Consider the following 71,757-nt stretch of genomic DNA (forward strand, 5'->3'; position numbering starts at 1 on the left):
TGCTGGTTCAATCCCTGGCTGAGGAACTAAGATCTCCCATGCCACACAGACAAAAAAGATTAAAAAAATAAATAATAACAACTGTTCAATCTGTTCATTTTTCTGTGATCTGGTTGGAGGTTCAGTGGGGCAGTTTTTCCTGTTGCTGTTTCTGGGGGTTACTTATGTGTCTTCTTTGAACAGGAAGGCCTGCTGGAAGGCTGGAGTGCTGGGACCCCTTCTCCATGGAGTTGCAGAATCTTTCCCAACACATGGTCTCTCCAGCAAGGTAGCTTGGTCCAGGACTCCCAAGGCACAAAAGTGGAAGCTGCCAGAACTTCTCAACGTTTACCCTGAGACCTACTCAAGGACACTTCTGCCACAGTTCCTTCACCAAGGGCAGGTCACAGACAGCCCTCTGGCACTGTGGCCTGCAAAGAATATGTAAAGACACAGATACCAGCATCGTAGCTCAAGTAGGGGCTTGGGGGAGTGGTCACTCATGTCACAGGCAGCCAGAAGTCCCAGTATCGCCAGGGCTTCCGCCTGTTTTTTCAAGAGCAGCAGGGCATCTAACTTTACATGTGAAACCTCCCAGTGTTTAGCTATTGGCTCACTTTTCTGGGCAATGGCTGTATTGAAATGCAATTCACATACCATCCGGTTCATTCATTTAACATGTACAATTCAATGGTTTTTAGTATATTCACAGAGTTGTGCAACTATTAATATGATTTCAGAATACTTCACTACCACAAAATGAAATGCACAGGCTTTAGCCGTCACCGCTCAATCTTTCCATCCCCCCAGCACCTGGGTATCACACACTAGCTTAAATTCTGTCCCTATAGGCTTGCCTATTTTGGACATTTCACAGAAACTGAATCTTGCATTATGTGGTTTTGACTCACTTCTTTTAAACACCAAAATCAAAGGAAAACATTCCTGCCCGCTGAATATATTTTGCAGCCCCTGGGTACAGAGATTGGGGTGCACGGCAGACCTCCCGAGAACCAGGTACAAGTGCTTACCTGTCCTAGGTGCACATCCTGAGTCCTGTAACTGCCTTCCTCTCCCCTCCCCCCCACCCCACTGTCCCCCTTTTTGCCTGGCTTTATCCTTCTTAAATGAGACAATCTAATTGGGTTAGTTTGCTGTCCTTCAAAATGGCACATCTGTTTTGGGCAGAGCTCCAAAACTAAGTCACCATGTGATTCCACTTGAAGAGCTTTATTTTCATTCCATGTTTAATGCAAATATTATTCTGTGCTTTGTCTGAGTGTATCATGCTGTCAGTCTTTAAAAAAGAGACTCATAGTTTTTGACTTATCTACCAGCTGGAGTATGGAAGAAGCACTGGACTAGGAATTAGTTTTGGAGCCTTTTACTCAAGTCTAAACTCTAATGCCTACTAGATGTAGGATTCGGGACAGGAATCCTGAGGGGGTTGCTTTTTCCACTAGCAAAATTTGGATACTAATATATGCTGCAGAACATCACAAGAGTCTCAAAAAAAAAAGAAAAAGAATAGGTGAACATAACAAGTTCTTCGAACACCATTTACAATTCAACAAATAGTCATTCATTTATTCATTTAATTCCATACATATCTATCACTGGCAGGTACTGTCCTAGATTCTAGGAATACAGTACCAGAAAAAAACAAAATCTTAGCACTCTGAGCTTTAAGGACAGCTACTAAACATCTTCACAAAACAAATAAGCATAAATTATAATGGGTGGTGTGTAAGAAAATTGTATCCTGTCTTCTAATGACATATAAAAGGGGGATCTGTTCAAATCTGGGAAGATCAGGAAAGGGACATTGGAGCTGACAGCTTAAAATGATTAGCACTAATGGATATGGTGGGAAAAGTCCTATGTTGGCATTCAGTTATCTCTCATTAAATATTTATTAAATATTTATCTACTGCCTGCTGTATGCCAGCACCTTGCTCTGCTACAGTCAAGATGTCAGACATTTTGAAAAATAAAAAAGTTAATACATGCTGCTTCAAGCCTTTTAGGAAGGACTACTTACCCAGATGACCTACCGGCAAGCCCACAATTTAAAATCCCATGGGAGGAGCCTGGTAGGCTGCAGTCCATGGGGTCACTAAAAGTCAGACAGGACTGAGCGGCTTCACTTTCACTTTTCACTTTCATGCATTGGAGAAGGAAGTGGCAACCCACTCCAGTGTTCTTGCCTGGAGAGTCCCAGAGATGGGGGAGCCTGGTGGGCTGCCGTCCATGGGGTCACATGACTGAAGCGACTTAGCAGCAGCAGCAGTAGCAGCAGCCGCTGGAGTTAAGGATGGAGGAAGAAGAGGATGTGGTCTTGCTCGAACTGAATCATTATAGCCCCTTTTCCCAGTTTCTGAAGCATGCTGAGGACTGGTTCTGCAGGACACTCTTCAGTTCCACCACTGGTGCAGTGTCCCACGCGGTACCCGTGGCACTGTGACAGTGTCTCACATAGGTGCCCGGCGGTGGGGTGGGGAGGATGGGGGCGGGGGTGAAGCACGGTGACGAAAAAGACACACAAGAACCCTGCCGCCATAGAGTTCATAATTGTGGGGGCCACGTACAAGCTGGGGACAGAGGAATAAGCATAAAAACGTGGCGGAGAGTATGTGGAAACTAAAACAGGTTAATGGGATGGGCGTGGAATCCACTTTAGATGGACTGGTCAAGAAATGTTTACAAGGAGTCACCACTCCAGTTGAGGGCTGAAGGAAAACAGAAAGCCAGCCATGTGACAAGGAAATCGGCTCTGAGCTTGTTCTAAAGCAATGGCTCTCAGTGCCGACTACTTTGCACTCAGGGTTCATTTGGGAACATCTGGAGACAGCTTTGATTGTCACAACTGGGGAACAGAGTGGAATGGGCATTTAATGGAGACTAGAGGCCAGAGATGCCATTACTCATCCTACAACGCACAGGACAAACCGCCAAAAGAACTATCTGCTCCCAGAGTCAACAGAGACAAGATAGACAACATTCCAGGGCCGGGAAGCCGGCGCGAGTGCGGGGCCAGCCTGAGTACACTGCCTGGAGGGCAAGGAAAGGCTGAGATCACTGCAAGAAATCTGGGAACCTGCGAGCGCGAGACTCTGATTTTTACTTTTAAAACCCTCTCTACAGTCACGCCCCCGCCCTCTCGCACAACAGCTGGCGGAAGCCGGGCCACCTCCCGGGCAGACTTCCGGGGCGCGACCGGAAGTCCAAGCGGCATTCGCGGCAGGCTCGCCCTATGGGGACGCTCGTGGGGCGGGCCGAAGAGGCTGGCGGGACAGGTCTCGCGAGAAGGGCGGCGGGGACGGCGGTGGCAGAGCCGGGCAGAAGCCGGCAGAGCGGCCCGGGGGGCGGCGCGCGAGTGGGCGCATGGAGGGCGCTGGCGACGAGAGGGCGCCGCTGCTGGGCGCGCGGCGGACGGCGTTCGCGGGCCGGCGCGCGGCGTGCGCGGCCGTGCTGCTGACGGAGCTGCTGGAGCGCGCCGCCTTCTACGGCGTCACGGCCAACCTGGTGCTGTTCCTCAACGGCACGGCGTTCGGCTGGGAGGGCGCGGAGGCCAGCCAGGCGCTGCTGCTCTTCATGGGCCTCACCTACTTGGTGTCGCCGTTCGGGGGCTGGCTGGCCGATGCGCGGCTCGGCCGGGCGCGCGCCATCCTGCTCAGCCTGGCGCTCTACTTGCTCGGCATGCTGGCCTTCCCGCTGCTGGCCGCGCCCGCCACGCGCTCGGCGCTCTGCGGGGCCCCCGGCCCTACGAACGTCCGCAATTGCTCGGCGCCGCCGTGTACCGACACACCCACTCGCTACTGCGCTCCCGCAGTGCTTTCCGCGCTCGCGCTAGTGGGCCTGGGCGTGGGCGCGGTCAAGGCCAACATCACGCCCTTTGGCGCAGACCAGGTGAGGGGTCCGCAGGTGCGAGGCGAGGGGGCGGGATTGGCTGCGGACCCGGTAATCCAGGTTATCACCCGGGCTGCCTGAGGTGGACGCTAGCGAGCGGAGCTGCAAACTCGGGGGGCCACCTTCCAACAAAGGGGCCTTTGGAGTTGATTCCCGGGGGCGGGGACAGAGGCGTTTCGGTACTAGGCATCCGCAAGTGCAAAGGCCCTGGGGCCAGAATAGAGGGTTGCTCTGGTTGTCATAGCAGCTGCAGTGGCTTGTTGTTGCAGCACGGAACACATCAGAACACGTATTGTGTACAACACCTACAACACGTACACGTATTGTACGCCTTAAACTTACAGAAGGTTGTCGACAAGTATGTCTCAAACAGAAAAGAAATGGGAGCAGAGGTGGCAGGTAGGGGCTTCGTGATGTGACGCTTTGTAAAGAGTTTGAGGTTTGTCTTGAATACAGTAGGAAGCCTTTTATGGGGTTTGAGCCGAGGGTAATGTGATCTGATTTACGTTTCAAAAATATTCAGTCTCTGTAGGGCAGGGGCCTGGCAGCTGTGGCCTGCCAGCCAAATCTGGTCTACTTCCTGTTTTTGGAGAGCCCGCAATTTAAGAATAAGAATGATTCTTAGGTGCTTTTTTTTCTTTTTTCTTTTTTCTTTGAAAAAAAGAAAGTTTGTGTGTGTGTGTGTTTGAGACAAATGAAACTGGCAGGAAACTCACATTTTAGCCTCCATAAATAAAGTTTTATTGGACCACAGACCTGCACCTACCTGGTCACCTATCAGCCATGCTGGGACTGCTTTCACAATAGGATAGCAGAATCAAGTAGTTGTGATGACAGACTGAATGTTAAAATGTAAGCTGTTTACACCCTGCCCCTTCACAGAAAAAGTTTGCAGTCTGGTATAGAGCTTCAGTTGTATGGAAGGTGCTGACACCAGGTAGATTAGGTAGGAGTCTATTGCACTGGCCAGGTGAGAAATTAGAGATTTGCATTAGGACGAGGGCAATGGACAAGGGATGAAGTGGTGGATTTAGGATGTTACGAAGGTGGTGGTTGTTGGTTAGTAACTAAGTTGTGTGTGACTCTTTTGCGACCACCCCCCCCCCCCCGCCCCCGCAATGGGCTGTAGCCCGCCTGGCTTCTTCTGTCCATGGGATTCTCCAGGCAAGAATACTGGGGCGGGTAGCCATTCCCTTCCCCAGGAAATCTTCCTGACCCAGGGATTGAACCCAGGTCTCCTGCATTGCATGCAGAGAGGGCGCCAGAATTGCTGGCTGATCTTATGCAACAGAGAAGGCAACTCCTAGGTTTCTGGGCCAAGTAGCCATGTGATTTCCAGTATTTACAGAGGGCCTACTGTGCATCAGGCCCTGTGCTGAGTACTTTGCCAGTTCATAGGATGCCTCTGTTGTTACTGTGCCCATTTTGCAGATAGAGAAATGAAGACTGAAGAGGTTATATCATTTGCCCAAAGTTACAGAGCTAGTACGTGACTGAGCCGGGCTGCAAGAACTTGCATCCTTTGAATCTGAACATCAGTCACACCTGTGAAAGGCTATTATGGTGAGGCGATTCCTTATAACAATGCTGGAGATAATAGTTGCCTAATGTCCTGAATTCCTAACCTCTTTCCTCCGCACCATGGTATGTGCTTTACATACCTGAACTCATTTGAATCTCTTATGAATCCTAGACCTATTTTTAAAATGAGGAAATGGAGGTGCAAAAAGATGTGTTTCTTTTGTTTTGTAGTGAGTGGCCACACCGTGCTTTAGGTGCAGGCTTGACTCCTTAATGTGTACTTTAGCTGAGATGGGCGTTCTGTGATGGTTCTGCCAGCCTTCAAGGCCAGGACTGGGAGTTCTTCATCTTCTGTTTTTGTTTTTTTTTTTAATTTATTTTATTTAGTCTTTTTTTTTGGCTATGTTGGGTCTTCATTGCTGCGCTCATGCGTTCTCTAGTTGCAGGGATTGGGGGCTGTACTCTTTGTTGTCCACAGGCTTCTCGTGGTGGCTTCTCTTACCGCGGAGTACACGCTCTAGGGCGCACTCGTGGTTGTGGTGCTCAGGCTTCAGCAGTGGCGTTAGCAGGCAGGTTGATAACCCCTGGACCACCAGGGACGTCGCTCCATCTCTAAAGACAAGGCCACAGGACTACAGTGCGTGCTGAGTGTGTAGGTTATGCCCCACTGTGCTGAGTGCTCTTCCTACACTGTCTTACATAAAACCCCGCAACAATTTATATCCCATAATTATCCCTGTTTTACAATAAACAGAGGCTTAGCAGGTTTGACCAGCCCTGGTCCACTGCAAGTGAGTGGGGAAGCTGGATTTAAACCCAGAAAGTCTGACTCAAAAATGACTGCTTTCCAGTAGATAATAGATAAGTGATCAATACTCCTTAAAAGAAAGAGTGGTCCCAAAGAAGTTCTCTAGAAGGCATGACAGAATTTGGACTCTTTTGATGTGTAATTAAATGTGGACATTAAAAAGAAATGTGCTGTTCTGCAAGAGAATTGACCCAATCTCTCTTTTTTTTTTTTTTGACCCAATCTCTTCTGACATGACACCGTCATGCAGAACAGATTCAGGGCGATCAAAGATTTGACCACCATACACAGCTTTGCGATTGTAGCCCACCTTCTTTAAAAGTCATTTATCAGGATGACTGGGATAACTTGGTTACAGACCACATAGTAGATAAAGTTGGAGAAGGCGATGGCACCCCACTCCGGTACTCTTGCCTGGAAAATCCCACGGACGGAGGAGCCTGGTAAGCTGCAGTCCATGGGGTCACTAGAGTCAGACATGGCTGAGTGACTTCACTTTCACTTTTCACTTTCCTGCATTGGAGAAGGAAATGGCAACCCACTCCAGTGTTCTTGCCTGGAGAATCCCGGGCACGGGGGAGCCTGGTGGGCTGCCATCTGTGGGGTCACACAGAGTCAGACACGACTGAGGCGACTTAGCAGCAGCAGTAGATAAAGTTGCATTGATGTTAATTTCTTAGATGATGGTTTGAGGTCTTGTAGAAGAACAGCCTTATTTTTAGGAGATTCGTGATGAAATCTTTGGGGTGAAATATGATGCTGCAACTTAATAGTTCAGCCAAAAGAGTATTTTGTATATGTACAGAAAAAGAACTAAGGATGTAGATGAAAGCTATGGGTGTGTATGGTTTACTGTTCTTCCAACTTTTCTGTATGTTTAAAAATTTTTTAAACTGAAGAAGAATCTGCCTGCCAAGCAGGAGACCCAGGTTTGAACCCTGGGTTGGGAAGATTCCCTGGAGAAGGAAATAGCACCCCACTCCACTATTCTTTCTGGGAAATCCCGTGGACAGAGAAACCTGGTGGGCTACAGTCCATGGGTTCGCAGGAGTCAGATACAACTTAGCAGCTAAATAGCAGCAGCAGCAAGGAGATGGCCATCAACTGATGGATGGACATATGCGGAATATACTTCAACAGTAAAAAAGAGATGAAGTACTTGCTTCAGTGTGGATAAACCTTGAAACCATCATGCCGTTGAAAGATGCAAGGCACCAAACACCACATATCATAGGATTCCATCTATATGAAATGTCCAGAATAGACAGCTCCATAAAGACTTAAGAGATGAGTGGTTGCCGGAGTCAGGAAACAGGGGAGGGGAAGCCCCTGTGAACAGAACCAGGTTTCTTGCTGGTGTGATGAGAAGGTAGAATTGGAAAGCGGTGGTGGTTGGACATCTGTGAAGACTGAAAAAGACTGAGTGGTACATTTCAAAAGGGTGAATTTTATAGTGTGAGAATTGTATCTCAGTGGAAACGAAAATGTTAGTACCTTCAGCTGGAGTGCCTGCTGTGTGCCAGGTGCTGGCTGGTTGAAGGGGATTTCAGAAGTCTCCCCTCCCTCCCCTGCAGGTGCAGGGAGGTATGGCCAGGAGCCTGCTCTCTGGGCATGAAGCCTGTAATCTGTTCTTCAGGAGGAGCTAGTTTGGCATCTCCTGGCCTGTCTGAGTTTGAAGAAATCTATTTGTATTTTTAAGGATTTTTTTTTTTTTTAATCTTGGCCGTGCCCTGCAGCTTGCTGGATCTCAGTTCTCTTACCAGAGATTGAACCTGGGCCACTGCACACTGCCGGATCCTCACCACTAGACCACCAGGGAGCTCCCAGGAGCTTTTTTGTTTAATTGAAATATGATTGATTCACAATGTTGTGTTAGTTTCAGGTATACAGCAAAGTGATTTGGTTATACATTTATCAGATCAGATCAGATCAGTCGCTCAGTCGTGTCCGACTCTTTGCGACCCCATGAATCGCAGCACGCCAGGCCTCCCTGTCCATCACCAACTCCCGGAGTTCACTGAGACTCACGTCCATCGAGTCTGTGATGCCATCCAGCCATCTCATCCTCTGTCATCCCCTTCTCCTCCTGCCCCCAATCCCTCCCAGCATCAGAGTCTTTTCCAATGAGTCAATATCCTTTTTCTGTTTCTTTTCCACTATAGTCCATTACAAGGTATTGAATATAGTTCCCTGTGCTATACAGTAGAACCTTGTTGTTTTTCTGTCTTATATATAGTAGTGTGTATCTGTTAATCCCAAATTCCTAGTTTATGCCACCCCCAACTTTTCCCGTGGTAGCCGTAAGATTGTTTTCTATATGTCTGTGAGTCTGTTTCTGCTTTATGAATAAATTCATTTGTCTGCATATAAGTGATATCATGTAGCATTTGTCTTCCTCTGCCTGACTGACTTCACTTAGTGTGATTGTCTCCAGGCCTATCCATGTAGCCGCACATGGGATTATTTCATTCTTCTCTGTGGCCGAGTGGTATGCAGAAGGTACCTTTTAGGCTTCTCTATCACTCACGCCTTTGTGACAGGGCTTCTGGGAAGCAGTCTGAGGGAGAGATGAATGGGCCCAGGCTGTGCAGCTCTGAGGAGGAGGCCTTGGCTGGCTTTGGAATGAAGACTTAAACCACAGAGTCCAGGGGCGATGCTGATCTGAATTCTGTCAGCCCCACCTTTCCCCCAGTGCTTAACCTTTCTCAGAGGTCACAATCATTCTTAATGGATGGATCTTGTATTTGAAATTGCAGACTGAAAGAACTTATTTTACAACGAGAGCAAAGCTACATTTCACCTAGAGGAAAGAAAAGTTGCACTCGTGTGTATTTAAAGGAATTTTTCCACATCAGCCTACTATTTGACTCACTGCACAGGATCCTGTTCTTCCAGCTGCTCTTTGAGTTGCAGCAGTGGTGTCTTTTGACCAGTCACATGATGGTCTTGTTTGCCCTTGATCTGGTGGGGCAGGAAGCGAGGGTACAGATGGTGATGTAATGTGACTGACGTGAATTGAGGGTGTCAGTCCAGGGCACGGAGGCATGTGATCTGTAGTTTACAAGGGCAGCTTCCCATTTGTTCCAGAAAATTACTGGTATGTGGTTATTTAGGGCTTTAGTAATAGGCTTAGGTTTTTAAAGTAATTTGGGTGCATTACACTTGGAAGTTCAAATAAGTTGATTGCCAAGTTCACCCGGATGTGCGCAGCGCCTCTATAGACAGTGGGAAGGGCCCTGATATATTTCAGTTAATGCATAAGTTGTCTGTGTTAATTTTCGATATTTTGTTTACTGGCCCTCTTCCCTTTTAAGTTTGCTCCCTACCCTAATTACTTGTTTTCTTATCTTTAGTTATATTTTCTCTGTAGCCATTGGCCTGCTTACAATTTTTTCTTCCCTCTGGTTTGTTCCCAGGAGATCACGAGTATTTGAGTCCATTTTAGTGACATGGTAACCCACTCCAGTGTTCTTGCCTGGAGAATCCCAGGGACGGGGGAGCCTGATGGGCTGCCGTCTATGGGGTCACACAGAGTCGGACATGACTGAAGTGACTAAGCAGCAAGGGGACCTCCTTGGTACTCCTGGGGTTAGGACTCGCCTCTGCTGCAGGGGCATGGGTTCAGCCCCTGGTTGGGGAACTAAGATTCCAGAAGACACATGGCACAGCCTAAATAAACAAACAAATGCATTGTGTCCTCAGGGGGAGCTGTCTTTCTTAGAAACATAAGACATCCTGCATACAAATCATGTATTCACTCATTAGTCTTGCCATCATTTGTTCTTGGATCTCTGTTCATTTCTGACGTGGAAGGGAGTCAAGTTTAAGCTCATTCTGATAACATGAGGTTTGTTTAAAAACTCAGATTTTCAGTTTTAGACGGTGATTACCACATAATTACTTCACGCATATTACTTATTACCATGTTGTTGCTGTTCAGGCATTAAGTTGTATCTGACTCTTTTGCGACTCCAGCATATTTCATCATGTTGGATTAAAATTTTTTGGAGGGATACATGATTCTGATTCTGTATTTACACCTGTACTTTGATCTTAAAAAATAGAAGTTAAAATGTCATATCACATAATATGGCTGCTAAAAAGATGGTTTTTGTGCATCATAACTGGTTGTTTAAGCCCCCAGTGAGAACCTCCTTTCTTACTTAGATTACTCTGTGGATCAGAATTCAGATCTGTTACTGGACCAGAAATTTCTCCAACCTTTTCATAACCTGTAATGTAAGGACAAGACAACAGAGGTTCCCGAGACAGCAACACCCGGCAGTCTTTGTACACAATCCAGCATCAGCCTTTAAACCAGGAGGTTTGTTAAAACATTTTATGAGATGAAACTGGCTAGAAATGACTGGCTCAAGCACATTCTCGGGGTGTCACGTAGATGTGAAAAGCTATCTTCGGGGAGGGATGTTACAGGGTGCCCATGCCCACCCAGACTGTCTTGTCTGCACCAGGACAGGCCCCCACTGGGTAGGTCTTGAGGAAGGTGCTTGTGTAACCTGGTACTTCTGTTTGTCTATGTTCAGGAAGTCAGTGATCTTTGAACCTTTAAGGAATCCTGTTCTTATCAGAACTTCTTTTGATTCCCCGAGAGGTTTTCTGGTCTGAAAACAGCACGTGGTTTTAGTTGCACTCTCTAATTTTCCTCTGGTTCCAGATGTATCAAGGCTTGGAGCTATATGGCTTTGAGTAGAAGTCCTCTGGAAAGTTGTTTAAAACGCAGACTCCTGGGCCCCAACCCCAGAGATGATGAGTGTCTGGTCCTGGATAATAATAGGTCCTGTGAATCTGTATTTTTAAGGAGCATTCCTGGCATTCCCAAAGCACGTGGTCCCTGGGAGTTACTTTGAGAAATGCTGTAGGATTTGTTGAATTTAAGTATATATAAGAAATCTGTAATAATTGAAAGTATAAAACACATTTTTTGTCAAGGGACCCTTGAGCTTATCTGTAAACACCGTTTGATTGTGCTGCTGTTTTTCCCTTTTTTTTTGGCCGTGGCTTGTGGGACCTTAGTTCCCCAAAGAGGAATTGAACCTGGGCCCCAGAAGTGAAAGCACCAGGTCCTAACCACTGGTCTGCCAGGGAGTTCCCACATGCTGCATTTCTTAAAGACTGTGATGACAGCAGTAATTGATAGAAAGCTGTATCAATGTATCATACTATTTTATATATATGTATAAAGTGGGTTTCCCATGTAACGCTAATGGTAAAGAATCTTCTGCCAGTGCAGGAGATGCAAGAGACCTGGGTTCGATCCCTGGGTTGGGCAGATCCCCTGGGGGAGGAAATGGCAACCCACTCCAGTATTGTCTGGAGAATCCCATGGACAAGGGAGCCTGGCAGGCTACAGTTGATGGGGTCACAAAGAATGACACGACTGAGGGCACACACACACACACACATACACATACATAAAACAATGTATAAAAAACATCATATATGTTTTTCGTCCTTGAAGGTGATCACACGGGTTTAAGTCTTTTTCTTCCCTGTTATTTTAGGTTAAGGATCGGGGTCCAGAAGCCACGCGAAGATTTTTTAATTGGTTTTATTGGAGCATTAATCTGGGAGCAATCGTCTCGCTGGGGGGCATTGCCTACATCCAGCAGAACGTGAGCTTTGTCACCGGCTACGCCATCCCCGCTGTCTGCATCGGTGTCGCTTTCGTGGTCTTCCTGTGCGGCCAGACCTTCTTCATCACCAAGCCGCCCGACGGCAGTGCCTTCACCGACATGTTCAGGATACTGGTATATTCCTGCCGCCCCCAGAAGCGCATCAGGGAGCACAGTCCTAGCGGGTGAGCGGCTTTATTCTCATCATAGGCTGCTCCACGTGACTTATTAACCACTCTAAAATAAAGTGCTCGCTTCTGTCTGTCCTGTGCTCACCGTTGAGGGGGTCATGGGGTGGGAGTTGAAATGTCTCACGGCAGCGCCAGGAGTGTGAAGTGTCTCCATCTCCATCTTAAAGATGAGCCAGCGGCCTCCCTCCTTCCCCGGCTCGCGCTTTTTCATTTCTAACCTGCACTTTGACCCTCCTCTCACTGCTGATGTAGATGGAGGCCCCGGACTGCTTAGCTGTATAAAGAGGATAAAGACAGAGGCTTGCCGAGGGCATTGAAGAGACAGTGTTAAACTTGATACATTTCTCTTTATTTTAAAAGGCCTGGACAGTCCTTTGGCTCAGAAACCGAGCAGTTGCTTAGTTTGTAGGTGTAGGCTCCTTAAGCAGTGAGCCGCTGCCTCCCACTTCAGGGCCAGCAGCTGAGCAGGTCAGCGCGGGCCATCCTCCAGTGGTCACGTCAGCCGCTCTCTGTGGACAGGATAGCAGAATTAAGATGCTCGTAGGGTAAAGCCGTCGTCCCGTTAACACGGGACTTCCCAGGTGGAGCACTGTCTGCCCACGACCTGAGGTTTTAAAGCCAAAAGTCCCGGGTCTCAGGGAATCCCGGGCAAGCTCTGGCGGAAGGTCGGTCACCCTAGTTGCAGAGTAGTGAAGAAAAGTCCAGAACTTAGCTCACAGAAAGACCTCAGAAATTTTTGGTGTTACTTTTGACATGTAAATTAACGTGTATTAAAAGACTTCCCTTTTGCCTGTACTATTCTGGGAATTATGACAGATTTATTCTGTCAGGTAACCACAGTCAGAACGTAGAATATATCCATCACCTCAGAAAAGTCCTCGGGACCATTTGGAGTTGAGCCTCTTAGGGAGTATTTTGATCAAGACAGGGGCACTGAGATGGGTGCTCAGTCCCCGAGGAGCCTCCTGCCCCTCTGCAAGGAGGGCCCCCGTTGCAAGAACGTTCTGCAGACTGACCCGCGACTGTCTGCCTCCTCGTGGCTTGTCTCCCTGTATCCTGTTTATGTCCTTGGAGCCGTCACAGATGTCTCATGTTCCTCCCACGTGGTGGATCCCACAGCCCTGCCCCTTCGCTCCCGGCTCATGCCTCTGGTTGCTTTATCTGTCCCCAGGCGGGGCTCCACAGACTCCTAAGTGCATTCAATGTCGCATTCAGACTCACAGTTCAGAGCAGCTGGTGGTGCGACCACACTGAAGAATTTTTAGTGATTGAAGCCCCGCTGCCTCTGCAGCTGGCAGCAGTGCTTTACTGGGGCCTCATTTTAATTCAGCAAAAGCGTGATTTCAGATCCCAGATGTTTAGCCTACAGATTAAGTACCCACTAGCAAAATGTGTCATTAAAGTTTCAGAGTGTCTTTCTGGGTGGTACCTGGTACACCTGTGCAAGAGGACACACTTGCTTTGTAGACATGTGGGTTTTGATGCACAAATGGCGTGGTAAAGACTACTGGGACTGGGGAATCTATTTTCCCTTTATGTTGGTTTTTGAAGTCTTCCTTGGCACAATTCAAAGAGGACCAGCTTGCAGAGAAGTTGATGGTCTGGCAAATTCTCTTGACAGTACTCTCCTTATGCACGGGTTGGGGCTGTCTGATCTTGGGCAGGTCAGTGACCTTGCAGAGCCTTCTTTTCCTTCTTGTGCAGTTGGAGAGGTCCCCTCTCATAGGATCATTGTGAGGCCTAGTAAGCTGATAAGAGGCCAGTCAGTGGTAATTAATTGATGAGGATGCTTTTGCAGAATGTCGCTCTAGAAGCGAAGGAAGCACTGCATCACCCAGCATTCCCTTATTTATGGGGCCGATTTCATCTGGCCCAATCCCAGTCTCTTTCTGCCCTAGGTGGTCTCTGTTTTGTTTTTGTTTTCTTTTGCGGGGGAGGGAGGGGTCTCTGTTTTGAAGATGTTTTAATGCTGTTTTAGATGTGAAATCCATGCCTGTCAGTTCAGTTCATCAGTGAGTGGAGACAGTGCCACACCCTTTGTGAGAGACTTAACCTCTGTGAGTTGAGGATCTGAGAGGTGATGGCCCCACCTCCTCCTGGGAGAGGGTGCACAGCTGCACACACAGCCTCAGCCAGGGCTCTCGGGGAGCACTTGTCTGTGTGCCTTGTCGTTTGTGACTTGTGGCTCCATGTTGGACCCTTGTATGTTACAGAATAATAACACTAACAATGTGTGTGACGTGGACAAAGTTTTAGATGTGTAGTGACTTAAAATAGTTTTTAAAATACTTTAATGATATGAAAACATAAGCATTATAGCCAGCAACCTGTGTGCATGACTCTGTGTGTGAAGTGAATTTGCTGTTTGACATTTGAATGTATTTAGAGAAGCATTGGCCGTATGATGTGTAATCACTGATAGAATCTATATTAGGTTTACAGGGACTTTACGTCTTTGGCCAAAAAAAAAAGGAGAAGCTGTAAAGTTTTTCAAATGTATGAATAATAGTATGTTTGGAATTTAGTGTTTTCACATTAAGTGTATTTTTCTAAGTATTTTTCCCCATTGGACTCAGCTTCATAAGGACAGGAGATGTATCTTTTTTTATTTATGTGTGTTTCCTCAGCACTCAGTTAGAAACAGAATGAGGCATATAGCAGGTGCTCAATAAATGTCTGTTGCATTTACTTTTTCTGTCCAAAACTTGGTTTAAATTTTATAGTTTTCAATTTTTCCCTGCTCAGAAAGGTCAGGTTTAAAATGTCAATGTTAAAAGACAAAAATTATTCACAGTACTTGGTGACTCAGTCAAATGGGTCAGGAGTTTATAAACTAGAAAGCTGACAGCTACCATTTATATCCAAGTCCCAGAATTGCAAGCATTCTTAATGGTAATTTATTTCTGGTTTTAGAGAAGGGTGTGCAATTAAAACTTTTTTTTTTTCCCTCCTATTTTACCACAAAGGGCCTTAGAGCGTGTTTCTCTGTTAAGAGTGTTTTGGGTCGGGAAAGGCCTTGGAGTTACCCCTGAGACCTGGGACCTGTGCATGTTATAGATAGTAAGGCAGGCCAGGGTGAGTGAGTGGGCAGGGCTGCCAGCACCAGAGCCAGGACCGGAAGGCCTCCTGGTACCAGAGCCAGCCGAGAGCTCTGGACTGGGACCGTCGGGCCCGAGCATGGAGGGGAGGCCCAAGGGCGGGAGCAGAGGGACAGGCGGCCCTACAGTGATCTGGACCTCAGGTTCTACAGCCAGGACCGCCTGGGGTCAGATCCCAGCCCTGGGATCCCAGTTCTCTGGGTGTGTTGCCCTGGGCACATTTCTTACCTGCTCTGTGCCCTGACTTCCTCCTCCTTGCGGCGGGGGAGGGGGGTGCTAGTAAGAGTGTCCTGGTGCCTGACAGGGTGGTGATCAGGGCCCACCAGTGGGCACTCTGTCATCTTCCCCCAAGTGACACCGTCAGGTTATCATCAGGAGCATCACCCACTCCCCTTCTCGGCTCTTCCTTAAGTGAAGAGCTGATGTCTTCTCTGCTGTAACAGAGCCCTCCCTCCCAGTCACACCAGTGTGACTGCAATACAATAAACCAACTTGGTTTTGTAACAGAGTTTAGTGTTGGTCATCGAGTCTTGACAGTTGATAAATAGCCTAATTTAAGGTCCAAACAATCCAGGACAGTCGTCTTTTCAAATGCTCACCCGGTGATGTAGCTGATGTAGGTGTCACCAGCTTCAGGTGAAGCTGCAGGCTTCCTCCACACCGCAGGACCAATGGCCAGTGTGACAACACTGGGGATGAGGTCGGCCACCTTCCAGACAGCGCTGGGTGATCCCACCGTGATGGTGGCCAGCGTCACACTCTGGCTAGGAAGTGCTTCCATCTGCTGATTCCGGACGTCTCCCTCTTTTGAGGAGTAGTCTGGGTGGCCACATTGGGTGGGGGACAATTAGTAGGTAACGGAAGGGGGTTTGAGCAGATTCAGTGCAGCAAGCTCATTTCCTATCCCCAAACCTAATTTGTTACCAAATAACTGATTTCTGGGGGTGGAAGAAAACTAATTCCTTCATTTTATTTCCCAAAGTGAAGGCATTGGAGTCTTTCAGCAATCTTCTAAACACAGTCTGTTTGATTCATGTAAGATGTCTCGAGGAGGGCCATTCCCAGAAGATAAAGTGGAAGATGTGAAAGCTCTTGTCAAGATTGTCCCTGTTTTCTTGGCTTTGATACCTTACTGGACAGTGTATTTTCAAGTGAGTTTTATATTCAGGTCTCATTTCCTCTCTTTCCCCCACCGTGAACACTGCCCCAGCACTCAAGTTCCTGGGTTCCCTGCTTTCTTTGCCATAAGTCTCCAGGATCTTGGAATCTTGATGTTAGTTATGGACTCATTTTTGTGGACTTAAATGTTTTGAAAACCTTTTTTAAAATGAAGCTAAGAATGGGCATACCTCTGTTTTTCCAGGCCCCACCTTTTAATTTCTCACTGGGGTAGTCGTTACTTCTTTTTCAAAGTTCATCTCCAGACGACCTTTATGGTGGCCAAGAGACTGACCTGCCTGTTTGCCAACCTGACCTTTTCAAGTCTCATCACAGAGTAGTCTGGGGGAGGGGCGGCTCTCTGCAGGTCTGTGACAGCCGTGCACATGTAATGACACTGCTTTTTACACCCAGATGCAGACGACGTATGTTTTACAGAGTCTTCATTTGAAGATTCCAGAAATTTCCAGTATTACAACCAATCCTCATACGGTGAGAACAATTGAAATGATGTGAAAATTGTCATTGGGGGTTTACGTGACAAATGAATTTCTTCTGCCAATCACAGATACTTTGTAAATGATATAGGTAGCTTGAACTAAACATGTTCCTATTGAAATGGAATTTTTACTCTGTTTTTTACTCAGTTACTTCTGAAACTGTCTTTCCGTTGGTTATGTCCTTTACTAGATTAAATTGACTTTGTGGTGGTTATTCAGTCATTAAATCGTGTCCGACTCTTGCGACCCCATGGACTGTAGCTTGCCAGGCTCTTTCCAGGCAAGAATACGGGAGTGGGTTGCAGTTTCCTTCTCCAGGGGATTATCTCGATCCAGGGATCAAACCTGCGTTTCCTGCTTGGCAGGCAGATTCTTTACCACTGAGCCCCCTGGGAAACCCAAACTAAGTTGCTGCTGTCAGTTAAACATGAATATTTGACCTGTTTCTTCTTCCCCCCAGAAAGCACAGAAAACCCAAATCACATCCCTTTAGAAATGAAAGCCTTTCCTCAGATCCAGTGTCTTGAGACAGACTATTTTCCTAGGAGGTCATACTTGTACAAATGAGCTATTTTTGAAATAAGCTTTTCCCATTTAGACGTTAGTTGTCAAGCAAGCAGTTGCTGACACTGCAGAAAAATAAGCCCGTGTCTTCTGCATCTCCAAATTCTAGTTTCCGGCAGCCTGGCTGACCATGTTCGATGCTGTGCTCATCCTCCTGTTAATTCCCTTGAAAGATAAACTAGTCGATCCCATCTTGAAACGAAACGGCCTGCTCCCATCATCCTTGAAAAGGATCGCCGTGGGGATGTTCTTCGTGATGTGCTCAGCCTTCGCTGCAGGTGAGAAGCTGGCTCCGTTTCTGCTCCCACCTGCTTCCCGTTGTGGGTGATTCGGAATAAGTCACTCATGTGTTCTTTAGGAAGCGTGTGTACTTCAAAGAATGTATAAGGATTATTTTATTAAACTGGAGTAGTGTTCATTTTTTGTTATATGAAGTTTAAGATGTTTTCTCAGGATTTGCTCTTTTATGTTTTTTAAAATATTTATTTATTTGGCTGTGGAAGCTTCTTGGTTGTGGTGTGTGAACTCTTAGTTCCAGCATGGGGTTCTAGTTCCCTGACTAGGGATCAAACCCAGGCCTCTCCTGTATTGGGAACCTGGAGTCTTAGCCACCTGACCACCAGCGAGTCCTAACCAGTGAAATGCTCTGGAAGGTGACTTTTGGGTTGAATCAAGGGAGGCTTATTGTCTCCTACTGATTTAGATTTTAGACCACTAGTAATTGCTAGATAGAGGGAATTTTATAAATGAAAGGTGTTAAATTATCCTCAGACCTGTGATTCTTAATGTCAGGTCCATTAGTCAGTGTCTTATGCCCTGAACCCTTTGCGCTTTTATGTAAAATTTCATGTGCGTTTTTCTGGAGAGAAAGTTTTGTTATTTTTTTAAAATCAAATAACGGGTTTGGAACCAGCCTCCATCCCCCAGAAAAAAACGAAGGCGGTTAAGAACTAACGCCCAGGTATTCTGACATCTATTGGGGGCTCGGTTCTGAGTTCATAATTCTTAGATTCTGAAGTCTAAGCTGAATTATCTTGTGCCGATAGGCTGAAGGGTTTCTGACCTTCTCACCTTGCTTTGGCACTCTTCCTTCATTAATATTTGAAAATTATTGAACCGTAAAATAGCTTACTTATATAACAAGACAAGAAAAGCTGATATTCCTGAATCACCTATATATCATCTGCGTTACGAGGAATTTAATGTTAAGTACTGCTGAGGTGGAATTTAATATTCTCTGACAAGGCTTCACCACAGCCTCCATCCACTGTCGCCCAGGTGAACATATTGATACAGTACTCAACAGATTTACAGAAATTAGTCTCTAGGCTTAAGATATCTATATTCTAGACGCTGGGACATCGTAGGGGACAGTTAGGTTTCTTTATTAATGAAATAGGTGATTAAAGGGAGGTCATCTCTGGATGAAGTTCCTGCCGTGTGCTGGCCATGTGATCTGTTTCCCTTCCAGTTCTGTGCACGTGGGCAAATAAAGCCTGAGCGAACAAGAGCTGGGTCACAGCAGGGCTCTGGTGGCAGGTTTCCTGACTGCAGAATCGGTGATGGGCGGGGCGCCCTGGAGCAGAGGAGTTGTGCTGACGGGGTGGGGGGTGGGGGTTCCTGAGCACTTGTCGTGAGCCCAGCTTCAGCCTCAGCACCTCTTCTCTTTCTGGATGGGAGAGCCCCGCCTGTACCCCAGCCAGCCAGTCGCACCCCACGGACAGGTATCCTTGTCAGCTGCCTGTGGGAAAGGAGAGATTGCTGGTTTCCGAGGCATCATCTAGCAGACTCTGGGTTTGGTTCCTTTAACACACCATCTTCTCTTTCAGTTTTGTTTATGGCTGAATAGCTTCTTTGGAGGCCCTGAAAACCCTGGGGTCATCCCTCCCGGTGGTTTCTGGCGAGCCTGTTGAGCGGGTCATGTTGGGCAGGCAGCGCTGCCATTTCTTTCTTCCTTTTTTTCCTTCTTTCTTTCTGTCTTTCTGATCTTTGGTTGTGGCATGTGGGATCTAGTTCCCCAACCAGGGGTCGCACCTGGGCCCCCTGTGTTGGGAGTGCAGAGTCTCAGCCGCTGGACCACAAGGAGCCCCAGTGCTGCCTTTTCAAAGCACAAGCAGTGCCAGCAGTTCACTTCCTGCCCTGCAGGGTCGGGCTGCCATCAGGTGGCCGCGGGCACCTGTGGGGAGGCAGGTGCTCTGCACCTGTGTGACCACGGCCGCTCTGAACGTCAGCATCCAGATCACTTGCTTAGACACGGAAAACGCCTCCAGGGCTGACGGTCTTAAAGAGGCTTTCTTTGCTGAGTGACCAGATATTAGGAAGGAACTTAACCATCACTGATTCACAGGGGTTAAACATCTTATAACTTGACTTAGGCACAGTTTATTAAATTTAATCTAAGCAGTGACTGGTGTTTCATGCCGTTTCATTTCCAGCTCTAGTGAATATTATTTAACTGGGACATTAGTGAGCTTTGAATGGAAACCAGAAATCATAACAGCAGACCAACATTTTAATAGGAAAGAGATGATTTTGCCTTTTAACTTGCTATATTCATCCATAATAAATCAGAATCTTCTGTTTAGTACCATCCCTGTTGGAAACAATTCTTTCTTTCAAGTTTCTCAGGTGCGAATCAGGCACACCCAACGGGTTTTCTTCCATTCTGCTTGAAGAAAAAAGAAATGTGCTTTCCCTATCAAAATTATATGTGTTCTTAACTTACTAACATAATAGATGCTCACTGGAGAAAAGGGAACCTTAGAAACATAAAGAAGAAGATAAAGATCAGCTGTAATTTCCCCAGAGATGCTCACTGCTGTGATGGTGCATGTCTGTCTGACTTTGTTTGTGTATCTGTGTGTACATACACATACACTTTTTGTGTTTCTGCGGAAATGAAATCCTGTTGTGTACAGTGATTTGAGCCTGATTTGAAAACTAAACCTAAGAAACCCTTAAAGGTATAAAGAAACACTTGTTAACTGTAGGCAGGTTAAAAAAAAATCCACCAAATACAGATGAGCATCTCCCCCCATTGCTGTCCTCCTTCCTCCCTCTCTGTGTCTCTCTCACACGCACAGATTTAGGCACTCATAATTCCACCCAAGGATATCTTCTACTCTCAGTCTGCAGGTGCATGGGAAAAACCATATATGATGTGATGTGTGTGTGTGTACTTCCTTTGTCACTCGCTATAAAAAAAGAAAGAACTAAAGCATCCTTCCATGTCAGACATTCACCTGCAGTCCTTTGTTGTTGGGTATTTAGGATTCTAGTTCTCACTGTTAACATCATGCATCTGTGTGTGCTAAGTTGCTTCAGTCGTGTCTGACTCTGTGCAACTCCGTGGACTGTAGCTAGGCTCCTCTGTCCTTGGGATTCTCCAGGCAAGAATCCTGGAGTGGGTTGCCATGCCCAGTGAAATTACTTTCCTTCTCGAATCCCCCCAAGGAAGTCCTAGACTCCCTCCGTTTACCCCAGACTTTGATGGGAATGCCTTCAGCTGCTCACTGTTCACAGTTCACTTGCACCTCTTAGTTTGAAATAGGTGTTTATGATGATGTTAAATATCTAATCTTTATTTCAAGTTTACTGAGTATTTTTGGCAGAAATGATTGTTGAGTTTTTCTCAAATATCTTATGTTGGTTTTCAGGAGGATGACATGCCCTCCCCCCTCCGCCTTTGGCAGCTCTTGTTTTTATTTATTTTAACTTCTGGTGTTTAACTGTTGAAATAAATTAAAAACCCTGTTTGTTAAAAGGGCTGACCCTGATGGTCTGATTGGAATCTGCTGCTGTTTTGCTGAGTGACTCCGCATCTCTGTCTAACCAACAGCAGTCTGGTTTGGTGTCTGGATTGCACAGCTTTATTAAAGGGTTGGTAAATGCCCTGTTTCTGGAGGCGGGGTGTGTAAAACAGGATGAGAAATTTCTGTTTGTTCCCAGGAAGTTCCAAGTCTTTACCTGGAAAATTACAAGGGTGCATCACTTCTCTGAAAGGAAATATGATCATTTTTCCACCTTTTCCAGTTTTGCTCAGATCTTGTTTTTTGCTGAATCACTTAAGCTTTTTATTTTTTAGTGTCCTTAGAATATAATTTATTGAGTTCGAGAAATTGAGAGAAGATAAAAATGGTCATTTAAATAGATGTGTTGCATTTCCTTCCTCTTTTCTAGTTTCACTGTTTTATGTGTTCTTTTTTGTTAGATTGGCCACAACTCTTTTACGATTTCTCCTTAGATGTATCTCTTGAGTTTATTATTTGACTGTTTTTATGTTTTCTCAGTGAATAATTAAGATATTAACTTTTATTATCTTCAGTGTGTTTTGTTGATTTCTTTTTCTCATTTCTTGAGTTAAATTCTTCCCTTCTATTTATTCGTTCCTGCTAAACAGTAAAGACCGTGTTGTTCTTTTAACTGGCCTGTTACTGTCTTTCTATCAAGGTCTCTTGCACTTTAGTTTGTTGTAATAGTTTCTTTTTTTTTTCCCCAGAAGAATATTGAAACTGTGGTTTTTATTTTCTTTTTGATCCAAGAGTACTTTTAGAGAACTTTTTTCAGTTTATAATAATTGATGCTGTTGTTTGTCCATTTGCTACCGAGAAAGCTTTAGTTGAAGAGTTGAGAGAGAGCATGGCTTTGTAATTCCTGTATCATGCATTTCAAGGCTTCCTTCTTGGCCAGTATTCCTTTCTAAAAATGTTTGTGGGGTGCTGCACAGGATGGTAGGATAGCCGTAGTGCTGTCAGCTCTGTTAGTTCAGATCCTGTGTAGCAGGAGCCCTGGAGTCCAGTGCTGCCTGGGGTTACGGGGATCACGTGTGTCCAGGGATGCGGTGGTCTGTGCAGGCTCTGGTGAACGGGAGGCACTGTCCAGTCTGGGGGACAGTGTCCTTAGAGAGGCACTGTTCTCTCTTGGGCAGCATGAGTCTGTTAGAACTAAGCCTGGAGGGGGCACAGATGTTAGTGTCCCTAAAGTTCAGGACGTGGGTCTGCCCTGGGTCTCCTCCAGTTAGCAGTGCGTTGCCGAACAAAGCCGTATCTTTCCATTTGCTTGCTCTGACGAGGACCAGCAGGGCTCGTGTGCCTCAGGTTCTCACTGCATTTCTAGCACGTGCTACATGCATAGCCAGGCTCCTCTGTCCATAGGATTCTTCGGGCAAGAATACTGGAGTGGGATGCCATTTCCTCTTCCAGGGGATCTTCCCGACCCAGGGATTGACTCTGCGTCTCTTGTGTCTCCTGCATTGGCAAGCGGGTTATTTACCACTAGTGCCACTTGGGAAGCCAAGACAAAGCCTTATCCTTTCCGTGCACTTGCTCTGATGACCAGCAGGGCTGGTGTGCCTCAGGTTCTCGCTGCACTTCTAGCCTGTGATGGTATTTTACTCATAAAGGTTTATGGGGGAGTGGCACTGTGTGGGGAGGCCACACAGGAGCTCTTAGGTCCAGTGAAAGCCCAGCCAACACCCCGGTCGGTGTTCTTGCTCCATGTTTTGCTCTGGCTCGTCGTGAGTGTAGATGAGCTGGCAGCAGGGAGCAGCAGGCACAGGGTCGAGTGGGCACAGGAGGCCTTTGCTGACCCTCGGTGTGTTTTCTTGATGCCTCCTTCCTGCCCTTGGTTGCCGAGTCTCCCTCCAGGTGACTCTGCCCGCCCCTCCCCTTATCCGACCTTTGCTGCTGCCACACTTCATTTCCTTCTCACCCACAGTGTTGGGTTTTCTTTTGTTTGACCTGATGTAAGTTTGTGTTGTTAATTGAAGAATTTGCCCCTCTTCCTTCTATCTTGGTTCTCCCAGCTTCTTGTCTTGTCTTGGTTTGTACCCGCGCTTCTTGTCTCTTCCATCATGAGCTCTGTGGCCTCTCAGGGACAGGCCTGCCCAGACCCCGCAGGACCGCTGTTGCCCGAGGACCGCTGTGGTTCTCTGTCGGCCTCTCTCAGGACCCTGCTCCTTCCTCTGTTCTCTGTGGTGTCAGCCGTGTGCTCCACACCTCCCCATCCTTCCCCCAGTCCCACCAAAGAGGCGCTCTGTTGATTTCACGTGTTCTTGTCTCAGGGCTTGGTCCTAGTTTGTTTATGCCCCCCTTGCCATTGCCCCTTGGTTTCTGTTTGTTTTTCACCCTCGGCCTTCACAGGAGTCTGCATTTTCCTAACTGATGAGACCACAGCAAATTCTGTCCTACAGCTTACTCCTGTTCTCTGCCAGCTTGCAAGAAGTCAATGGTACCTTTTTTCGTCCTGGTACTAAACCCGTACATGGCTCCCACCAGTGACACCCCACCATAAACACACAAGCACACTCGGTGTCGTCTTCATGCTCCCTTGCCTTTCCTATGAAGGGCAAGAGATTATCCAGCGTCAGTATTTATTCCCCTAAACCAGGCTGAGTGAGCTCTTCCCTCTTTCTGTACTTAAATCTAACCCTTCCAAGCTAGAGGGTTGGTGGCCAGTGCAGGGCAGTGATCTTCCAGTCCGAGGGTGGTGGCCCAGGGCCGGCTGGACCTCGGCTGAGCCAGAGGAAGCCTGTAGCACTTCAGCCTTGCGTTTGAAGGTGCTCCAACCAGGATAACACTGCGGGCCCATTGGGGCTGCCTGCTGCCCTGCCAGGGAGCAAAGCTGCTCTTTTTGGGCAAGGCCCTTAATGCCACCACCAGTTTCCTGAGATCACTGCTGGGCTGAGCCTCATATTCCCCATAGAGCAGCAGACGCTCTGCAGACCTGGGCTGCTCCTGTTTCTCAGTCACAGGACAGTCGTGAGGGCTGAGGGCTGCCTCCATCACCACCTTCAGGGAGGAGACGCGGCTTTCCACGTGGAAATGAGCTAGGAGGTCTCACCTTCTCTTGGACCTTTGATGTGTGTTCTCTTTGGATATTTGAGATGTGGTGTGGGGGCAGATTCTTTCACTCTGTCAAATCCTGGTCCTTTTTTTTTTTTTCTTGTCCTTTTTCATGCTAAGATCTTAAAAGGAATCTATATATATATATATATTTGTTGTTTAGTATCTCAGTCATGTCTGACTCTTTTGTGATCCCATGGACTGTAGCCCACCAGGCTCCTTGTCCATGGGATTTCCCAGGCAAGAATACTGGAGTGGGTTGCCATTTCCTTCTCCGGGGGATCCTCCCAACCCAGGGATCGAACCCACATCTCTTGCATTGGCAGGAGGATTCTTTACCACTGAGCCACCACGGAAGCCCCTTATGTATGTATATTCCAGTATTCCTCTGCCCAGACTCCTGTCCTTCCTCATACTGTTTTAAACACATAATTATTATGTATACATTAGCTATTAGAGTCCATTATTTGGACTGCTGCTGTTGCTGCTAAGTCGCTTCAGTCGTGTCCGACTCTGTGCGACCCCATAGACGGCAGCCCTCCAGGCTCCGCCATCCCTGGGATTCTCCAGGCAAGAACACTGGAGTGGGTTGCCATTTCCTTCTCCAATGCATGAAAATGAAAGGTGAAAGTGAAGTCGCTCAGTCGTGTCTGACTCTTAGCGACCCTATGGGCTGCAGCCCACCAGGTTCCTCCATCCATGGGATTTTCCAGGCAAGAGTACTGGAGTGGGGTGCCATCGCCTTCTCCGGACTAGAATTCCTTAAAAACATCTTTACTCTAAGAACTTGGTCCTACGGGTTGTTGTTTTAAACTTCATTTTGATCTGTTTTATTTTTTTTTTGTAGAGTAGCTATTTCTGATCTTGCTTATTTTCCTGTGTCCGTCTGTCCCACCTGACAGACGACTGATAATCCAGGGAGTCCTGGCTGCTGCCGAGGGCAGAAGGCCAGTGTACAGTCATCCCCCTTATCCCTGGCTGTGGTTTCCATCGTTTCCGTGACCCCAAGATCAACCACAGTCTGAAAATACCTACAGTACAGTGAGATGCTTAGGGAGACCGCCAACTTCACATAACTTTTATTGCAGTGTGTTGTTATCATTGTTCTGTTTTATTCTTAGTTACTGTTGTTAATCTCTTACTGTGCCAGATTTATAAGTTAAATTTTATCAGAGGTTTGTGTGGGCAGGGAAAAAAATAGTGTATATATATATATATGATGTAGAACTGTTCTCGGTCTCAGGCGTCCACTGGGGTCTTGCAGCGTATCCCTCACAGATAAGGGGGGACTGCTGTCGTTTGTTGATGAGGTTGAGCCCATCTAATGGGGAAATTGGCATTAGGAGCAGTAGTGGTAGTCGTCGTAGTCATGGTGATCAGTCAGTGAATCAGCGTAGATATGTTACCTTGAAGGGAAGATCATCTCCAGATTTATTACCTTCTGGTAAGTAAACAGTGTGATTAATCTTTTTATTGCAGGACTGTGTAGCTTTCTCTTGCTCCTCTTTTTGAAGGAAGCAAAAGGCGTTTAGGTGAGCGATCCAGAGCTTAGAGGGTTGTGTTAGGCACGCTGAACGCTGGTTTTATAAGGTGCTGCAGAAGCCCGCTTGAGATATGGATGACATGACTGCTGGTTTTCAGTGACCTACTTCAGAAGCTCAAAGGGGGAAAGGGAAAACTTCCTGAGCTTGGGGGCTTGGGGGGATATGTGTCATCTGGTGTTAACCTTTCATGCATTTCTCAGAATCATCGACAGGCATCTTGTCCCAAGGATCTGGTGTTTCAGTTTAATTACAGATGTTAGTGAATAAATGCTCATAAGCTACTTATGAATTGTAGGGATTTTGGAAAGCAAGAGGCTGGACCTCGTGAAGGAGAAGACCATCAACCAGACCATCGGAAACGTCGTGTACTACGCCGCGGACTTGCCCATCTGGTGGCAGGTCCCGCAGTACGTGCTGATCGGTGTCAGTGAAATATTCGCCAGCATCGCAGGTGAGGCTTCCTCCCGTCGGGGGCGTCTGTGTCCAGTCCCCTCACTGCATGATTAGGGCCATGCTGTTTCCTCCCTCGTTAGGCCGTGTCAAGACGTAACCGCACGGTGCTTGGTGGGTGTTGGTGGGCAGGTGTGGTTCAGAGTGTGAATCGGTGAGGAAAGGGTGACGTTATGGCTGAGGGTCCCCTTTCTTGGTGTGAAAGTAGGATTCCCACAACACCAACATGAAGATGACCTGCTGCAGTGCGTCCGCAGGAGACAGGAAAGGAGAAGGACGAGCCCCGCTTCAGGGGCCGGGGTTTGGCTGCCTGGCCTGGCACTGGCTCCCCAGCCCTGCAGCCCTGCTGCCGCAGCCAGGCCTCAGGCCCCTCACTGCCCGGCTCTCGGTGTCTGCCTGTAGATGTGTCAGGGAGAAACCTCATTTATAAAGCGTGTTCTCACAGGCCTCTCTTCCCTGTTGCTGAGGTCCCATGGTGGCATGTGGATGAGTGAATTCTGTGCAGGCCTGTTTCCCGCTGCTGGGAGTGAGGGAAGGAGGAAATGAGTGATAACCAGAGACGGCCGGGCTGTGGGCGGCGGCTTTCCCCTCTCCTCCCCTCCCCCTGTGCTCACGTGGAATTGGCTCATGAACTTGGGAGGGAATAAATCAACGAGGCCGGCCCTTCCTTTAGAGCCCAGCACATATCTCCTTGTCTGGGTATCACGGCAAGAACTGGGTTATAGATGCGCCTGCCAAAACTGTTCTCAAACACCTTGCCTTTCAGGTAGAATTCCTAAGTAGATTTCCCCATTTTAGTGTCAGAGGTTCATTTGCAAACTCACATCAGTTAAGAATGTAGGAAATTTGGCTTCTTCAACTTCTTTCCATGAGGAACAGGAAATTCCAAGAGCTGGCAAGTCAAATGCTGCCCTCTGATGTGAGCGTGGAGGTGACCACCACCTCTTGGGGTTTCTAGGGGCTGTGGTAGGAGACGAGCAGCCAGCCGGGGGCTGTCTCACAGCAGATAGGGGCTGTGCCCAGAGTCCCAGGTCCCCGAGGGCCATGGTGCGGAGGCAGTGCTGTGTCCTCTACAAAAACACTCTTCATCCCCCACCCCCCCAGGCCTGGAATTTGCATACTCGGCTGCCCCCAAGTCCATGCAGAGCGCCATCATGGGCTTGTTCTTCTTCTTCTCTGGAGTTGGGTCCTTCGTGGGCTCAGGACTGTTGGCGTTGGTGTCCCTGAAGGCCATCGGGTGGATGAGCAGCCACACGGACTTCGGTAAGGATCCCCTGCCACCCATGCCCAACCATCAACAGTGAGCAGCATCCAGAGCCCCGGCCCTTGGGTCACGTGGGCACCTGGGACTGGATGCAGTCAGTGTCTCTGGGCTGGGTCAGGAGCCCCACCCTGCTCCCCAAGCTGCGTCAGACCACCCCCTCACCCCATTTGCCCACGTCACACACGATCTCCCGGAGACTGGTGAACCTCTCCTGCCAGGTCGGCCTTGACCACACCCCGCCACCCGCGGCCGAGTGGCCGCTGTTTGTTCCCAAACCTGTGATGGGTAGGCTGCCTTCTTTCTCAACCGTCAGGCCCAGCACTGTATTTTATTAGCAGGCAAATAAAATCTGTATCACAAATTCCCCTTCATTTATCTTAGTTTTATGTTTTTTTTCCCTGACAGTACCTTTTAATTTCTTGCAGTTAAAATAAAATAGACAATAAGTTGCCTTTTTAAAAACAAATATGACTCGTGATCAATCATAATGGAGTTCTGCAGCCATTGCCAGTAGGTGGCATCTTGAGCAAAATCACTGGCGAGGGATGAGAGCTCTGCTCTTTGCAGATTGATGTCGCCTGTAAACGGACCCAGAGGTGGAAGCGTCTTTCTTCTTTATATGTTTCACCGGTAAAAAGCACCATTGCTTTTGGTTGCTTTTCCTTGTGTAGTTCTGTGGTATTTGCTGTCCCCTGGTACTTTTAGGTTGTAAATCCCTGTGGAAACCTGATGCAAGCCTAAAGACTGTTCTCCAGAAATGGCAGAATTCCAAAAGCCCTCCCATGATGCAGTTAAAATTCCTGTCCTGAGGTGAGAGTTTAGGTCCGAGAAGCCCTGATAAACAGAAACCAGAGCCCCATGGTGATGTGGTCCAGCTGTGAGCACCGGGGCTGTGGGGGTTGGGCAGGCCCAGCCTGGTTGTGGTGAGGAGGGGCCGCCCCCCTCCCTGAGGGTAAGGTCCGGTTACACAGGGGTTCTGAGAGTTCTCCTGGGTTCTTGGTGTCACAGAACAGACCTCCTTCAAAGACTTGTTACAGAGATCAAACCTCTGTAGTTCTTCAGATGTAGCTGCTGTTTCTTAGTTTTTGTTTCATTTTTAAGTGAATCATAAAGGATTGATTGGCTTTGGTCATCCTTGATGCTTTCCAGTGATTTGCTCCCCCCACTGCTAATTTAATAACTGTGGTTTGCCTGTCATTCATCCTTCCTTCTGACAGGTGATTTTAATACTTGCAGCTGTGAGGGTCACCTCCAGCGCTGATGCACACAGGGACCGGTGCTGGACCTGGGTCCTGTGTGTTGATGTTATTTCCACGAGAGGGAGGCGCCGGTCGTGTGTCCTGGATCGGCTGCCCTGTCTAGGAGCGCAGGTGGTCTCCTGTTTCCCTCGAGTGCAGAGAGCTTGCACCCCTTCTGCCTGCAGCCCCAGGAGCTGGGTGCGATGACGGTGACGCAGGAGGGCATGGCAGGGCTCCCTCTCAGTTAGGGGCAGGGCTGTTGGGGCGGAGATGGGGGACAGGATGGGACCGGGGCACCCCACTCCCACCCCCAAGCTGTGCCACATTCTTCTGGAGGAGGAGCAGAGGCCAGCTTCTCCATGCCCTCTGCTCCACCAGTGCTCAGGTGGCGGTGGGAGCTGACTCAGTGCTTCCCAGCAGACTTGTGGATCACTTCCTGTCGGGTCCCTGGGCTGTGGTCTGTCTCTTCACTGTGTCCCTCTCTCCCCGTCCTCTGCCTGGCCTGCTCGTCTTTGTTGTGTTTAGACTGGGAGCCACATCTACGCTGTGAGGGGCTCTGGTCTTGAAGTGCGCAGCTTGGTGTGCTCTTCATCCTGACCCAAGTGCAGGACGGCTGGAAGCCTTCCTCCTGTTCTTGCTGCGTTAAGCCCCCAGGCCCCGGCAGGATGAATTGCTGTGATGCCAGCCCGCTGAGTCCTGTCGCCTCCCAGTCCTCTGCCGCGGCCGGTGTCTCACTCAGCGCTGTGTTCTCTGAGTCGTCCCCAGTAACTGGTTCTTTTGTTGTTTTTGTGGAGTATCTATTGTACAAATAAGTCACAGTTCATTTCTCTGCTGTGCTGTGCATGGGTGTTGCAGGCGTCGCCAGTTGGAGGCTGTCATGAATAGAGCAGCTGGGAATGTTTTTGTGCATGTGTTTGGTGACACGTGAGCTTGTTCCTTGGGGCCCAGGAGTCTGTCTTATCAAATAAAGAACACCCAGAGTTTACCACCTTCATGTGCAGTTACCTTCTGTCTGATAAGAGGCCCAAGAAAGCAAAGGCTGATTGTGATAGCTTTTAGGTGGTGGACCCGGTTCTGAACACCCTTCCTAGCCCAGGCTGAGACTTGCCCTGACAGGGAAAACACTGTGTACAGTCCGCTCGGCCTGCCGGCTTTCAGCTCTGCTAGTTTTAACCTCCTGTGTCGTTTGGGGAGGTGAATGTTTCAGGATTGGCACTTTGGCACCACCCAGCAGTGCCATGGTGGGCATGGGCACACCAGGCTCCAGGAGAGGGGGTCTCTGTCCAGGGCGGAGCCCCGCAGGCAGTGAGGACCTAACCATGGCTTTTCAGTATCTGTTGAATAAATAGTAGAAATTCTAGGTATTACTGGATTTGTTTCTAAAGCAGTAAACATAGGAAATCGTTGTCTTCTACAACCTGAGTGAGAATTCTTTAAAAACATGTGAGTGATTATTATGCAAGCACGTGTATTATGTCTGTTCGTTCATTCTGTTTAATGAAAGCAGTGTTGAACGTCTAATTTTAATGAGTGTGTGTTCAGATAGAAAAAGGAAGTTCCAGAATAACCCAGCCTGAGGGAGACCTGAGAGGGAAGGAAGTCTGGTGTACCAAGTAAACAAAGTGGAAGTGCTCGTGAAGCCCGGCCGAGAGAACCACGGCTTTCTTCCGAGACGCCCGCTTCCTCTGGACACCTTGCTGATGGACACGTCTCCCCGCCCCTCTGCTTGACTGTGTCAGGCCCTTTTCAGTTGGTGACAAGCGGTGGAAGCGGTTGTGGGGACAGCCGTCTGCAGGGAGCTGGGGTGACCTTCGCCCACAGCCCTGCGTCTCCACGCCAAGGGGCCATGGTGGGTGGTGCTGTGAAACCTCGGTTCTCTGGTGTGCAGACCTGGTACCCCAGACCTCCATGAAGACTGGGGCTCCTCACGGGTACTGCTGAGGAGGCGGCCTTCCGCCCTGGGCACTTCTCATGGCAGCGCTGTTGCTGCCTGGGGGCGGGGTGGGGGGCTGGCCACCATGTTTTCGCATCTTACAAACGAGGAGACTGGGCCCAGAGACCACGACACTGGGTTTGAGCCTGGTTGGTTGAGCTCTGAGGTCCATGACCTTGACCTCCGCCGCCTCACGGTTTGTCAGGAATTAAGTGGAACCTTGCGCGTAGGATGCCTGCACGGTGCTCGGGCATTCAGTATGTCAGCTCTTTGGCAACCTGAAGTTTTTAAGGAGAAATTTAAAAAGCAGATTTGTATCTCCCCGTAGCATGTGGCTTGTGTGTTCAGCCGCCTGCCCTGGCCTGTGAAGGGTACATTGGAGTGTATCTGATGTCAGGTGACAACGCAGGAGTGCAGGAGTCCAGGACTCCTGTGAGACATGATGTCCAGGCCATGTCCTGGGCCGCGGAGTGGTCTTGATAAATGTACAGACTCTGGACCCAGGATACCAAGACCCTCCGCTTCCAGACCTGACTTGGGGACAGTCGGGCTCCTTGTCTGTGGAGCAGGAGAGGCTGGTGACAGGGCCCCAGCATGGAGCTGGTGTTGACGTACAGCCAGCTTCATGGTGGCTCTGGGAGCAAGGCACTTGTGTACTTCAAATTAGGGATAGAATATTCTTCTTTCGATTTTTTAAATGACAACATTAAAAGTCACCCTGACCTTGGTAGGAACCAAGTTAAAGAAATTGTAAACTTTCTTTCTAAACCCTTGTTTCTTTTTCCTTTCTTTCTCTCCAGGCAACATCAATGGCTGCTATTTGAACTATTACTTTTTCCTTCTGGCGGCCATTCAAGGAGCCACCCTCCTGCTTTTCCTTATTGTTTCTGTGAAATACGACCGTCAGCGGTCGAGAGCGAATGGCACGCCCGCCAGCAGGAGGACCTGATGCTCCCGCACCCCTGTCGGGTCTGTTGGACGGACAGATGGATGAACGGATCCATGGGAAGGGGCTGTGGGGGCTCAGAGAGTGGATGGCTGACTTTCCTGAGACTTGGTGTGACACCGGGATTGGTCTCTTCTCTTACCGGTAGCCTAGGTGAGTGCTTCCCTGCGGTTCATCTCCTGCCGTCTGGGCCTTCCTGGAGCAGATGCACAGGCTGCCGCAGGCTTCTCGCCACCGAAGACCCTGGTTCACCCTGCAGCTGGTCTCCTCTGGCAAACACCCGCAGACGCTGACACCGAGTCTCTGGAGACGACACCCATGCGGGTTGGCATCCCAGTATTTTAAACAAGTATCTCATCTCCTTGCCGTAAAACCTGCGCTCACCGTCTTCTTCTTTCTTGATGAATAGATACCTGTTTCCATTGAGGAACAGGAGGATTTGTTAAGAAACGAAAGGGTGGTCAAGTGCCGTGAAGGTTTTATAGAGAAGTCCTGCTCATGGTTTCTCTCCTAAGCCACAAATCTTGCCAACACCAAGTTCCTCGGTACAGGCCAGCGGTGAATGCATTTTATCTGCTGCTGCAAATAGTGCTAATATTTTAAACTGTTGAGATTGCTTTCCTGTTGTTTCCTTAAGAACATGATGTTGTACTAAGAACTGTTTAAGACCATGTGTTCATCTCAACCTGTGACGCAGCCTGACGTGTGTTTTAAAACCTCGCCTAGTCAATGCTTGTGTACGATTTCACTGTGGCACCACTGAGACTGAAGACCCGCTCTTGCGGGGGAAGGACCTCCGCTGAAGGGCACTGGTGCGAGTGGGGACGGTTGGCAGTGTTCACTGTGAGCCTGAACTGTCGACAGCCGCTGGCTCTGGGCGGTGGGGGTTTCTCGTTTTGTCTAATAAACTATTCCTCATTTGTTGCTGTGCTTTTGGTATAACTTTATTATAAAAACACCTTGATTTTGAGACCCACTGACTGCTTCTCTGTGTGCTCTGTCCACCACCGTCACACGTGTGCGTTTTATGTGTGGACGTCGTGTGAGTTCCTCAGCTGTCACGTAGACCGTGTGAGGGGTCCTCAGGCAGGAACTGGTGCAAAGTCTCAATAAAACGCCTGCTCCTGCTGCAACTCTTTGACTGTCTAGGAGAGTGATACTTGCGCCTGCTCTGTACTAAAATACAATTTTATATTATTTATGTTATTTTGTTTGGAGAACAAAAAAGCAAACACCTTACTCATCTGGGTGTGAGTTTGTATTAAAGATAAATAAGGGTTGGAAAGCCCTGCTCTAGGAAATAAATACACCATCCTCCAGGAGTATAGTTTCAGCCTTCAGGATCCATTACATATTGAAAACCATTACCTCATGCTGTCAAAAAATCACATTTTTTTCTGTAAGGAATCGGGCACAAAAGGGAAAGGGGTTGTGTGACGAGAGCTCAGCCTGTCCCTGGGCTCTGTGTGGTGCGCGTGCCCCAGGCGTGTGGAGGCGGCATGTGGGGCCCACGTCCTTGCCCAACCTCTGGGCCTTACATGGGCTGGGAATCTGTACAGGTAGCCAGGTACACCTCTCCTGTTAAGGGGAAGCTGTCTAGAAAGCCAGTCGGTTAAAGAACTGATGGCCTTTTAACTTTCTACCTGAATTTAGAGAGTGTACCATTGTGGTTGCTGTGTGGTGCTGAACAGCAGTTGAATAAACAAATCCACAAAACCAGTATGCTGTCATGGGGTTCTCATTAAAACACATGCCTGCCCTGCAGACCTCGCTGTGGGTCTCCAGCCAGTGATCGTGTCCTCCATTGGAAGACGCTCGTCTCTGCTTTCTCTTCCTTGATGGTGGATGAAACTGAGCGCTCTATTTCTGCTCAGTCTCATGGGCGGATTTAAAGAGAACGTTGTCATCAGGCTGAGTTCTTTGTCAGGAGCTCACGCATCTCCAGGTTTCTCATGGAGCTCGCAGGGTGCTGTCCGTCTTTCTGGCTTCACGGGCGGGAGTCCCACCTCTGAGGGGCGACTGGAGCATCTCTACCCACCTCAACATCCGAATGTGGAGGTGGCCTCTTCTCGGGAGAGCAGGGAAAGCACAAAATGATACATATAACACTGCAAAGTTTCAAAGCAACAAGTCCTTTCAAAATTACAGGGGGCCTTTTATGAAACCCTGATCACTTCTTAAGTCCAGGTAATAAAGAATGGATGATCTTCAGTATTAGTGAACTGTTCCACTCAGCGCAAAACAATCCCGTCGCTTGAAAAAGCGCATTAAAGAAGAGCAGAGTGCTGTGATAATCTGAAATCACCACACAGTTTACGGGCATCTTTGAGTAGAAATCATTTGAGCAGATACTTTCAAATGTTCATTGCAACACCTTGCTGTTGTGAAAATAAGGCCTTTCAGGGGAAATAATACATGTTTAAAAAGTGCTTTTGGAACTAAGACAAATTAAGGGAGCAATACAAAATGCAAAGGAAAAAACAAAACACCTCCAGACTGCATAAGTGGAACATCAGCATTTGCTAACTTCCAAGTGGGCTAAGAGAGGCACGCACCTTGGAAAGGAAGCCAGGCCAGGGCCAGGGAGTTGCACCTGCAGTCTCATCTATGTTAGTGCCTCCTCCAGACCCGAGCGCAGGGAAGAGGGTCTAGGGCTGACAGCTGAGCAGACCCAGACAGGAGCGACTTCACCACAGCCAAGACTCCATAGTGACGATGACCCGACAGGAACCACATTCTCTTCCCAGTTCCAGGCTGATTTTCCGGCGGCTCTGCCTCCTGGCAAAACAGGTTGAGTAGGGAGTGGAGAGGAAGGCACCTGACCGTGGTGCTCTAAAGAAACGCATGATGAAGCCCTGGATCTTGGGACACCAGCAGCAGAGCTGGAGGTGGATGGGCCAGTCAGGATCTCTCACTTGCACAAAGTTCTACGAATCCTCCCCTAATGCTCAGAGCTGCAGTCATGAATTGTTCTTAAAAATAGATCCAGTATCTTAACCAAAGTGGCTTCTGCCTGACCGACCACAGAATGGGGGCAGGAGATTCTAGGGCATAGGTGATGCTTGAAGCCTCGGTTTGTGAGAACACAGAGAGAAGGGACATAATGTGGCTGCTCTCGTGCTCCAAGGTCAGAGGGATGAGGGGTGGGCACGTCTCCAGAAAGAAGCGGAGACAGACACCAAGTCTCTCCTGCTGAGCAATGAGTCAGAGGTGGGGACCCTGGTGACCACTGTTGAGGGCTGGTGTGCTGGAGAGGAGGGTCTGCAGACAGCCGAGAAGGGAGAGCTAGGCACCCATAAAATGGCGCTAACTTGACCCTAAAGGGAACCAAAGACAATAGGTGGTAGCCAGGGAGCCAAGTCGGAGAAGGCAGTGGCACCCCACTCCAGTACTCTTGCCTGGAAAATCCCATGGATGGAGGAGCCTGGTAGGCTGCAGTCCATGGGGTCGCAAAGAGTTGGACACGACTGAGCAACTTCACTTTCACTTTTCACTTTCATGTATTGGAGGAGGAAATGGCAACCCACTCCAGTATTCTTGCCTGGAGAATCCCAGGGACAGGGGAGCCTGGTGGGCTGCCATCTATGGGGTCGCACAGAGTCGGACACGACTGAAGCGACTTAGCAGCAGCAGGGACCAAGTGGGGCAAGGGAGGGCTTTGCGTTCCTTCTGTTTTTGAGAACGGAGAAAAGAAAGCTTTATGAAATCCCAGCATTGTATAAAGTGAACATTATGATCTTGGGGAAGTGGTGGAAGCCCAAAGTGACATTCTCACTGCTGGGGGTGGGGGTGGGGCTGGGGCTGGGCTTGGGTCGGATGAGCGAGAAAAGAAGGGAGCAAAGGGGGTGGAGGTTTTCAAGGCCCCTCCCCCACAGGAGCCCGAACCTGCCACCCCCAGTGTGTGGGGGCCACAGTGTCCTCACGCTGTTAGTCAGGGCCTTAAGGACCACAACCTTGGGAGGCAGAAGAGAAAAGGACACAGAAAAAACTATGCACCCACCACAACTCTGCACAGGGTGGCCAGACGGGCCCCCAGACTCAAAGCTGCGAGCGTAAAAGGCCAGACCCTCCCTGTACCAGACCTGCCTCTTAGCCATCCCTGTAGAGATACAGCTGCTGTGCTGGGGTGACCCTGTGAGTGTGCCCTCGTTGGGAAATAGCATCTTTGTAGACAGAGTCAAGGTAAGATCAGGTCAGCAAGGTGGGCCCTAAATCCAATACGACTGGTGTCCTTACGAGACGAGGGCAATTCGGGCTGAGACACCCTGCATGTGATGATGGAGGCAGAGTGGATGGAGCGATGCTTCCACGAGTCAAGGACACTGAGTGTGACACGGCAACTCCGGGGCTGGAAGAAGCCAGAAACGGCCCTCCCCCAGACCCTTCAGAGGGCATGGCCCCACCCACACCTCTGGCCTCTAGACCTGGAGAGAAGACATTTCTCTTTATTTATTTATTTATTTTTTTTCTTTCTTTTTTTTTTTTTTATGTTAGCCACCTTAATATCTAGCAGAGCAGAAGGGACTACCCTGGTGGTCCAGGGGTTAAGAGTCTGTGCTTTCAGGGGGCATGGGTTTGATCCCTGGTTGGGGAACTTAGATCTCACATGCTGCATTGCATGGCCAAAAAATAAATACATGTAAAAACTAAATTAAAAAAAAATCTAGCAGAACACCTTTCTCTCTCAGGAGAGCTGGGCAGGTAAGTAAAAACTTTATTTGCTAGGAGTGTGGTCTTTAACCAATATTACCAGTATCATCTGGGTCCCCTCCTGACCCACTGGGTGCGAATCTCAGACTGGAGTCTGAGAATCTGCTTTAAAACAAACTCTTCAGCTGACTCTCTTGCATGGCAAGGTTGGAGGTTTAAGAATCACTTAGTTAAGAAAAGGCATCAATCTGTGACTAGAAGGGAGGCCACTTCCAGTTCCTAAAACCCCAAGGTCAACAGTTTTGGAAACTCATTGTGATCCTGGGGTAGTTATCAATACTGCCTACAATACCGCCTCTCAGAAGCAGCCTTAGGGTAACTCTGTAATTTACATGGCAGAACCAGTGGCAGAGGGGTGTCCCTGGTGATCCAGTGGTTAAGAATCCGCCTTCCAATGAAGTTCCATCTCTGATCAGGGAACTAAGATCCCACATGCCTTGGGGCAATTAAGCCCACCTCACAACTAGAGACAAGGGGGCGTGCCACAATGAAGATCCTGGGTGGTGCAACTCAGACCTGATACAGCCAAATAAAATATTGAAAAAGAAAAGAAAAGAAACAGTGGCAAAACTGAAGCTTCCCTCCCTTAGTCGGTAAAGAATCCGCCTACAATGAAGGAGACCCGGGTTCGATTCCTGGGTTGGGAAGATCCCTTGGAGAAGGAAATGCCAACCCACTCCAGTATTCTTGCCTGGAAAATCCCATAGACAGAGGAGTCTGGCGGGCTACAGTCCGTGGAGTCACAGAGACTCAGACCGGTCTTAGCGACTTCACTTTCTTTCAAGGTTAACATCTATTTAACAGCCAAGCAAAGGCTATGCTAATGCAGGTCTCTGAGCTCTGATAACCATATACCATAAATGCTTGAACTAAGAACTTTGACTTCTCTCCATTCAAGCCTGGCTCACTCCACACCATTCAAAATAAAACTTGCACTTGAGGGAGGCAGGTGCTGACCTTCAGTCTAAATAAATTCCAAGAGAAGACTAAATATAAACAAGGGAGGAAAAAACTCCCCCATAAACTGCTTGGGACTGGATGTCAGTTCCCTGCTGCCTCAAACGTGCAAAAGCAGCTCCGGGTGCTCCTCAAGTCGGGTCAATTCACCCTCTCCTTCGCTGGCGGGGGCGCTGACATTTACTTTGTGAGCAATCTACTGGCTGAGATGCTGCCACACACGTGACCCCCGGCAGACCTGGCCTCCTTTGGGTGCACCTGTAGTGGGCGTCTTCTCCTGCAGTCTCTGGATACAGGCCTGGCCCCTCTCCCCTCCGCCAAGGCTGCTGACCCCTACCACGAAGCAGGCTGGACAATGGTCGCGCTGCCTAGAGACTGGTCATTTTCCTGGGATCGCTAACCTTCAGAAAATCTGACAGGAGCTGGGGAACCCCCTTAGCCTTCGCTAGCTTTTCAGTGCCAAGGCAGCGGGCAGGTCCCGCCCCTCCAGGAGACCCCTCTGCGTCACTGTGACGACCCGTTCCCACGCAGGTGTCCCCCTTTCTCGGCGCGGCCGCCCACAGTCCCCGCGCGGTCCCCTTCCTCACCCGCGGCCGCCGCGCCACCGCCTGCTGCACGCGCTCGTTCACGGCTCGCAGAGCGAAGCCGATCCCCAGCTCCGCCGACATGCTGCCAGCTTTCCACATCCCCCAGGGACCAACGTGGAGCCCCCGACATTTCTCTTTAAATATTTGTTATTTATTTATTTGACTGTGCTGGATCTTGGTTGCAGCACATGGAATCCTTAGTTGCAACATGCGAACACTAATACTTGCAGCATGTGGGATATAGTTCCCTGACCAGGGATGAAACCCAAGCCCCCTGCATTAGAAGCATGGAGTCTTAGCCACTGAACCACCAAGGAAGTCCCAAGAAGAAACAATCCTATTAACACCTTCCTAGAACTGCCTTCACCACGTGCCATAGAAAGGTGTTCTCTCAGGCTTCTGCAGGTTAGGGATCTGACACAGTTCTCACTGGGCCAAAGTCGAGGTCTGTGTTCCTTCCTGGGGGTCCAGGAAAGATTATTATTATTTTTTTTGCAGTACCTCGCGGTTTGTGGGATCTTCGGAGAAGGCAATGGCACCCCACTCCAGTACTCTTGCCTGGAAAATCCCACGGATAGAGGAGCCTGGTGGACCGCAGTCCATGGGGTCGCTGGGAGTCGGACACGACTGAGCGACTTCCCTTTCACTTTTCACTTTCATGCACTGGAGAAGGAAATGGCAACCCACTCCAGTGTTCTTGCCTGGAGAATCCCAGGGACGGGGGAGCCTGGTGGGCTGCCGTCTATGGGGTCGTACAGAGTCGGACGCGACTGAAGCAACTTAGCAGCAGCAGCAGCAGTTGCCCGACCAGAGATTGAACCGGGCCCCCCTGCAGTGGAAGCAGGACCAAGTCCTTACTGTTGGGCCTCCAGGGAATTACCAGAGATGACTTTTCTGGCCTTTTTGAGCCTCAGGAGGCTGCCTTCATCCACTGGCTAGGACCTCCTCCCTCCCTCTGCAAAGCCAACGTCTGCATGCTGAGTCACCCACATCCCTCTGACCTCTGCCTCCTCTTCCACTTTTAAGGATTCTTGCAATAACGCCTGGACCATGCAGATAACCCAGGCTGATCTCAAGTTGGCTAATAAATGCAGTCATCTTTGCTTGATATGGACCTGTAAACAGGTCCTGAGAGTTCGCATGTGGACATCTTTGGGGGCCTTTCTTCTGCCCATCACTGTGGCCGACCGAAGTCAGAGTTTTAAATGTTCAAGCTACTATGTTAGGAGACATGTTGTCACAGGAGAAGCCCATCATCAATCAAAACTACCTTCCACACATAGCTGGTAAAAATGCTAAACTCGCCCTCTCTTGTTCTGGCAGTGCTAATAGCCAACAAAATTAATTTTTTTTTGGACAGATCCAGACATGAATTTTTATACTTTGTATTATGGCATAAATGAATTTGCTGGGTACAGATGTGCATATGAAAAATTGAATTTGTTGTAGAAAACTGACTTAGAAGGTGGGACATTCCCCCATACACCTGGTCCCATCGAGTCATCCACCCAAGCCACCTAGCACAGCGTGCTGGTCAGATAACCAGAACAGCCGTGGACACGTCACCTGATTTCCTTTTTTTTTTTTTTTTTGGCCTTGCCATGTGGCTTGTGGGATCTTAGTTCCTCGATCAGGGATTGAACCTGAGACTTTGGCAGTGAGACCCAGGCCCCCTAACCACTGGATCGCCAGGGAAGTCCCTCCTGTTCATTTTTGGTCCAGGATTTTAATTTTTCTACATTCTGAACACAAAAGTAGTGTGTTTTTGGAGTCAAGCAAATTCCAACAGGCTGAAAGTTCAGGACTTCCCTGGCAGGCCAATGGTTAGAACTCTGCACTTCCACTGCAGAGGACCAGGGTTCAGTCCCTGGTCTGGGAACTAAGATCCCATATGACTTGGGCAACTAAGCCCATGCCTGGCAACTCCTGACTTGCTCGCTCTGGGGCCTGTGCACTACAACAAGAGAGAAGCCCGTGTGCCCCAAAGAAGAGCCTGTGTGAGGAAGCCATGACCCAATGGAGGCAAAGATCCCTGGAACTTAGGCTATGTTCCCTCATGTTGCAAAAGATGAAGATGTGATTAGAGATCCTGAGATGGAGATGGTACCCTGGGTTACCTGGGAGAGCCTTTGGAATCACAAGGGTCCTCATAAATGAGGAGGCTGGAGTTCAGCATCAGAAGTAAGGACAGAAGGAGTGGGCAGAGGATACAGTCACTGGCTTTGAAGAGGGAGGGAGGGACCATGAGTTCTTTGCGGGGTTGGTTTGTTTGTTTTGGGCTGCTTTAGGTCTTAGTTGCAGCTTGCAGGATATTTCAATTGGAGTGGGGTCTTCTCTCTAGTTGTTCACAGGTACCAGGCTCACAAACTGAGTTGCCCTGCAACATGTGGGATCTTTGTCCCCCGACCAGGGATCGAACCCACATCCCCCTGCACTGGCAAGCAGATTCTTAACCACTGGACCACCAGGAAAGTTCCCCACGAGCCCCTTTTTGTTACAAGACTCAACCTCACTCTCTCACTCTCCTCACCCTTAATCCTGGCCCTGTTGTGTGAATTTACTCCGTCTCTCAGCCTGTGGCTTGTTCATTTCCAGGATGGGGCATCCCTGGCATTCCCCGGGAATCCAGTAAAATCTCTGCCTGCTTTGACTAATTGCAGATGAGTGATTTATCTCAAGCGACCTCAGTGCTCTAGAATTTACAGCTTCCATCCCGTCTGAGCCGTTTGTCGTTCCCGGAGCTGAAAGGGAATGGACACACTTCAGGGATGGTTGGAGAAGCCTCCGAGTGGATTTATGCATGCCATTTAAAATTTTAAACTCGAAGCAAGCTAGTTAGACCCAGAGGACTTCTTGCTTACTGCTCTTCAGGGCTCAGATATTTCAGAGACATAAACCAAACCACAGAATTCAGCAGTTTTCTAATGTCCTGGATACTGTGTTAAGTGCAAGTCATCATTCACAAGGAGCCACGGTGCGGTTGGAAACAGCAAAGTCAGAGAAGGAGAATCGGCCTGCTCGCATGGATCACAGGTCTTGTTCATTCATTCCCTCCCTTCATTCAGTCACTCAACAAACACCCCCTTACGAACCTAGTGTGTGCTGGCTCTGTGTTAAACTTGGGGGGAAGCCACAGTGAACAAAACGAAGTCTCAGTTCTCTTAGAACTCATGTCTTAATGAGGGAGTCAATAAACATGTAAGCAAACAATAACACTGCAGAAAGCATGAGGGTTCTGCTGAAAACAGTATAAGGTGATAGGGTAGCATCATCTCTCGTGATGAGGCAACTGGATGCAGAGCAGGACTTGGACTTAAAACGCTTCTCAGGGTGGTCCTGCCTCCTCCTGTCCAGCTACTGAGAAGCTGGTAAGTTGTCTGCCATTTCTTGTTTGCCCTGCCATCTAGTGGCTGGAAATAGAACTACAGGCTACTTTCCTAAAAATAGAAAAATTTTGATACAAAAAAATCACATTGGTTAAGGGTACAAGTTCAGTTCAGTTCAGTCGCTCAGTCGCGTCCGACTCTGCGACCCCATGAATCGCAGCACACCAGGCCTCCCTGTCCATCACCAACTCCTGGAGTTCACTCAGATTCACGTCCATCGAGTCAGTGATGCCATCCAGCCATCTCATCCTCTGTCATCCCCTTCTCCTCCTGCCCCCAATCCCTCCCAGCATCAGAGTCTTTTCCAATGAGTCAACTCTTCGCATGAGGTGGCCAAAGTACTGGAGTTTCAGCCTTAGCATCAAGTAAATAAGTCCTGGAGTTCAAATCCACGACATAGTGTTATAATTGACAATACAGTGATATAAACTTCGAAGCTGATAAGAGACCAGTTCTTGATAGATCCCAACCACAAAAATGGAAATGTTAATTATGCAATGAGATAAGATCTTAACAAAAGCACCTGGGGTAATCATAGTGTAGTATATACATGTATCAAATCAGTATAGACACCCTAAACTGATACAATGTCATGTGTTAATTATATTTGCATTACAAAGAATTTTTTAATTGTGAAGAGAAGAAAAATAGTTAGAATCCACCAAAATGTATGAATCCTCGTCCCTCAAGTCATTTTTTCCCCAAAACCTCTTAGAGTCAATGTAAGTATTTGAGATCTACTTAGAATTTATTGTGTGCGTTGTGTGTTTAGTCATTCAGTTGTATCCAACTCTTTGTGACCCCATGGACTGTAGCAAGCCAGGCTCCTCTGTCTGTAGGACTTCCCAGGCAAGAATACTGGAGGGGGTTGCCATTCCCTTCTCCAGGGGATCTTCCCGACCCAGGGATGGAACCCCATCTCCTGCACTGCAGGTGGATTCTTTACAGCTGAGTGACCAGGGAAGAATTTATTAGAGCTAAGTTGCCTTTGTCTTCAACTTTATTTCACTTTCTCTCATACAGGATTCTTTCTTCTAAAATGACTGTGAACTTGCACCTCCATGGGGAGAGCCTGCAGTGCGATCCCAGAGCAGGAAAGGAGGAAAAGGAAGAGAAACAGGAGCGGAGAGAGAGCAGGCAACAGAAGTTACTGAGCTGGATGCTGCCACTGTGGTCCCTGGCCCTGGATTTGGTGAGTCCTCCCAAAACGCATCTTTACAAAGATCTTAATGACCCAGATAACCATGATGGTGTGCTCACTCACTTAGAGCCAGACATCGTGGAGGGAGAAGCTAAGTGGACCTTAGGAAGCATCACTAGGAACAAAGTGAGTGGAGGTGATGGAATTCCAGCTGAGCTATTTCAAAATCCTAAAAGATGATACTGTGAAAGTACCTTACTCAATATTCCAGAAAATTTGGAAAACTCAGCAGTGGCCACAGGACTGGAAAAGGTCAGTTTTCATTCCAATCCCAAAGAAGGGCTATGCCAAAGAATGCTCAAACTACCGCACAATTGCGCTCATCTCACATGTTAGTGAAGTAATGCTCAAAATTCTCCAAGATAGGCTTCAACAGTACATGAACCAAGAACTTCCAGATGTTCAAACTGGATTTAGAAAAGGCAGAGGAACCTGAGATCAAATTGCCAACATCTGTTGGATCATAGAAAAGCAAGAGAATTCCAGAAAAACATTTACTTCTGCTTCATTGTCTACACTAAAGCCTTTGACTGTGTGTATCACAACAAACTGTGGAAAATTCTTAAAGAGATGGGAATACCAGACCACCTTACCTGCCTCCTGAGAAACCTGTATGAAGGTCAAGAAGCAATAGTTAGAATCGGACATAGAAAAATGGACTGGTTCAAAATTGGGAAAGGAGTAAGTCAAGGCTGTATATTGTCACACTGCTTATTTAACCTATATGCGGAGTACATCATGCAACATGCCAGGCTGGATGAAGCACAACCAGGAATCAAGATTGCTGGGAGAAATATCAATAACTTCAGATATGCAGATGACACCACCCTTATGGCAGAAAACAAAGAGGAACTATAGAGCCTCTTGATGAAGGTGAAAGAGGAGAGTGAAAAAGCTGGCTTAAAACTCAGCATTCAGAAAATGAAAATCATGGATTCCACTCCCGTCACTTCATGGCAAATAGATGTGGTAACAATGGAAACAATGAGAGACTTTATTTTCTTTGGCTCCAAAATCACTGCAAATGGTGACTGCAGCCATTAAATTAGACGATGCTTGCTCCTTGGAACCAAAGCTATGACCAACCTAGACAGCATTTTAAAAAGCAGACATTACTTTGCCAACAAAGGTCCATCTAGTCAAAGGTGTGGTTTTTCCAGCAGTCATGTATGGATGTGAGAGTTGGATCATAAAGAAGGCTGAGCACCAAAGAATTGATGTTTATGAACTGTGGTGTTGGAGAAGACTCTTGAGAGTCCCTTGGACTGCAAGGAGATCCAACCAGTCCATCCTAAAGGAAATCAGTCCTGAATATTCATTGAAAGGACTAATGCTGAAGCTGAAGCTCCAATACTTTGGCCACCTGATGTGAAGAGCCAGCTCATTAAAAGAACCCCTGATGCTGGGAAAGATTGGAGGTGGGAGGAGAAGGGGAGGACAGAGGATGAGATGGTTGGATTTCATCACTGACTCAATGAACATGAGTTTGAGCAAGCGCTGGGAGATTCTGATGGACAGGGAAGCCTGGCATGCTGCAGTCCATGGGGACGCAAAGAGTTGGACATGACTGAGCGACTGAACAGCAACAACCTGAAGTGCATCTCAGAGCTCTTTTCGGGGGACACGGGGACCACCCATCGCCCCTTGTCCAGTGAAGCATGCATGCCCTGACTGTTTCTGAGCTTCCAAGGGTGAGTGCTGAGCAGGTCCCCATGCATCACTCCTCAGCTCCCTGACACCAGTGGAGACAGAAAGATCCCAGGGTTTTCTGGAGGTTTCCTGGCCCACCTAGTGGGGCTGGGAAGGTTTTTAAATGAGGAGAAGTGTCCAGGGCACTGGGAGTCTATGCCAGCTAGCCAGGGAGTCTTCCAGGAAGGTATTTCAGGGACCAAGGAAGCTCCCACAAGTGAAGACAGAGGATACTGCTGTGGCAGGCGCTGGAGTAGACAAACCCCTCCTAACTACACTCGGAAGTTTCTCAAGAAGGAAAGTGCCTGGTAACAAGAAACAGAGCCTTCCCCAGAGTGTTTCGTGTGGGGGTCTTCCCCTCTTAGAGGGTCTCGAGGGACCCATGTTCACCCCTGCAGGTTCTGAGAGCCGTGTGTCCAGAGCTGCTTGCTGGCCTCTTGGAGGCGGTCCTCCCTGAGGGCTGGAGGGAGGTCAGAATGGCTCGAGGACACTCACTGGATTTAGGGCCACCTTCATTCAGTATGATCTTAACTCCATCCTTAAAGACCTCATGTCCAAATAAGATCTGATTCTGTAATTCTAAGTAGATGTGAATTTAGGGGGAATACTATTCAAACCACTACACCCAGCATTGGAAAATGAGATTTTTCTATTTAAAAAATTCCATACTTTTGGAAATAGGTCAAGATGGGATTCCAGTCCCTGGGGTATAAGCTGGAACCGCCTCTTTTGGAAGGGATGTTTTCTGGTTTGTCATGGTACCTGCCTCTCCGAGGAGGCATACATACACACCTTTGGCCAGGCTGGTTACTGCATTTACATCATCTGCCTGGATTGGGCAAGTTTCCAGTCCTCTGTGTGGCAGAATTCACTTGATAGCAGAGAATGACTATTATGGTTCATTGTGGCCAAAATGAAACAAAATCGTCTCTCTCAAACAGCTGCTGCTGCTGCTAAGTTGTTCCAGTCATGTCCGACTCTGCGACCCCATAGATGGCAGCCCACCAGGCTCCCCTGTCCCTGGGATTCTCTAGGCAAGAACACTGGAGTGGGTTGCCATTTCCTTCTTCAGTGCATGAAAAGTGAAAAGTGAAAGTGAAGCCACTCAGTGGTATCTGACTCTTAGCACCCCCATGGACTGCAGCCTACCAGGCTCCTCCATCCACGGGATTTTCCAGGCAAGAGTATTGGAGTGGGATGCCATTGCCTTCTCCGTTTCAAACAGCATATCAGTATAAAAAGTAGTCATTCACATCTCTGTCTTCAGAACCTTCTTAACAGTGGCTCACAAGTTAGAACATAGTCCCTCGATGGATTTCTCTGTTTGGGGCAGACAATTCATATTATGGACATTTGTATCATTCCAGTGAAGTAAAGCCACTGCTTTACTCTCTTTATCTTACTCATTAGCCCAGATCACTCCTACCTCCTGGAGAGGGAAAGTCCATCCACGAGATGGATACTGTGTGGTCTTACTTTTTTGTCCTTGGTAAGAGGAAATCTGATTCATGTTGCTCATTATGCTGCAAAGATTCAGTCCTGGAGAAATAGGTTACTGTCATGAAGTTATAAGAGACATAACTCATTGGTTTAAGGATATGAAAAACCCAAACATGAATTGCAAGTATGGCTGGATCCAGCAGCTCGGATTTTGTTGTCAGGACTCCAACTCTTCCCATTTTTTGGATGTGGTTTTATATGTGTTGGCATCCTTCTCAGATCATCTTTCCCCACAAGACTGCAAGAGTTCCTGATCCCTAGGAGCTACATGCTTTCATTCTACCAACTTTAAGTCCCATGAAAATAGGGTTTCTGTTTCCCAAAACTCCACTGAAAGTCTTGGAGTTGATCTCATAGGCTTTACTAGCAGGGTTACAGACACATGTCCATCACCGTGGCCAGGATGGGACAACACTTTGATTGCCCAGGACTGCATCTCATGCCACCTTGGAGACAAGGTCAGACGCAGCTCCTCCAAACCACACAAATAAGGACTGGGGGAGTGTGGCTCTCCATGAAAAGTCTGGGAGATGGTCTCCACAGGAAGGTGAAACAAATTTAGCAAACTAATAAGTGTTATATATTGTTACCCATTTTATCTGTTTGGACACTTAGGACTTTAGCCCTTCACCCAAGTTCAGCAGTCAATACTCTACAAAGACTTTACTCATTTTATTGATTTTTAAAATATTTATTTATTTATTTTTGGTTCCATCAATCTTTATAAATAAATACACTTATTTATTTTTGGTTACTACGTGGGGGTTTCTGTAGTTGAGGTGTGTGGATTTAGTTGCCCCAAGGCATGTAGGATGTTAGTTCCATGACCAGGGATCAAACCCACATCCCCTGCATTGGAAGATGGATTTTAACTATTGGACCAGCAGGGAAGTCTCCTACCCATTTTATTAACAGATAGTCTCGCCTATATTGCTTTATCTTACTGTCTAAACAAGATCTCCCCAAACTGAACCTCTCATCCATCTCACGAGTTGTCATCAGAACTAAGTGAGATCTTTTAATTAAAACAACCCAACACAGAGGCTCAACCCAGGAGACGATTGCCCACCCTCATGCTGTAAACACCTCACCTCATCCTCATTCCATCTACAAAGACCCTATTTCCAAATAAGGTCATGTTCACAGGTCCTAGCGGGGAGGACTTGGGTATCTCTTCTGAGGGATACCTTCCAACTCATGACACTGGGTATTATTTATTTAATATATATATTTTAAGCCAACTCTTTTTCCTGCCTAAGTGAGAGTGGGCAGAGAGCTGGTAGGGAGTAGATTTTTAAAACAGATTCCCTGCAGGTTGGGGGTGGGTCACATCCCACTTTTCCACTTTCTAGGTGAGGGAAGAGACATATCGCTTTCTCTCTGTGTGCTTGTATCCTTTTTGGTATGATAACTGCATCTGCCTCATAAGCTGGTAATGAGAATTAAATACAGGAATACATACATACGCCCTAACTGGTGCCTCACACACAGGGGAGGGGAGCTCTGGTCATCAGAGGATTTGTTATAAAAGGAAGTGGTATCATTGCCTCAGATGGCAGACCACAGCCTGGTACTATCAATGAAAGGGAACCACCGAGGGACTTCCCTGGTGGTCCAGTGGTTAAGAATCAGCCTTCCAGTGCAGGGATGCAGGTTTGATCCCTGGTCGGGGAACTAAGATCCTACATGCCTCAACAGAGAGAGCTTATGCACTGCAACTAAAATGCAGTGAAGCCAAAATTAAGTTAAAATAAATAAAACACAATGTTGGGACTTCCTTGGTGGTCCAGTGGTTAAGAGTCTATCTTCCAAAGCAGAGGATGCTGGTTCAATCCCTGGTCAGGGAGTTATAATAAGATCCCACAAGCTGTGGGGCAACTAAGCCAGAGCTCCACAACTAGGGAGAAGCCTATGTGCACTGCAGTGAAGGCCTGATGAGCCAAATAAATATATCTATATACATATATTTAAAGAAAGAAAGTGAAGTGAAAAGTGAAAGTGTTTGTCAATCAGTTGAGTCCGATCCTTTGCAACCCCATGGATTGTAGCCCACCAGGTTCCTCTGTTCATGGAATTCTCCAGGCAAGAATACTGGAGTGGGTTGCCATTTCCTTCTCCAGGGGATCTTCCCTATTCTGGGATCGAACCCAGATCTCCCACATTGCAGGCAGATTTTTACTGTCAGAGCCACCACGGAAGCCCCCCTCACCCTGCAAGAAAAAGGAGAACCTTCAAATTCCACAAACACAGCTGCATACTGTTGCCTGTCAATGGCTCAGGCCTTAAAACATGGCAGTGTTTTAAGAGGTAAAGCATGAAAAAATAAATAAATAAAGAGGTAAAGCATGGTAAAGCAAGCCAGCACCCACTGAGGCTGCCTCTGGGACCCGCAGAGAGGACTTAGGTGGCAGTACTTTTCTCAGGATCTGGGTCAACGTTGTTTTGTGCCTAGGGTCAGTCAGGGCTGGGGCGGTGGTAAGCAGGGGCTGCTGTGAGGTTCCCCAACAGGCTTCATTCTGGGGATTATGAGAATGGTGTCAGACACCCTCCGGGCAGCCTCACCAGACCAGCAGCACGCCCACATGCCAGGACCCGCTCAGCCAGCTCCCTGGAGATGGTCCAGCTGCTCCAGGAAGGGGTGGGCCTGGCTCACCCCGGAGGGGTGGGGGTGTTTGGTCTTCAGGCCCCAGCGGCAGCCCTGGCGGTGATGTCAGCTGTTGGAGCTTGTGAAACAAAGGCTGTCTTTGTCTCCAGATTCTGCATAGACAGCAGGACCTGCCAATAGCAGAGCTTAGCGACTGCCTCTTTTCACACACAAACACATACACACGCATGCATATGCTGATTTACATGCATACACATAGTCATGTATGCGTGTGCACACATGTGTGTGTTAGTTGCTCAGTCGTGTCAGACTCTTTGTGACCCCGTGGACTGTAGCCCACCAGGCTCCTCTGTCCATGGGATTCTCCAGGCAAGAATACCAGAGTGGGTCGCCATGCTCTTCTCCAGCGGATCTTCCTGACCCAGGGATCGAGCCCAGGTCTTCCTACATTGCAGGCAGATTGTTTACCATCTGAGCCACCAGGGAAACCCACACTTAAACATTCATGAACAAAAACACACATATAAGCATATGTGAATACATACACACAAGTGCATACACGTGCACCATATATCCAACTCATGTATGCACATATGTGTGCACACTATACAATTATGTGCATGCAAATACAAACTCATATGTTTGCACAAATACATAAACATATTCATGCATGTGTGTACACATTCATGAATGAATACACACATGTATACAGGCATAAATACATGCACACAAATGCACACACACACATAAAACAATCTCCTGTATGCATGCACATGTGCACAATTAAGTGTGCAAAAACACATGTCAGCTTTAGCCTCTGGCTCCCACTAGCTTCCCCATCAGGGAAGCCATGCCTGGAGCAGGAGCAGAAAAGCAGGTGAAGATCACGCCTCCTGAATCTGGTGGGAGGCGATTGGAGAAGAGCAGATAAGGGAGAACGGAAGGCATGAAGACTGGGTGGAGCTGAGCACTGTTTTTGCATCTCAGATGATGTTACCTTTTTCTCTAATAATTCACCTTCCTTGGGTTCCTAAACTTTTCATGCATGTTTTCTTCTCCATAAGGGGCTTTCCTGATGGCTCAGCGGGTAAAGAATTGGCCTACTGTGCGGGAGACAGAGGAGACGTGGGTTTGGTCTCGGTTGGAAAGATCCCCTGGAGGGGGATATGGCAACCTATTTCAGTGTTCTTGCCTAGAGAATCCCATGGACAGAAGAGCCTGGCGGACTACAGTCCATGGGGTTGCAAAGAGCAGGCATGACTGAGCTACTATGCATGCATACATTCCTTCTACATGGAAGGCTCCTCCCTTTTAAATTACATAAATTATAGAGAATTCCATACTTAAAAAATAACACACAAACTTAGAAGAATAAAGCCCCCATGTCCCCCCCATCCAGTGATGGGAACAGCAATTTACCAAAACCCTCAGAGCATCCGTGTGCCCACAACCCCGCCCCTGGTCCCCCTCCACTGTCAGTTTTGTATCTGTCACTCTTTCTTGTCCGCATGTGTATGTGCTTTGCTTTTTAGTTTCATAAGTGTTTAAGTTTTGCGTAAGTTGATTCACCATATGCATCCTTCCATGGCGTGCTTCAGTTATTTCACGTATGAGAGTCAGCTCTGTTGATGTGGCCATTCATTCATTTTCACTCAGTATTCTTTTTTTCCTTTTTTAAAAAAAGACTGAAGTTCAGTTGATTTACAGTGTTGTGTTTGTTTCTGCTGTGTGATAAGCTATACATATATGTAACCAAATATGTATATCAAAGTGACTAGTTATACATATATGTAAATATTCTTTTCCAGATTCCTTTCCATTATGGGTATTGAATACAGTTCTCTGTGCTCTACAGTATGCTTAGTATTCTTTTAGACTAATTTGCCAGGATTTCTTTACCCAGGCTCCAGTTAGTGGCATTTGGGTGGTCCCAGTGTTTTGTACGGAGAAGGCAATGGCACCCCACTCCAGTACTCTTGCCTGGAGAATCCCATGGATGGAGGAGCCTGGTAGGCTGCAGTCCATGAGGTCGCTAAGAGTCGGACAGGACTGAGCAACTTCACTTTCACTTTTCACTTTCATGCACTGGAAAAGGAAATGGCAACGCACTCCAGTGTTCTTGCCTGGAGAATCCCAGAGACAGGGGAGCCTGGTGGGCTGCTGTCTATGGGGTCGCACAGAGTCGGACACGACTGAAGCGACTTAGCAGCAGCAACAGCAGCAGTGTTTTATAATTGTGAGCAGAGCTAGAAAATACTGTCTTTGTTATATTGATGCACCTATAAAATCCACTCAAAAATTACTTTTGAAAATATAACAATGCTGCCTAAAACATACAGGTTAGATGTCCGTGTTCATGACAGGAAAAAATGTTAAATTCTCTACATTAATTTTTAAAAGTGTAGGCTTTCCCTGGTGACACAGTGGATTGGAATCTGCCTGTGAGTGCAAGGGACACGGGTTTGATCTCTGGTCCAGGAGGATTCCACAGGCTGCGGAGCAACTGGGCCCACGGGCCACAACTACTGAGCCCACGCCCTAGAGCCTGAGCTCCATCTGCAACACGAGAAACCACCACAGTGAGAAGCCCAAGCACAGCACGGAAGAGCAGCCCCTGCTCACCACAACTAGAGGATGCCTGTATGCAGCACTGAAGACCCAGCACAGCCAAAATTAAATATACATTTTTAAAATGTATATTACATTTTGTATGAATGTTTTATATTAACTGAAAGATAACAGAAGCAGGTGAATTATTCTCGGTGCCTGTATTAATGAGGGTTCTCCAGAGACACAGAACCAATGATGAAATTGATATATTAACTGATTGAACCAATGACTGATTGGTATATTAAATGACTGATTATGGGAAATTGGCTCATGTGATTATGGAAGCTGAGAAGTCCCACGATTTGCCATCTGTAAGCTGGAGACCCAGGAAAGCCGATGGTGTAATTCAGTCCAAGTTCAAAGGCCTGGGGACCAGGAGAACAGATGGTGGAAGTCCCATTCTGAGGGCATAAGAAAATGGATGTTTCAGGTCAAAAGTCAGGCAAAGGGAGAGAGAGGGAAGGAGAGAGGAAGAAAGAAAAAAGAGATGGAGAAGGAGAGAGAGAAGGGCAGAGAGAGAGGGAGGGAGGGAAGGATGGATGGAGGGGGAGAGAGAAAGAATATTTTCCCATCCTCTGCGGTTTTGTTCTATTCAGACCTGCTGTGGACTGGGTGATGCCCTCCCAGTTTGAAGAGAACCACCCACTTCATTCAATTCATCCATTCAAATGTTACTCTCTTCCAGCAACACCCTCAGAGACACACCCAGAAAGTGTTTAACCAGGTATCTGGGAAACCCAGGCAAACTGACCCGTGACATTGACCACCACAGCACATACTCACAGCCTTTTGTTCATTTCTTCATCACATGTGTCCTGAATACTATGGCCCAGTTAGTTTTCTGAAGACAAAAGATTTTTTAATATAATCAATCCAAGCTCAGAAACAAAGCTGTGGTTTTTCTCCCCGCTAAGATGTTGAACATTGCAATTAATAATAAAATTTTCAGTCCAAATATTTTCATAGGCAATGTGCTTTTCACCTCCCTTTGGAAGACCTTTCTTTGACAAATATTTTTACCACACAAAACCTGTCAAATGAATGACCTCTCCTTAAGGTTTCTTTTAATATTCCACCACATTTAGAGCCTGCGAAATTGCAGGCTTTCTCAATCGTACTCTGTTGTGACCCAGAATATCAATTTCTCTAATTAAATAGAGGAACTCTATCACAAGATTCTCCTTCCAGGTCAGGATCCTTCAAAGCGAAATCCTCCGATGTTTCAAAATTAAATCTTGCCTGTGGGGTTGTACCCTTATTGTTTCATTCGCTCTGCTAATCACGCGCCTTCACAGGGCATTTTCCTGCTTCCCAACCCCCACCTCCCGCCCCCAGTGACTGCAATTGCTAAAAGCTAGTTTGCGATGCTTCAGTTGTTTGAATACTCTGATTCCAGAGTTGCATTTGGTTTTGAAAACAGAATCTCGAATTTTTACAAAACAGTTTAAGGCCTTCGTAGGACAGGCAGATGAATTGACAAAGCAGTTCTCCAGGGCTTCCCTGATAGCTCAGTTGGGAAAGAATCTGCCTGCAATGCAGGAGACACCAGTTCAATTCCTGGGTCGGGAAGATCCCCTGGAGAAGGGATAGGCTACCCACTTCAGTTCTTGGGCTTTCCTTGTGGCTCAGCTGATCAAGAATCCGCCTGCGATGCAGGAGACCTGGGTTTGATCCCTGGCTTGGGAAGATCCCCTGGAGAAGGGAAAGGCTACCCACTCCAGTATTCTGGCCTGGAGAATTCCATGGTCTGTATTGTTCATGGGGTTATAAAGAGTTGGACACGACCGAGCGACTTTCACTTTCACTTTTTCCAAAGACTCAGACATCCTAACATTGGATGAAACAGTGGCGCCAAACAGATGGTGTGTTCTGCATTGGTGAATTATTCTTACTCAGCTCGATGTCACTGAGGTCTGCTTACTCTGAATATATAGAAATATAGCTAAGCGCTTACAACTAGAGCTTGGTATTAGTTATCAAGGGCTGCGTCACAGATTACCCCCCAAACTGGACCATTTAAAACAAAACACAGTTGTTTGTTGTTGTTCAGTAGCCAAGTCATGTCCGACTCTGCAACCACATGGACTGCAGCAGACTGATCCTCCTTGTCCCTCACCATCTCCTTGAGTTTGCCCAAGTTCATGTCTATTGAACTGTGACGCGTCCAACCATCTCATCTTTTGTTGCCCTCTTTTCCTCTTGCCTTCAAACTTTCCCAGCATCACAGTCTTTTCCAATGAGTTGAGTGTTCTCATCAGATGGCCAAAGTATTGGAGCTTCAGCTTCAGTCTTTCCAGTGAATATTCAGGGCAAAGTGATGTCTTTGCTTTTTAGTATACCGTCTAGGTTTGTCATAGCTTTCCTGCCGAGAAGCAATTGTCTTCTAATTTCACGGCTGCAGTCACTATCGGCAGTGATTGTAGAGCCCAAGAACAGGAAATCTGTCACTGCTTCCACCTTTCCCCCTTCTATTTGCCATGAAGTGATGGAATCAGATGCTATGATCTCAGTTTTTTTAATATTGAGTTTTAAGCTGTTTTTTTCTCTCCTCTTTCACCCTCATCAAGAGGCGCTTTAACACAGTGGTTATGAGACAGTTTTGAGCCAGGCAGAGCTTAGCTGGGCCCTCCTGTCAGGTGGAAATGAAGGTTGGACGGGCAGATGACCCACTTCTAAGCTCACTCATGTGGCTCTTGGCAGGACTTCAGATGTTTGCCACATGGCTTCTCCGTAGGGTGTCCCAACCTGGCAGCTTACTTCCCCGAGAGATGGAGATCAGGGAGAGATGGAGCAGAGACAGAGAAACAGAAACTGAAAAACCAAAGTAAGAGGCGCTTTTGCTACATTCCATCAATTAGATGGAAGTCCGTTCATCCAGCCCGCACTTAGGGAAAAGAAGTACAAGGGCATTGACGAGTTGGTGGGAGCAGGGATCCCTGAGGTCCACTGAAAAGGCTGCCTGCCTCAGCTTTTGCCTGTGCTGCTAGATTACTGCACCCTCTGTTGTTGTTTGGTTGCCAAGTCGTGTCCGACTCTTTGCACCTCATGGATACACTGGGCTCCCCTGTCCTTCACTATCTCCCGGAGTTTGATTACATTCATGTCCGTTGAGTCGGTGATGCTATGTCACCATCTCATCTTCTGTCTTCCCCTTCTCCTTTTACCTTCAATCTTTCCCAGCATCAGAGTCTTTTCCATTGAGTCAGCTCTTCACATCAGCTGGCCAAAGTATTGGAGCTTCAGCTTTTAGCATCACTCCTTTCAATGAATATTCAGGATTGATTTCCTTTAGGATTTGACTCGTTTGATCTCCTTGCTGTCCAAGGGACTCTCAAGTCTTCTCCAGCACCACAATTCGAAAGCACCTATTCTTCAGTGCCCAACCTTCTTTATGGTCTAGCACTCACATCTGTGACTACTGGAAAAACCATAGCTTTGACTACAGACCTTTGCTGGCAAAGTGGTGTTTTTGCTTATTAACCTGCTGTATAATACTGTTAAATATGCAACCTGATTGTACACAATTATGGATTGTTTATGCACTGTCATCAAGTCACATTCTAGTTCTTAAGGTTTTTTTAATTTAGTACACTATTGCTTTTTTCTCCCCTTTTTAAAAAAGTGAAGTATAGTTGATTTACAATGTTGTATTCATTTCCAGTGTACAAGAAAATGAATTCAGTTATACATCTTTATCTATATTCTTTTTAAAAAATTTATTTTTTTAATTGGATGAAAATTGCTTTACAATATTGTGTTGGTTTCTGCCATACATCAACATGTATCAGCCATAGGTACACGTGTCCCCTCCCTATTGACCCTCTCTCCCACCTCCCAGCCCATCCCTCCCCTCTAGGTTGTCACAGAGTCCCGATTTGAGTTCCCTGAGTTTCCCAGCAAATTTGCACTGGCCATCTACTTTTACATATGGTGGTGTGTATATTTCCACGCACTCTCTCCGTTCGTCCCACCCTCTCCTTCCCTCCCTACCCCCAGGTCCATAATCTGTGTCTGTGTTCTCATTGCTGCCCTGCAAATAAGTTCACCGGTACCGTCTTTCTAGATTCCATATATATGTGTTGATATATGATATTTTTCTCTGACTTATTTTTTGACTTATTTCACTCTGTATAATAGGCTCTAGGTTCATCCACCTCATTAGCACTGACTCAAATGCATTCCTTTTTAGAGCTGAATAATATTCCATTGTGTATATATGCCACGGCTTCTTTATTCATTCACCTGTTGATGGACATCTAGGTTGCTTCCTTGTCCTAGCTATTGTAAATAGTGCTGCAATGAACACTGGGGTACATGTGTCTTTTTAAATTATGGCTTTCTCAGGGTGTATGCCCAGGAGTGGGATTGTTGAGTCATATGGTAGTTTTGTTTATAGATTTTTAAAGAATCCCCATACTGTCTACCATAGTGGCTGCATCAATTTATATTCCCACCAATAGGTCAAGAGGGTTCCTTTTTCTCCATACTTTCTCCAGTATTTATTGTTTGAAGATTTTTTTGATGATGGCTATTATCTGTGAGATGATGCCTCATTGTAGTTTTAATTTGCATTTCCCTAATAATGAGTGATGTTGAGCATCTTTTCATGTGTTTATTAGCTATCTGTATGTCTTCTATATCTTTATTATTTTTCAGATTCTTTTCTCTTATATATTATTACAAGACACTGAAGGAATTTCCTGGTGTCCAATGGTCAGGGCTCTGTGTCTTCACTACCAATGGCGCAGGTTCAATCCCTGGTCAGGGAACTAAAATCCCATAAGCTGTCAGGCATAATCACAAGCAAAAACTAAGATATTGAGTATAGTTCCCCGTGCTATACAGTAAGACCTTGTTGTTTATTTATTTTATACATAGTAGTGTACATATATTAATCCCGGACTCTAATTTATCTCCCCCTCGGCGATGGCACCCCACTCCGGTACTCTTGCCTGGAAAATCCCATGGGCGGAGGAGCCGTAGGCCGCCATGGGGTCGCTAAGAGTCAGACACGACTGAGCAACTTCACTTTCACTTTTCACTTTCCTGCATTGGAGAAGGAAATGGCAACCCACTCCAGTGTTCTTGCCTGGAGAATCCCAGAGGTGGGGGAGCCTGGTGGGCAGCCGTCTATGGGGTTGCACAGAGTTGAACACAACTGAAGTGACTTAGCAGCTTTCCCTTTAGTAACTGTGTCTGTGAGTCTGTTTTATATTTTGTTAATAAATTCACTTGTGTCCTTTTTTAGATTCCACATATAAGTGATATCATATAAGACTTGTCTCTGTCTGAATTACTTCACTTGATAATCTCTAGGTCTATACATGTTGTGGCAAATGGCATTTCATTCTTTTTTATGGCCAGGTAATATTCCATCACACATACATATGCAATGGAATATATATATGTATGTATGTATGTATGTAATGGAATATATATGCATGCGTGTATGTAATATATGTATGTATGTATGTAATGGAATATATGTATGTATGTGTGTATGTATGTAATGGAATATATATAGTTTAAGTCACTCAGTTGTGTCCAACTCTTTGCAACTCTATGGACTGTAGCCCACCGGGCTCTTCCATCCATGGGATCTTTCCAGTCAAGAGTACTGGAGTAGGTTGCCATTTCCTCCTCCAGGGGATCTTCCTGATAGGATTGAACCCAGGTCTCCTGCATTGCGGGCAGACTCTTTACTGTCTGAGCCACTAGGGAAGCCCTGGAATATATATATATTTATATATTTCACATCTTTTTTTAACCCCACACTGCTAGGCTTGCAGGATCTTAGTTCCCCAACCAGGAATCAAACCCAGGCCCTGCCAATGAAAGTGCCAATTCCTAACCACTGGACCAACAGGAATTTCCCGTACTATATCTTCTTTATCCATTCATCTGTCAATGGACATTTAGGTTGCTTTTTAAAATCAGAACCTTGTACTATATTAAAATTTGTATTCATATTATTCTCATAAAAACAAATAAGTATTTGGTCTTCAGTGTTGAACTTCTTGCTGAATTTAAAGTAGCACTGACAATCATACTAGATCTTTGACTGAACAAACTTCCAAAAATTTTGATTTCATGAATTGGATGAAAAAATTTGAAACAGATTTTTATTCAAAATATGATATAAAATCGTCATCATTTATCTGCTTGAGAAATTCATGTTCTACTGGAGAAGCCAGTACAATACCTTTTGGTCCACTGTTTGAACATATGCAAGAAATGAAGGAATCAGACATGAGCAAGATTAAGTACTTCCCTTGTGGTCCGGTGGCTGACTTTGCACTTCCAGTGCAGGGTGCTTGGGTTTGATTCTTGGTTGGGGAACTAGATCCCACATGCTGCAACAAAGAATGAAGGTGCCACATGCCACAACTAAGATCCGGGGCAGCCAAGCAAATACGTTTTTGTTTTTTTTTAATGAACAAATTTAACGGAGCAGAGGAGTTATTTGAATTAACAGAAATGTCATACTTCACAATGAAACAGCTCCATCTGGGGAAAAGAACATTTAAAGAACTACTAATTGTTCAAAATCTTTATTACGGAAAGTGACAAACATACATATCTTTAAAATAAAACGCTCATGTAGTGCAAACCCAGTGTCAACAATTATCATTTCTTGGTTACTTTGTTCCTTCATAACCTTGTCTGCCTCCTTCATATTAACACATGTATTATTTTGTAGCAAATCCCAGACATTGTTCATGTCATGGTGTTCATAAAAATTTTATTTGTATCTCTAAAATATTAGACCTGTTAAAAACTCCACAATACCATTACCAGCCTTCCCAGGTAGCACCAGAGAGGCAAAGAATCCGCCTGCCAATACTAGAGACATAAGAGAAGTGGGTTCAATCCCTGGGCCAGGAAGATCCCCTGGAGGAGCACATGCCAACCTAGTCCAGTATTCTTGACTGGAGAATCCCATGGACAGGGGAGCCTGGCGGATTTTAGTCCCCAGGTTTGCAAAGAGTCGGACACGACTGAAGCAACTTAGCATCACACATCACCATGATCACACCTAAAAAAATTAACAGTAGCTCCATAATATTATCAAAGACCCAGCCACTGTTCAGATTTTCCGTGGACTCCTAAGTGTTTAAGGTACATATTTATTTTTGTAGTTTGTTTGAGTTACGTTCCATATAAGGTTGCATTGCCATTGAGTGATAAACATACTTATTTCATTTATGGATCTTTTTTTCTCTATTGCTCCTTCCATTCAGGTCCCACAAATCTGCCTGCATTCAAGGTTCAAGTTTTACATGGTGTTTTGGGGGGTCTTTTTCATGCTCTAAGAGTTGGCAAAATGGCACCCTAGAGCCTCACATCCTCCCAACTCCGTGGACAGCAGGGAGACTGAACATGTTTCTTTCAGCTTCTTCTGTAAGAGTTCTGAGATCTGCTGGTGTGAGATACACTCAGGCCACAGGTTTACCCTTGAACCAAGCCTGGAGGCCAGAGCGAGAGCACTTACTGGCTGCCTTAAGAATGAACACCACGATGTGCCCTGTGAAGGGAGGAGGCAGGTGAAGGGGGTCCCTGAAAAGCAGGCGAAGGAGAGTGGACAGAGGTGAGTCTCCACTCAAAGACGGTGCCTTCTCCTGGTGAAGAGGGGGACGAATTCTCCAAAACAAATACACAAATAGCCACGATCATCGGCATCTTTCCACTGTCCTTCTTTGGAACCAGGTCTTTGCTTTGGTCCTATTTTAATTTTTTTTTAATGTTTATCATTTTGTCTTTTATAGTTTTGGCAGTGCTGGGTCCTTGGTGATGTGTGTGGGCCTTCTCTAGTTGCGGCACGCAGGGGCTACTCCCTAGGTGAAGTGCGATGGCTTCTCATTGCGGTGTCTTTTGCGGCGTACCGGCTCTAGAGCACAGGCTCAGTAGTTATGGTGCACGGGCTCAATTGCCCCACGGCATGTGGGATCCTCCCGGACCACAGATCGAACTCACGTCCCCTACATTGGCAGGTGGATTCTCAACTACTGGACCACCAGGGAAATCCCGGTCCTGTTTTACATGATGAAGACACAGGCTGCCTGGGCTGGGCTGCCTCAGAGCCTGGAGGCCCGGCCAGCACTCTGCCTCTTCCCACGACAGGCAGTTTTCAAGTCCAGCAGAGGGAAATTTCCCACAGCCCCTCCGCCTTCTCTCCAAAGATGTGAATGAATTGTTACCGGGTTATTTTCATTCGGCTTTGGTGTTATCTAAATATTGATTCTCTCTGGAAGCAGCAGATGCTGGATCAAACTTCAGAATCATTTTTCCAATCACTCCTGGAAGGAGAGAGTAAATATTTTGTCCAAGTACATGGAGAGTGAAAACAGAAACAAGAGATACGCTGAAGTGTTCTTTGTGGCAACCAGAAGCCTGGGAGAATGAGACTGGTTGAATTCTCCATAAATACGAGAAGTCAATGAGGGGACACTGCCCATGAGACTAGACCTTGCTATTCAGGTGGCTTTAAATGAACTGAGAATAATTAGGCCAAAAGGCTGCAGCAGACACTGGTTTCTCTCAGAGAAATGACAAAACAACAAAACAATCCTGTAGCTGAGCAAGGACCAGCTGGTATTGGGGAGTTAATATTCACAAGTGCCTAATTTGTGCCAAGTTTAAAATTTTTTACTTTATTTATTTATTTATGATTTTGGCTGTGTGAGGTCTTCCGACTGGGTGTGGACTTTCTAAAGTTGCGGCGAGTGGGGCAACTCTGGAGTTGCGGCATGTGGCTTCTCACTGCGGTGGCCTCTCCTGTTTGGGAGCACAGGCTCTAGGGTGCTCGGGCCTCAGCGGTTTCGGCTCTGGGACTCCAGAACACAGTCCCAACATTGTGGAGCACTGGCCCAGTTGCTCTGTGGCATGTGGGGTCTTCCTGGGTCAGGGGTCGAAACCAAGTCTCCTGCATTGGCAGCTGGATTCTTCATGACTGAGCCACCAGGGAAGCCCTGCTTTTGTTGCTGTTGTGTGTGTGTGTGTTCTGGCTGCACTGCGCAGCATTTGGGATCTTAGTTCCCTGACCAAGGATCGGACTTGGCCCCCATGTATTGGGAGTGCAGAATCTTAATCACTGGACCGCCAAGGAAGTCCCTTGTGTTTTGGGTTTGTTTTCTTAGCTTTTATAAATCAAAGATCGGTGGCGTTTCATTACAGAGCATTTTCATACGTCCAGAGTATAAATACATACCAATATTCGCTAACGGTAATATGCCTTTATGCTATAATCAGGGCTAGACCAGAATGGCAAAGATCCACAAAAACGAATCGGGAAGTCTGAAAAATTTCAAAAGAAACATGAAATTTACCCATGTTGTTATAACTTTGCAATTAATTGCAGAGCTTTCTTCCCCCTTCCTCTCTTATTTTGATGGACTGGTCTCCAAACGCCCACAATTCTTGTTTGCAAAGCTCTCATTGTTGAATGCCAGCCAAGCGCCAGACATGGATCTAAACTCTTGGCCCTGCATTAAGTCACTGAATACTCGTAGCAACCCTACACAGTGCATCCTTTTACTAGACTCATTGTCTTTAAAAGCTTTTTTTAAATATACGAACCATTTTTAAAGTCTTTATTGGATTTGTTACAACATCACTTCTGCTTTATGTTTTGTTCTTTTGGCCGTGGAGCATTCGGGATCTTAGCTCCCGGACCAGGGATTGAATCTGCACTCACTGCATTGGAAGGTGAAGTCTTAACCACTGGACTGCCAGGAAAGTCCCTATTAGACTCATTGTAAGATGGAGAAAACAAGGCACAGGTTGTTAGCACAGTCCTTGCCCCTCTCTGGGTCTGAATCTTCCTGGTGCGATTTCTTTACATGGAGCGCCCTCTGTTTCCTCCCCTGTCAGGAAATGGAGAGACTCTCCAGCTATTCCAGGTGGGAAAATGGAACAAAGATGAATATGGCTGAATGTCAGTGGAGCCCATATTTTGATTCTCTCTGGCAGCACCTCTTTGGGGATAGGTGATCCCTAACTGAAAAACTGCCCAGCCATTCCCATTCCAAGAAACATCTTCCCAAATATCTGGAAACTCAGAGTCCACAGTTCTAAAGATTTCTCAACTACCAGAACTTTGGTTAAAGGACCACATTTCTAAAGGCTATGATCACTGTTTAATTTTGGAACAAGTCTCCTTGATGAGAAAACACAGAAGTGGCAAAAAATAGACTGGGTTAACTATGGATAACAACATGGGTAAATTTGAGCTTCCCTGGTGGCCCAGACAGTAAAGCGTCTGCCTGCAATGCGGGAGACCCAGGTTCGATTCCTGGGTCGGGAAGATCCCCTGGAGAAGGAAATGGTAATCCACTCCAGCACTCTTGCCTGGAAAATCCCATGGATGGAGGAGCCTGATAGGCTGCAGTCCATGCGGTTGCAAAGAGTCGGACACAACTGAGCGACTTCACTTTCACTAACTATGGAAATGTACAGATTTGAAATTCGGAAGGCTAGAAGTCTGAAACCAAGGTCTCAGCAGGCTGTCCCCTCTCTCTCTCTTTTGTTTAAATATTTATTTATTATTAATTTGGCTCATTGGGTCTTTGTGGCACTCAGGATCTTCACTGCATCACGTGAGAGCTTTTGTTGTGGGTCGAAGGCTCAGTAGTTGGGCATTTGGCCTTAGTCACTCCAGGACATGTGGGATCTTCCCAAACCAGGGATGGAACCTGAGTTTCCTCCATTGGAAAGTGGATTCTTAACCACTGGATCACTAGGGAAGTCCCAGGACTGATGTCTTCTGAAGGCTGTGAAGGAGAGTCTGTCCAAGGCTGTCTCCTTGGCTTTGTAGACAGCCGTCTTCTCCGTGTATCTTCACATTGGCTTCCCCTATGTGTGTCTGTGTCTGTGTGTGTGTGTATTGTAACATGGGTGCAGTTACAAACTGATATATGTTGGCAGCCAGGGCTGGCTCCTCCTACAGGCTCCAGGGGAGAGATTCTGTCCTTTGCCTCCAGAGGTTGCTGGCATTTCTTGGCTCCCTATCATCTCATTCCTTTTTTGTTTTATTTGGATGATAATTACAATATGGTGATGGTCCGGACATCTCATTCTGATCTCTGCTTCTGCCGTCTGACTCCTTTCTGACACTCCTCTTGGGTTGTGCATTTTCTCTGCCTCCCTCTTACAAGGACCTTGGTGGTAATAGTACCCTCATTATCTGGATTTCCCTGGTGATTCAGATGGTAAAGAATCTGCCTGCAATGCAGGAGACCTGGGTTCGATCCCTGGGTTGGGAAGATCCCCTGGAGGAGGGCATGGCAACCCACTCCAGTATTCTTGCCTGGAGAATTCCCATGGACAGAGGAGTCTGGTGGGCTCAGTCCGTGGGGCTGCAAAGAGTCAAACACGGCTGAGTGACCAAGCACAGCACACATTATCTAAAATGATCTCTTCAACAATGATGCTAAATCCTATCACATCTGCAAAGTCCCTTCTGCCATGGAATGAAAGATATTCAAGAGTTTCTGGGATTTGAATATTGACATTTCAAGGGTCTCTTATGCAGGTGATCACACTCATCTTTTGCTACAGTGATCTTGGAAGTCACATGCTTCGTGAGTGTGTCCACAGGCTTCCTGTCCTGCCTTGGATGGCAATGTAAGTGAGAAACCAATCTGAGCTGCACTAAGCTACCAAGGGGCCTTCCCAGCCGGCACTAGTGGTAAAGAATCCACCTGCCAATGCAGGAGACTCAAGAGACACAGGTTTGATCCCTGGGTTGGAAAGATCCCCTGGAGTAGGAAATGGCACCCCACTCCAGTATTCTTGCCTGGAAGATTCTATGGAGAGAGGAGCCTGGAGGGCTACAGTCCATGGGGCCGAAAAGAATCAGACACGACTGAGCAACTGACCACTCAAGCTACCAAGACACTGGAGATTTGCTACCATAATAGTAGTTTGTTGGACTGCAAGGAGATCCAACCAGTCCATTCTGAAGGAGATCAGCCCTGGGATTTCTTTGGAAGGAATGATGCTAAAGCTGAAACTCCAGTACTTTGGCCACCTCATGCGAAGAGTTGACTCATTGGAAAAGGCTCTGATGCTGAGAGGGACTGGGGACAAGAGGAGAAGTGGACTACACAGGATCAGATGGATGGATGGAATCACTGACTCAATGGACATGAGTCTGAGTGAACTCCGGGAGTTGGTGATGGACAGGGAGGCCTGGTGTGCTGCGATTCATGGGGTCAAAAAAAGTGGGACACGACTGAGCGACTGATCTGATCTGAAGACATAGATGAAATCCAAGAAGCTCATGTGACTGGCTTTCTCTAGGGAAGGGCCAGAGCTGTATGTCTGGGGAGTTGGGGGATGACAGATGAAGAATTTGCTGAAATGACGTATAAAGCTTTTATGGTTATAAAGAAAAAGGACTGGGGTCAAATTTAACCTCTGTTCTGGAGGACAGTTGGAGAAGGCAATGGCAACCCACTCCAGTACTCTTGCCTGGAAACTCCCATGGCTAGAGGAGCCTGGTAGGCTGCAGTCCATGGGGTCGAAAAGAGTCAGACACGACTGTGCAACTTCACTTTCATGCATTGGAGAAGGAAGTGGCAACCCACTCCAGCGTTCTTGCCTGGAGAATCCCAAGGACGGAGGAGCCTGGTAGGCTGCTGTCTACGGGGTCGCACAGTCGGACATGACTGAAGTGACTTAGCAGCAGCAGCAGCTGGAGGACAGTGGCTCAGCTGCTCCCTGGATTCTAAGTGAAATGAGCTTAACACATAATAGAATGTTTTCTACCAATATCTGAAAGATATTTCTAAGTCCCACCCCACACTGCCACACTCACAGCAAGCGAAGCCTGTGAGGTTTCCAACACACCTTCTGTGAATAAGGGTGGTTTCTTTCCTAGAAGGATGACACTTCCATTGCCATCTGCAATCCCTTTGATTGCCATATCGAGAACACCTTTCTTCCTTCCCACAAAGGAATCTTCACGTCTTTGTTTGCTGATGAATCACCTGGCAAGACACAACATCTGAGAACTACTGTCTGGGGTCCTCCTCCCCCCGTCATTATTTCCCCGATACGACATGATCCTTAATTACCTCCCCATCGATTTCTCTCCCTGGGAGTGGATTGCCGCTAAGGGGAAGCTCAAGGCTGATGGGAAATTGAATCTGGTCCACACATTCTGCAGCCCTGCTGAGGATACTAATAGATAAGAAAGTGCCAGTCTCTGGGTATTTAAATAGCTGAGAAGTCTGCGGACATCTGATCCAAGTGGTACAATGCTGAACACGGACAAATGTCTTAAAATGCTGGTCAGGTAAAAGGATTGAAGCTCACGAGTCTGGAAGGAAGATTTAGGAGTTTTTAGCCCTAAAAAGTCTCAACAGAACTCATTTGTACAAAAGAATGTTTTCTTTTCTCCACCGTTCATCATCTCCTTCAAAGACCAGCTCAGCTCTACCTGTACTCGGCCTCCCCTTTCCTGTCTTCCAGCAAATACTGTAGCAATCTCCTTAAACCATTCACCTGCTGAACTTCCCTGGTGGCAGAGTGGATAAGAATCCACCTGCCAGTGCAGGGGACACAGGTTCGACACAGGTCCAGGAAGGTCCCACATGCCATGGAGCAACTAAGCCATGTGCCACAACCACTGAGCCTGTGTGCTGCAACTGCTGAAGCTCGAGTGCCTACAGTCTGTGCTACACAACAAGAGAAGCCACCGCAATGAGAAGCCCGGGCACCGCAACTAGAGAGTCGTTCCCACTTGGCGCAACTAGAGAAAAGCTGCACAAAGCAATGAAGACCCAGCACAGCCACAGTGTAAGTGTTAGTTCCTGAGTCGTGTCCTACTCTTTGCAACCCCATGAACTGTAGCCCACCAGGCTCCTCTGCCCATGGGATTCTCCAGGCAAGAATACTGGGAGTGGTTGCCATTCTCTTCTCCAGGGGACCTTCCTGACCCAGGTCTCCTGCACTGGAGCCATAAATAAATAAATAGGAAAAAACAAACATTCACCTACCTTCCTTCTTGCAAAGAGCACCTGTCTTTATTGGGTTAATGACTGTCCCTCCACAGAGCTGTATGCTCTCCTAAACCAGTCATGAGAATCTCATTTTGCTGAGCAGGTCTGGTTTGGGAATGAGGACATGAAACCATTCCAGACAGAAGGAGATCTGGGAAGGTTCCACGTGACTCTCTCCATGTGGGTGGGTCACGTGGTATTTCTACGTGGTCTCTCCGTGGAGATCTCTTTCAGTGTGTGGGCTTCCTTACAGCATGGCGGAGCAAGTGTATTCCAGGGAGTGAGCATTTTCCAGAGACAGCCAGGCAGGAACTGTATTCTTTTTTTAATTTTAATTAAAGAAAATTTTCATTTGTCATATAATTGCTTTAAAGTGTTATGTTAGTTTCTGCAGCACAACAGTATGAATCAGCTATAAGTATACATACGGGCTTCCCTTGTAGCTCAGTCAGTAAAGAATCTGCCTGCAGTGCAGGAGACCTGGGTTCTATCAGTGGGTTGGGAAGATTCCCTGGAGAAGGAAATGGTAACCCACTCTAGTATCCTTGCCTGGAAAATCTCATGGACAGAGGAGCCTGGCGGGCTGCACTCCATGGCATTGCAAAGAGTTGGGCATGACTGAGCGACTAACACTTACTTACTATAGGTATACATATATCATCTCCCTCTTCAGCCTCCCTCCCAATCACCCCTCATCCCACCCCTCTAGGTCATCACAGAGCAGCTTAAAAGCTTTTGTACAGCAAAGGAAATCATAAACAAGATGAAAAGACAATGCTCAGAATGGGAGAAAATATTTACAAGTGAAGTAAGGGGCAAAAGATTAATCTCAAAAATATACAAGCTCAATATTAAAAAAAAAAAACCCAATCAAAAAATGGGTAGAAGACTTAAACAGATATTTCTCCAAAGAAGACGTACAGATGGCCAACAAACACATGAAAAGGTGCTCAGCATCGTTCACTATGAGAGAAACGCAGATAGGAACGGTATTCTTTTTAAGACCTTAATTTGAAAGTCAGGTAGCATCACTTCCACCATATGCTCTCAGTGCAGCAGTTATCGGGTCCCCTCACGATACATGAAGAGGAACTGAGACTACCTCCCTGGGAAAGGAGCCTCTGTCACATTCTAAGAACAGGTGGAATGTGGGAAGTGGTGTGGTTATTTAGGAAAATTCACCTTGCAGAGATCCCCTGGAGGAGGGCATGGCTACCCACTCCAGGGTTCTTGCCTGGAGAATCCCATGGACAGAGGAGCCTGGTGGGCTGCAAAGAGGAGGTCCACGGGGGTCCAGAGGAGTCCACGGGGTTGCAAAGAATCGGACACGACTGAGTGACTTAGCATGCACGCACGCACACCTTGCTGCATGGACTTAGCAAGGCGCTCCCTAATGAACACATTCCAGTCCACAATCATTCCCTGGACACCTAGGTTCTCTCAGGATCTAGCACAGGACCCGGACCTATGTTTTTGTGGTGCTTACACTTTGTCAGATCCTCTTCCTGACTTCCTTTCAAATGGGGAGGTTATTATCACCCCATCTCTTCTTTCACAGAAGAGGAGCTAACGGTCTTAGAGGGATGAAGAGTCCTCTGAAAGTCATAGCAAAGCACTGCAAGCAATCCTCATGTTCAAGGACAGATACTGATTAGATAATGATAGCTCATCCACACAGTGTAGTGCTGTGTATATGTGTGAGCTCAGTCGTGTCTGACTCTTGGTGATCCCATGGGCTGAAGCCCATCAGACTCCTCTGTCCATGGGATTCTCCAGGCAAGACCCCTGGAGTGGGTTGCCATTTCCTTCTCCAGGGGATCTTCCCGACCCAGGGATCTGAATCCGGGTCTCTTGCATCTCCTGCATTGGCAGGCAGATTATTTACCACTGTGCCACTGTAGGCAGTGACTTAATGGAATGAACCTTATGTTTGAGATTGAAAAGATCACCAAGGTATAGGGTTCACTTACTTTAAAAAATGATGCCTAAATGTCAAGGTAGTGGCTATCCTTAAGGAAGAGGTGGGATTACAATTGTGGGGGCACACACAGGCCAGAGAGCTTCTGGGTTAGATGGTATAGGTGCTAGTTACCAGGGTGCTCATCTTAGAATAATGCATTATTATAGCAATTTATGTAAATTATAATTTAATAATAGATTACAATGTATCATTTCAGCTTTCTGTATTTGTGTTATATTTAATTATTTAAAATGTATAAACTGGAAAAAAGGCATAAACAGCTTGGCAGACCCTCAAAACGTTAAACAGAGACTTCCCTGGCGTTCCAGTGTTTAAGAATCCACCATGCAATGCAGGGGATGCAAGTTTGATCCCTGATCTGGGAATTAAGACTCCACACAGCCGAAAAAAGAGAAAGATGTTAAACAGAACAATCATATGGCACAGCAATTCCGTCCCTCCTGTTGTTATTGTTTAGTCGCTCAGTCATGTCCGACTCTTTTGCAACCCCCATGGGATTTTCTGGGCAAGATTACTACAGTGGGTTGTCATTTCTTCCTCCAGGGCACTTTCTGACCCAGAAATCGAACCTATGTCTCCAGGTCTCCCACACTACAGGCTAATTCTTTACTGCTGAACCACCTACCTAAAAGAATGGAAACAAGTGTTCAGATAAAAAATTTTTACACAAATATTCTTGACAGAAAAAAGTGAAAATAGTGCAAATGCCCATCAATGGATGAGTGGATAAACACACTGTGATATATCCACACTGGAGTAGTATTCAGTCATAAAAAGGCATGAAGTACTCATACAAATATTTGCAAGGATGAATCTCAAAAATGTGGCGGTAAGTGAAAGCCAGACACAAAAGGCCACATTCTGTATGATTCCAATTATGTGAAATGTCGAGAGTAGAGACAGAAAGCTGACTAGTGGGTGCCGGGGGCCGGAAGGGGAGGAGAGGGGAGTGAGCACTGGTGGGCATAGGGTTTCTCTTTTAGGGGCCGAAATTGCTCTGGATTTGTTGAAGGTGATGGCAGCACAAGGATGTGAATGGACTGAACATCACTGCGTCATCACATCACAAGGTCACCTCCACAGGAGAAGGCAATGTTTCGAGCGCCCCCTCGCGATAAGAAGCGATAATGGTGGATAAGGAAGCGTTTGTTTCCCAGGTGGCTCAGTAGTAAAAGAACCCGCCTGCCAATGCAGGAGACAGAAGAGATGTGGGTTTGATCCCTGAGTGGGGAAGATCCTCTGGAGGAGGAAGCAGCAGCCCACTCTAGTGTTCTTGCCAGGATAATCCCATGGACGGAGGAGCCTGGCGGGCTACAGTTCATGGGGTTGCAAGGAGTCGGGCACGATTGAGCATGCATGCAATTACTCCATGAGGCGGAAGGGCCCCATCTCCCAGGCTTACACCGCTGGGAGGCATCTTCTCCGCGGGCCTCTGGGCACCGTGTCCTGTTGATTTCTTTGATCTTCCGGGTCCCAGTCGCACAGTCAGGGTCCTTGCTTGCAAGTTTCCCAGGTGATGGGGCTACAGGAAGAAGGGTGGTGGGGGGGGCAGGGTCCATGTGATTTATCACAATCTAGGAATCCCATCTTACGACCCTTCCCAAAGAAGATGTCCACATAGTCAACAGAGAAGCAGCAGGGCCTCAGGAGGTCCACCTTTTCTTGGGGTCTCCAGTAAAGATCTCAAGAAGAGCGCCACACCACAGCAGACTGAACACACCTCCCGAGTGTGAGATCTGGGAGCATGTGGTCGGTAGGGAGAGTTGTGTGCACATGTATGTGCACATCTATGTTTGTGTGCATGCACATGTGTCAGTGTGTATATGAGTGTGTGCATGACCATTCATGTGTGTTTATGGGTGCATGTATCTGTACATCTGAATGTACATGTGTGTTCAGACCGTGACTGTCAGGGGTGTGTGTGTCCCACTTCAGTATTCTCACCTGTAAAATCCCATGGACAGAGGAGTCTAGCGGGCTACAGTCCATGAGGTTGCAAAGAGGCAGACACAACTTAGCAACTAAACAACTCTGTCTGTACATGTGTGCCCATGTGTATTTGTGTGTGTGCAGGTACATATGCACCTATGCATATGTGTGCACACTTATCTTTTCATATCTATGTGTGTGTATGTATGTGTGTGTGTATGAATTCATGTGCAAGTGTGTGTGTGCATCTGCATGGGGGCATGTCTGTGAGGTGTTTGTGTGTGTGTGCATACAAGGGCACAGATCAACTAAGTGTCTACCTTGGAGACACTGTCTCAGGATATCATGTGATAGCATATGACAAGCTCAGGGTATCGTATGATAATAATGATATATGGGTTCCATTCCCTAGGATGTCCAAGCTCATCCAAGTTCATATCTGAAGAGTCAGTCCAAAGCTTCAGTAGTCGGTAACTGAATGCCCTCCCCCAAACCAACCCTTGTCCTTGACCAAAGGAAAAACTCCAGCCCTCCCAAATATTAACATCTTTTTGTCACCTCAAGCCAAACTGCTTTATAATAAAAATAAAATTACTTTATCGTATGCAGACTTCAAGTTATTCACTTTCATCGCTCCTACATTTTTATATGCTTCTAAGGTACAGAAAGCAGGCATCCACGGCCCATAATCCTTTAAAATGAGAAACCGTATATTTTCTTTCCTACGATAAAAAGGCTCTGTCCTGGCAGGAGACACGAGCATGCGGCGGCTTTTGCTCTAGTCATCACAACGAAGGTCACCCACTCGCTGGCAGAGAAACACGCTGTCCCGTCACAGGTGAGCTGAGCTGGGGGGTGAGCGATGCTCTGAGAGTGGAGGGCCTGAGCGTGAGGCTGGAGGGTGTGAGGCAAGCCTTTTACCTCCACCTCTAAACTCCAGACAGGCTCTCATTCCTGTCCCTTTGTTGTAAGGAATTAAAAAACAAAATTCTGGAATTTGTGGTGCATGCCATTCCTAGGGCCGCCATAACACAGTACCGTAGCACAGTGGCTTAAAACAATAGGAACTCACTCCCTCTCAGTCTGGACATTAAACGTCCAAAGTCAAGGTGGCGGCAGGCTCAGCTCCTTGCAACCAGATGCTGACAGTCCTTGAAGTGTAGACTCATCACTCTGGTCTCTGCTGTCCTCATCTTCTCCCATGTCTCTGTGTCTGAATTTCCCTCTTCTTTTTTTAAAATAATTTGATTTCTTTCCTTTGGCTTTGCCGAGTCTTTGTTGTTGCTCAGGCTTTTCTCTAGTTTGGGGGAGCAGAGGTGATTTAGTTGCTAAGTCATGTCTGACTCTGTGTCGGCCTGTGGACTGTAGCTTGCTGGGCTCCTCTGTCCATGGGATTCTCCAGGCAAGAACACTGGAGTGGGTAGCCATGCCTTTCTCCAGGGGATCTTCCCGACCCAGGGATCGAACGCACATCTCCTGCATTGCAGGCAGATTCTTTACCGACTGAGCCACTATGCAAGTCCTTTGGGAAGCGGGGTCAACCACAACTACTGAGCCCACGTGCCACAACTAACAAAGCCAGCAGGCCTGGAGCCCACGCTCCACAACAAGAGGAGCCACCACAATGAGAAGTCCGTGTCCTGCAACTACAGGGTAGCCCCCACTCGCAACTAGAGAAAGCCCGCGTGCAGCAGTGAATATATAAAAAAATTTTTTTTAAGAGAATGAAGGCTGCAACATGGATGAGCCTTGAAAATGTGTAAAGTGAAAGAAATGAGGTGCAAAAGTGCTGTTTGTTAGATTCCATTTCTATCCAATATCCAGAGCAAGCGAATCCAGAGAGACAGAAAGGAGACTAGGGCTTGCGCAGGCCTGGATTGGGGATCCGAGGGTTAGGAGGTCAGATTAAAGGGTGAGGAGTTTCTTCTGGGGCTAATAAGGATGACCTAAAAGTGATCATGGTGATGGATGCAGAGTTGTGAATGTACGAAAAGCTACTGAGACACTTTACATGAATGAATTAGATGATGTGTGAATTATAGCCAAATAGGGCTGTTGATAAAGAGTCTCCAGTCTTGACTTGGGGCTATTTTTGGGACTTGCCTTGGTCCAAAGGATGTAGAGGAAGTGATGTTTGTCAGTTTCCAGGTCTCTAAAAGCCTCACACACCATTTCTTAGAATCCTGTGGGCATCATAAGCCCAGACCAGCCTGGTGGAAGGTGACACATGGCCCACTCATGTCCCCTTGCACAGTCAAGAATATGCCAACGACCAGACAGGTGAGTGAGGCCATCACCACCCTCACCCTCCTCTCTGGCTGACTGCAGACTCACGGGCAGCCAGCCAAGATCAACTGAACCCCTCAAGTGACCCATAAGCTCAGGATCAACAATAAGTTATTAACTCACATTGTCTTGGGGTAGCATTTACTCAGCAAAAACATGCAGCTGCCATCACCACTGTCTTTCTCTATTTTTCAGGTATATAGATTTTTTAAAAATTGAAGTATAATTTCTTTACAATGTTGTGTTAATTTCTGCTATACAAAAAAGTGAACAACTATATGGATACATATATCCCCTACCTCTTGAGCCTTTCTCCCACCGCCACCCGCCCCCCCATCCTACCCATCTAGGTCACCACAGATGAACCTATTTCCAGGGCATCACTTTCTTTTAACAGCTTTATTGAGACATAGCTCATGTCTATTACATTTTACCTTATTAAAGTATACAACTCAGTGATTTTTTCCTTGTATTTACAAACTTGTAGATCCACGCCCATATCAATTTTATTTAAAATTTTTTTATTTTTTAATAAATAAATATAATTTATTTTTATGAAGCTTTTTACTTCACATTGGCGCATAGCTGATCAACAGCGTTGTGATAGTTTCGGGTCACCAGCAGAGACTCAGCCATACATATGTGTATCTCATGCCCATACCAAATTTAGAGCACTTTCATCATTCAAGAAAGACACCAGGACCCACCAGCGGTCCCCCATTTTCCCTCCCCCAG

At 47.1% G+C, this 71,757-nt stretch overlaps 1 protein-coding gene across 1 annotated transcript; it reads left to right on the forward strand.

The window, feature by feature from the left end:
- Positions 1–3,287: 3,287 nt before the first annotated feature.
- Positions 3,288–32,555, forward strand: SLC15A4 (solute carrier family 15 member 4). The gene is made up of 8 exons (XM_061384529.1): positions 3,288–3,888; positions 11,740–12,035; positions 16,122–16,290; positions 16,712–16,789; positions 17,471–17,639; positions 26,043–26,198; positions 27,302–27,460; positions 31,433–32,555. Exons 1-8 carry the CDS (start codon positions 3,364–3,366, stop codon positions 31,579–31,581), a joined length of 1,701 nt encoding a protein of 566 aa, XP_061240513.1. The 5' UTR covers positions 3,288–3,363; the 3' UTR covers positions 31,582–32,555.
- The last annotated feature ends 39,202 nt before the right edge of the window (positions 32,556–71,757 follow it).

The sequence above is a fragment of the Bos javanicus genome, chromosome 17 (assembly GCF_032452875.1).
Source record: "Bos javanicus breed banteng chromosome 17, ARS-OSU_banteng_1.0, whole genome shotgun sequence".
Taxonomy (NCBI): domain Eukaryota; kingdom Metazoa; phylum Chordata; class Mammalia; order Artiodactyla; family Bovidae; genus Bos; species Bos javanicus.

Bases quoted from the DNA above. Each gene is read 5' to 3' on its own strand.
- SLC15A4 (XM_061384529.1), top strand. From the start codon at position 3,364: ATGGAGGGCGCTGGCGACGAGAGGGCGCCGCTGCTGGGCGCGCGGCGG. The intron at 16,790-17,470 runs GTGAGAACAATT...TCCAAATTCTAG, and splicing joins TTACAACCAATCCTCATACG to TTTCCGGCAGCCTGGCTGAC. The intron at 26,199-27,301 runs GTGAGGCTTCCT...CCACCCCCCCAG, and splicing joins AATATTCGCCAGCATCGCAG to GCCTGGAATTTGCATACTCG.